Source organism: Telopea speciosissima, chromosome 8 (assembly GCF_018873765.1).
Source record: "Telopea speciosissima isolate NSW1024214 ecotype Mountain lineage chromosome 8, Tspe_v1, whole genome shotgun sequence".
NCBI lineage: Eukaryota > Viridiplantae > Streptophyta > Magnoliopsida > Proteales > Proteaceae > Telopea > Telopea speciosissima.
The window spans coordinates 52320454-52392542 of NC_057923.1; the positions used below are offsets into that span (position 1 = coordinate 52320454).

Below are 72089 nucleotides of genomic sequence, written 5' to 3' on the forward strand. Positions count from 1 at the left end.
AGAGGTCAGTCATGGTAGTATTAGTTATCAGGGGTCTGCCACTGAGTGGTCTTGGAGGCTTCGATCGGCATAGGTCCCACGTGATAATTGAGGTTTCATTGTGGCGATAAGTTAAGTGACCCACAGTGTCTCCCGAGTTGTCACAGTAGCATATGCCATTGACTTAGTTGTTTGTTAGGTGGAAAAATGGACTTAACATGTGCATGCATCATTGGACTATGTGAATTGCGTGTTTGTGCATCCCCATCCCCTCACTGGCTCAGTGGAGCTAACCCCCTCGTGCGCACACTTTTTAGATTATAGTGCAGGTGACGGATATCTCGCGGGACTTGGAGTTCAGCCCTTGGGATACGATGAGATTGGTGAGGAGGAGTCGGAGGCCGTGTTTGAGGAACATGACGACGGGTGTCCTTGCGATGATTGTGCCTACGGGCCGTGAGGATATTCGGGACTTGATCCCTTTTTTATTTACTTTTGGGGCTAAGGCCTATGTTGAAATATTTACTGTTATACCATTTTGATAGTTATTAGATGGTCATTGGAAATGTAACTAATTACTGTATTTATCATCTAGCCTTTGAACATCTTGTAACTATTCGATTTATATGCTTCCGCAATACTACTGATCCTTAGAATGTAATATTCCTTTTTCCGCGTTCTAATATTATATTGTGTTAATATTGGTTATGACTGTGCGTTGGGACACTGTGTCAGTGATCCGGGCGGTTTAGTAGGATGACACGCGTCGTCCTAGTCACCCTTTATATGATATTATATTCCTTGGCTGGAATAGGGGCATGACAGCGTGGTATCAGAGTGAGATGCTCTGCACCAGCCACAGTCTAGCGGATTTGTGATTTACTCTCCACAATAGGTTGCTAAGTTAAAAGCTTCCAACAATGCATAATTGGAATGTGTGCGAATGCTAGGGAGAAAACTAGTTTAGAGAGAAAGCCGAAGACAATAGCAAATAATAGGCACAACAGTGGGAGGAAAGACATGTGTATATATGTACATATATATTCCTTAGTTTCAGTTGTTAATACATCTTCCATAAGCTAAAGGAGGGATTACAAAAATTTTAGCTGAACTGTAGACTTCAATTTCTTACAACCAAGAAAAAGAAAAATACTAAATGGTAAGACAAATAACTAGGAGTCCATAGAGAGCATGGTGGGAATGGACAGGAGGTCTACTGCTCCATCTCATCATCACTGCTGGGCTCATCCTCTGTGCCCTCATCATGGAGGTAGGAGTGCAAGTCCTCCATCTGCTGCTCGAAGCTCTCCATGCGGCTGTCTGATGCATCGAGCCTAGTGTTCACTCCTTCAAACCCCTGAGCCATGCTGGTGCTCATCTGGGCCAAAGCTGCAAGAATCCTGTTGATGTCAGACCCACTAGGAGCAGTGCCGGATGAAGAGGCCGCATGTACAGTCGGCTGAGGAGGAGGCTCCTGTACCTGAGGCTCAGGCCCGTAACCCTCTGCTGGGACCATCGGCTCCCCATCACTATATGCATCCATCACAATTCGCATCCTCGCCACTGCATTATGATCTAGAGGTGGATCTTCAGTTAAGTCTTGATCCTCCTCACTTAAGTCAACTCCAAAATGCTGGAATATAGTAGTGAGCAGCCTCCCATAGGGTAAATCTAAGTTCTTCCTGGGATTTCACCCCGCATGATCCATGGTCCGCATGATAATGTAGGGTAGGCAGATGGGAATGCCTTTGTAGAGGTGATATGCCACATAGCCTACAAAGATGGAAGGCATGGTGCGGTGACCTGCTATAGGCACGATGTTGTGCTGCACAATTCGGCTCAGTTTCCTTGGAGACTTAGCAAAAGAAGTCTCAGGCACCTTCTTCTTGAATGCCCCATGTGTAAGCTCCCTGTATAATTCCCTGTATGCTTCTCTCCTGAGAAAAGAGTAGGGATTCTTCCATGGTGCGCAGTAGGTCTTCTCTCCCCAAATAGCTACATTGAGGATGCCTGCCAACTGTGCCCCTGTGAACGAAATAGTGACTCCCTTGACATATGAGATGATCCGGTAATCTCGTGTGCCTAGGTTCTCGGTGTGCAAGTTGGAGTAGAGTGACGAATGAGCTTGGGATAAAATGGCTCTGGAAGGTTGAGGAGGTTGGACCACCCCAGTGCTTCAAATCTCGGCCCTACTTTGTAGGCCTTGAGGTCTTCCAGTACTACATCCCTTCCCTCCAAAATACTCTTAAAGCAAAAGTAGTTTTGGTACATCTCTTGTTTCTCTAGGTCTTGGAACCATAGTGCATCCAAAACAGCTGGGGCAGCTTGTTCTGCCCGTGCACGCCTTGTTCTAGGAGCCATTGATTTTCCTAACCTGCAACCAAGGAAGGCCAAGAATATAGAAACATATTAAGTCAATGCTTGGATGTGAAGGCCTAAGCAGATATTCAATGAAAGGAGATAAGGAATTAGAACCTAGACCTTGATTCCTACAACAAATTGATTAAATTACAGCAGGGAATTTTACTAGAAAAATTTTGTGGTGAATGGTCTAAGGAGTTAGGAAAAAGGGGAATGTGTGGCCACCATGTAGATGCAATCATAGGGAATAAATGTACATGGCCACATTATGCTTGGAGAGCATTATATTATGCAAGCAATTAGTTCAAACAAAATTGGACTGATTTGATAAGAAAATTTGCTAAGAAATCCAAAGAGGAAATTTTTAGATTTGGGTTTGGAAGTTGAATGGCATAGTAAACAACATAAATACATGGCCATATTATACCTAGAACATGAGGTTTATACCAAATACCTAGTTCAAGCAATGTATGGAGCTAATTGGTAGTGAATCATGCTTAGAACTTCAAAGAAAAGAAATTTCAGATATGGTGCTTGGAGTTTAAATTATAGGGGATAACTATTCATGGCCATGTTATGTAGGGATTAAGCCCTCTTATGAAATGATAAATACAAACAAACAAGGGGTGCATTCGATCATGAGGCATACTTGAATCTCTAAAAGAAAATTTCAGATGTGATTCTTGAAGTTCCAAATGCAAGAAGTAAATTAGTTATGGCTTGAGACAACCCAAATTTATATACACAAAGACTACCTAGCAAAACCGAACTTGATTTGGGCAAAAAAAATAAAATAAAATAAAATTTTCGGTTAGGGTTTTGAGATTTCTCCAAAATCCAACCCAAACCCATGATGAAGGTGCAAAATTGGGGGAAATACCTCACCTAGGTTGCATATGATGGGAAACGAATGGAGAATGGACAATAACCCATCTATTTAGCAAGGAGAAAACAAAAAAAACCCCAAGCCTTGTAAACCCGAAATCGATTTTGGGGTTTCTCCATAAGAGAAGTCGAAGGGAGAAAGAGATAGATCGATAGAGAGAGAAGAAACCATACCTGAACTCGATCGGATCTGTTGAGGAGTGATTTGGAGTGCCAAAAAATCCACCAAGAAGGGAAATGGAGCAAGAATGATCGCGGTTTTGGGTTTCTCCAGAGCGTAGGGTGTGTTTTAGAAATAGGAAATGGGTTTAAAAGAATTTCGAGTTGGAGATTCTAATTTTTGGGCCATACGGTTTTACACTCGGTTGCAAAATTATGAAACCGACTGTGAATCCGTGGTTTTTCTGAGACCAAATTTTGGTTCTGTGAAGCTCGGATTTACCTGTGGTTGCAGCCTAGTGAAACCACACCTAAAACCGACCCGGCCAGAAAGGGTTTTCTGACCCTGTTTTGCTTAACCGACTTGTTTCTAATGCTTATTACCCTCATTATTGCTTCCCTTACCCCTCGTGTAGCCTGTGTTTACCTTTGTAACTCAATTTTTGGTTGGTTTGCTTAATATTGCTATTGTGCCTATAACTGTGGGTGTTGACTGTAACCAGGTGTGAACCATGGTTAATACACGGTCAAATGCCAACCGTTCCCCTGCTAGGGAAGAGGCCGGTGAGGCTTCGAATACAGTTTTACCGGTAGCACCGCCAATTAATAATAATGCGGATGTCGCCGCTTTGTTGAGCAATAGGTTGCAATCCATGGAACGAGAGCATAGGGAGGCGCAACAAGAGCAGCGCCAATTTATGCAAAATATGACTGCTATGTTCCAAGACTTTGTTAGGGAAAGGCAGCCAGTGCCTCCTCCTGTGCAAGTCAATCCTCCCCCACCTGCCCTTGTGGGTTCTGCTGTACCTAGTGTTCCTCTGGCTCAAGCTACTGCCGGAATTCCTTTGACACAAGAGGTGCCAGCACCTACTCTACCTCCCACTCCAGTGGCTCCGGCTTGGGTAGATGCTGCTAGGCTATCGGAAAGATTTCAGAAACATCGCCCTCCAACCTTCTATAAGATGGCCCATGATTCCTTTTTCCTGGCAACATTTATAAGGGATCTTGAGAGGATCTTTGAAGTGATACAGTGCAATGACACGGACAAGATCCGGTGTGCTACCTACCAGGTCCGGGGTGATTCTGATGCGTGGTGGCTCTCCTCCAAAGACCATTTTTGGGCAACCCACCCAGAGGCAACTTGGGCTCAATTCAAAGAAGTCTTCTTTAAAAATTTCTTCCCTCAGAACTTCCGTGATAAGAAGGAGTCTGAGTTTATAAGCTTCTTTCAAGGATCCAAATCGGTCCTTGAGTACCAGCAAGCTTTTGAGGAGCTGTTTTACTTCACCCCGGTACACATGAAGGCCGAGGATGTGAAGGCTAGGAAGTTTGAGAAGGGACTTAGACCTAGCATTAGTACTTCTGTGGTACTACACAAGTACCCTACTTATGCTGAGGCGGTCCAGGCCGCTAAGGTGATTGAGGACCAGCAGAGAGAGAACTACAGGGTCATTCAGGCTGGTAAAAGGCCCATGACCTCTCATGAACATAAGGGATCCACAAAATTCCAAAAGAGAGGATCCTACATTACTGCTTTTCCGGTCCAGTCCCCGAGGACAGATGCGGTGCAAGCACCCAGGCCTACATCAACTCCTCACTATATTTCCCAGACTCTTATATGTTACAATTGCAAGGAGTCCGGGCATATGGTTCAAGACTGTCCTCATCCTCGGATGATAGGTCCTCCAGGTGCAGCTACACAAAAGGCACCCCAAGCTAAGGCAGTTGTGCGTTCTCTTCTTACTACTTCGGGCCACAGATCTCAAGGTCGGGTGTATTCTGTGACAAATGAAGAGGCCCAGGCCGATCCTAGTGTTATTACAGGTAATGCACTCTATTCTTAAGATGTGCATATTTATAGCTTTTGTTTCTATGATTGGTTGTTTGTTGCTTGTCAGGTGTGGTTCTTGTTTGCTCTCAGCCTGCTTATGCTTTGTTTGACTCGGGGGCATCACATTCTTTTGTGTCCCCTAGTTTTGCTAAGAAGATGTCCAGTGAACCAAAGCTAATGGCCCAGAAATTGATAGTCAGTACACCAATGGGTAACAAGGTGGAACTTAACTCAGTTTACAGTCCTTGCCCTATACATGTGTGTGGTCGTGGGCTCGAAGCAAGTTTAGTACTGCTGGACATGAAGGACTTTGATGTGATTTTGGGAATGGATTGGCTATCAACTCACAAGGCCAGTCTAATCTGTTCAGAGAGGAAGGTTCTATTCAAACCAGCTGTAAGGTGAAGAGTCTGTGTTTATGGGTACTAGGCGGGAGAGACCCAAGAAAGTTATCATCTCTGCCCTCCAAGTACAAAAGCTTTTATCCGAGGGATGTCAATGTTATCTGGCATCTGTGATAGACACTGAAGCTAAAGTCAGGCCTTTGGAAGAGTTGTGTGTAGTGAAAGACTTTCCAGATGTCTTTCCTGAGGATCTAACGCGGTTGCCACCAGATCGCGAGACAGAGTTCATGATAGATCTGATTCCTAGTGCAGCCCCAGTATCCAAGGCACCTTACAGGATGGCCCCAACTGAGTTGAAGGAGCTACAAGAGCAGTTGAATGATCTGTTGAAGAAGGGTTTCATTAGACCCAGTGTATCTCCTTGGGGAGCACCTGTGTTGTTTGTGAAAAAGAAGGACGGTAGTATGCGTCTGTGCATTGACTACCGTGAGTTAAATAAATTGACAATCAAGAACCGGTATCCTTTACCTAGGATCGATGACCTATTCGATCAACTACAGGGTGCTAAGGTGTTCTCAAAAATTGATCTCCGGTCAGGGTACCATCAGTTGAAGATCAGAGATAGTGATATCAGCAAGACAACATTCAGATCTCGCTATGGTCATTATGAGTTCTTGGTCATGTCCTTTGGGCTGACCAATGCCCCGGCCGCCTTTATGGAGTTGATGAACCGGGTGTTCCACGATGTTCGAGACAAGTATGTCATTGTCTTCATTGATGACATCTTAGTCTATTCCAAGAGCGAGGAGGAGCATGCAGACCATCTTCGCCTAGTATTGCAACGCTTGAGGGAGAAGCAGTTGTATGCCAAATTCAGTAAGTGTGAGTTTTGGCTACAACAGGTGGCATTTCTGGGACACCTTGTTTCTGGTAAGGGTATAGAGGTTGACCCTAGTAAGGTGAAGTCAGTAGTTGACTGGGCGACACCCAAGAATGTGGCAGACATTCGCAGTTTCCTGGGACTAGCTGGCTATTACAGGAGATTTATTGAGAACTTCTTAAGGCTCTCCGCTCCTATGACACGACTGACCCGAAAGGGAGTGAAGTTCGAGTGGTCTGATAGCTGTGAAAAGAGCTTCCAAGAGCTCAAGCAGAGGCTGGTTTCCGCTCCAGTACTTACCATTCCTAATGGTACTGGAGGGATGGTAGTCTATAGTGATGCATCCAAAATGGGTTTAGGTTGTGTTCTAATGCAAGATGGGAAGGTAGTGGCCTATGCTTCTAGACAATTGAAGGACTATGAGAAGAATTACCCGACCCATGATTTGGAGCTTGCAGCTATGGTTTTTGCTCTAAAAATCTGGAGACATTATTTATATGGTGAGAAGAGCGAAATATACAGTGATCACAAGAGCCTCAAATACTTCTTTACACAGAAGGAGCTCAATATAAGGCAGCGACGGTGGTTGGAGTTGTTGAAAGATTATGATTGTACTATCCATTACCACCCCGGTAAGGCAAATGTAGTAGCTGATGCGCTGAGCCGGAAATCTCAGTCCTTGTCACTGGCATCACTAGCAGTCAGTGAGAAACTCATTGAGGAAGCTAGAAGAATGGACCTGGAATTACTAGTTGATGGTGTTACCTTATCTCTATCAGCTTTATCAGTACAGTCAACACTGGTAGGGCGAATCCAATCAGCCCAGGCATCTGATGAGGAGTTTCAAAAGATTATTGAGGCTATCAAGGGAGACACGCAGTGGGAACTGGACTTTACTTTAACAGAGAGTGGTGTTCTCATGTTCAGACAGCGGCTATGTGTTCCAAGTGACCCTCAGTTGAGGAAGGAAGTGTTAGCTGAAGCCCATGACTCTCCTTATTCTATTCATCCAGGCAGTACGAAGATGTATAGAGATCTGAAGGAATATTACTGGTGGAGTAGAATGAAGAGGGAAGTGGCTGAGTATGTGGCAAAATGTCTTACTTGTCAGCAGGTGAAGGCGGACAGATAGCGACCTCATGGCCTCTTACAGTCATTGCCTGTTCCAGAGTGGAAGTGGGAGCATGTTACCATGGATTTCGTCACCGAGTTGCCCCGCACGCCTAGAGGTGTCGATACCATATGGGTTGTCATTGACAGATTGACAAAGACGGCTCACTTCATCCCCATGAAGATTACCTATTCGATGGACAAGCTGGCTCGCTTGTACATTGATAATGTAGTTCGTTTGCACGGAGTTCCTGTCAGCATCATCTCCGATCGGGATTCCAGATTCACATCTAAGTTCTGGGGTGGTTTTCAGAAGGCAATGGGTACACTGTTGAGTTTCAGTACGGCCTTCCACCCTCAGACTGACGGACAGTCGGAGAGGACTATTCAGACATTGGAAGATATGCTCCGAGCTTGTGCCATTGATATGTAGGGCAGCTGGGACGAGCATCTCTCACTTATTGAGTTTGCTTACAATAACAGTTACCAGGCTACTATAGGCATGGCACCGTTTGAGGCTCAGTATGGGAAGAAGTGTCGGACACCTTTATATTGGGATGAAGTAGGTGAACGGCGTATTCTTGGACCCGAGTTGATTCAGGCAACATGCGAGAACGTGGACTTGATTCGTGAGCGGATCAAGGCGGCTCAGTCCAGGCAGAAGGGTTATGCAGACCTGAGGCGGAAAGACCTTGAGTTCACTATCGGCGATAAAGTGTTCCTTAGGGTATCACCCTCCAAAGGGGTGATGCGTTTCAGCAAGAAGGGTAAGCTGAGTCCGAGATTTATAGGACCTTTTGAGATCCTTGCACGGATTGGACCAGTGGCATATCGGTTAGCACTCCCTCCATCTTTAGAAGGTGTGCATGACGTCTTCCACGTGTCCATGTTGAGGAAGTATGTCCATGATCCAAGCCATGTATTGACACATGAACCGCCAGAAGTTACGGCCGACATGTCCTATAAAGAGCTGCCTGAAAAGATTTTGGACAACAAGGTTGTTCATCTTCGCAACCGGCCCATCCATTATGTGAAGATAAAATGGTGCAACCATCCGGAAGAGGAAGCTTATTGGGAGGCAGAGGTAGAGATGCGGGCGAAATACCCTTTTCTTGCCTATCTACAACGTACGTCAAATTTCGAGGACAAAATTTCTTATAAGGTGGGGGGGATGTTATACCCGTACCTCGGGATATAATTAAATATTATTTCTTCTCGTGACGTGTAGATACCGCTGCCATGTATGCTGGTGACCTGTTCTCCATGATGGTCAAACCTAGCTATAAAATCGTTGACCATAGTACGGGTTTGCCTGTGGAGGAAAGATTCCTCAACTGTCGGTGGGGAAAGTTCATTGACGGCGACTTCGTTGACTATCCTCTAAGTACCAGCCCGGGAAGCGAGAAGTTTAGGAGATAGCATCCTGGACCATCACCTCAATTGGATAATTCGTTCAGTGATGATCTTGGCATTGCCGTGGCGAAGCTATTCGGGGTCATGGGTGATAAACCATGACAGGGAAAAAGTAAGTTCTAGCCCTCAAGATTTACTATTTATTCTTTTCTTCGTGACCTCGAAGTACGGGTCAAGGCCTGAACCGCTCAAGCTATTTCATGAGAGAAGGGAATAATTTAAGTTCGGGTCCCACTTACCTTTGGGAAGTACATGTGGGACTTATACCCATCTCATATGAACCCATCTTAAAGTGGGCTTTTCCCTAATTTAAGTTGTGGGTAGGCCCATTTAACTTAAGAAGCCATTTAACTAGTATGGCCCATTTCACTAAGGGCCCATTTAACCTATTGACACAATGATGGGTTATTCCATTCACTTACCCACATAGAACTAATGGGTTGACCCATTAAGCCTCATAACCCATTTGACTAGAGGTACCCAAATACCCATTTATTATAAATAAGTCCAAGAGGGAGAGAGAGAACATTTACTTCTCCTTCATCAGTCTCATCTACCCTAAACCGTGGAGGAGAGAAAGAGGAGAGAAAGAGGAGGAGGAAGGTGGAGAAGCTTGGTGGAAGGTGGAGCCCCATCTCTTGGAGCCATAAATCGTGGAGCTCTCTCATCTTGGGGGTAGGTAAGCTATTGAAGCTTCTTCCTTCTTCTATTTCAGATTTTAAAAGGGGTTGGGTAATGAGAGAGATTGACCTAGAGCTCTCTTGGAACCTAAGAAGTCGATGGAGCCTTCAAGCCTAAGCTATGGTGGAGTTATTTCACTCCATTATGAGCTCTAATGTAAGGGTTCTCATTTCCAATTGAGAGATTTAAGGTTGGACCCTATTATGCTTTAGGTTAGGTTCTTCTCGGTTCCTTCTCTTGAACCTATTGTGATTGAATGGACCTAGAGAGGTCTTAGGACCCTAATGAGCTTAGGATGGAGTTTCCTAGATGTTCTTATACTTTAAAACCACTTGAAAATGGAGCCCTTAGAGGGGGATCCTTCGGATTTTGGACCTGCAGGTGTGAAGATTTACATGTGGTTTCAGACCTGCAAGAAATCACCCTAAAATTACCTCCCTGAGAAGGCCCCTGGGAAGCTCGGATTTATGGGCGGTTTCATTTTTCTGAGAAACCACATCTGCAACCGACCTTGACTGAAACTGTCCTGAACCCCTGGTTTCCTAGGATTTACATGTGGTTGCAGAATTTGGGCATGAAACCACATCTGCAACCGACCTTGACTGAAACTGTCCTGAGCCCCTGGTTTCCTAGGATTTACATGTGGTTGCAGAATTTGGGCATGAAACCACTCCTGCAACCACTCTGATTCTGAAACCTTATACTTAAGTGATTATGGGAGACCTTTTGGGGATCCTTTCCCTTCGCTCGTTTAACCTTATTTTACTCTTTGTTTAGGTTAATATATCCATCTTGTGGCTTATTGCTTGATCGAGGCGACAACTTATAATCTTGGTGCTTGGCATATACATTGTGAGTGGGTTGGTTGCTTGGGCTTGATATTATTATTGCATTATATATTATGTAATCATTATAATTATTAAGCATGTTTGTGCATATTGCATACTTTTATATATGATTGTTATAATGTGATTGGAGATGTTGTACTTTGATGGGTCTCGGTGCCGATGGGTACCGGTGCTGGAACCCCGAATACTATATACATTTATGAAGAAATTATATTCAATGCCATGTTGAACTGTATGCGCCGTGCCGTGCTGGTAACCGGGCACTAAACCAGATGAAAAGTTGATGCGCCCGGATTACCTCTCGGGATGATAGGACTTGCATGTAGTATATTTGTGGCTAGGATTTCACACCCTTATGCTACGACCCTTACCAACAGGGGTTTAGGTGTTGGGTAATCAGTACACTGGATTCTGTGGAGGTGGGAGAGGTCAGTCATGGTACTATTGGTTATCAGGGGTCTGCCACTGAGTGGTCTTGGAGGCTTCGATCGGCGTAGGTCCCACGTGACAATTGAGGTTTCATTGTGGCGATAAGTTAAGTGACCCACAGTGTCTCCCGAGTTGTCACAGTAGCATATGCCATTGACTTAGTTGTTTGTTAGGTAGAAAAATGGACTTAACATGTGCATACATCATTGGACTATGTGAATTGCGTGTTTGTGCATCCCCATCCCCTCACTGGCTCAGTGGAGCTAATCCCCTCGTGCGCACACTTTTTAGATTATGATGCAGGTGACGGATATCTCGTGGGACTTGGAGTTCAGCCCTCTGGATACGATGAGATTGGTGAGGAGGAGCCGGAGACCGTGTTTGAGGAACATGGCACCGGGTGTCCTTGCGATGATTGTGCGTACGGGCCGTGAGGATATTCGGGACTTGATCCCTTTTTGATTTACTTTTGGGGCTAAGGCCTATGTTGAAATATTTACTATTATACCATTTTGATAGTTATTAGATGGTCATTAGAAATGTAACTAATTACTGTATTTATCATCTAGCCTTTGAACATCTTGTAACTATTCGATTTATACGCTTCCGCAATACTACTGATCCTTGGAATGTAATATTCTTTTTTTCGCATTCTAATATTATATTATGTTAATATTGATTATGACTGTGCGTTGGGACACTGTGTCAGTGATCCGGGCGGTTTAGTAGGATGACACGCGTCGTCCTAGTCACCCTTTATATGATATTATATTCCTTGGCTGGAATAGGGGCGTGACAAGAGGACTCTTACACAACTCTTGATTCCAAGCAAGAGGACTCAAACACAACTCTTGATTCCGAGCAAGAGGACTCAAACAACTCTTGATTCCGAGCAAGTGGACTCAACCAATCTTGATTCCGAGCAAGAGGTCTCAACCAATCTTGATTCCGAACAAGAAGACTCAACCAACCATAAAATTAAATTACTAAGTAAAGTGTTATCTCAACCTTAGCAGGAGTGTGTGTTACCTTCCAACTTTGAAGCTTGAAGCTTGATGTAGTGGAGGAGCTTGAGCGTGTGAGCTTGTGATCAATGGATGCTTGTAATCAATGTATGCTCATTTGAGACTAATGCACTTAGAGCTTGTAATATTGTCTCTTGTAGATGTGATTGGCTTGATTGGTTTTTTTTTTTTAGCTTGAATGAGGTGCCTATTTATAGACTAAGAAGCTCAAACAAATGGGGTGCTATTTTAAGTTCGAATTCAAAAGACAGTACCAATTCGGTATACCGTTTCTGGATTCGGTATGCCAAATTGCCAAATCAATTTGGAATATATCCGTTGGTCCAACGGTCAAAAAATGGTTAGATTTTTTAGTTCGGAATACCGAATCCGGTGTGCGCTGTTTGCTCTCGGGAATTTTATATATGTTGGAAGATTATGAAATGGTATACCGTTTCCAAATTCGGTATGCAGAATCAACACTTTTTGCTGAAAACTTGCAAGTCCTTGGTTGGACTGACTTGGGTCGATTCCATTGGTCTTGGCCACATGGAATAGAGTCAATTTAACCTCCTAAGATCATTCTATATGTATGCATGCATGTGTGTGTGTGTGCATTACATCAATTTGTAACCTTAATACAATTTTACAACTTAATACACTTATAAGTCTTCAATACACTTCAAAACTAGCTCCATTGCATTGCTTGAGTATTGGTCTCCATGATGTGTTATTCATACTTCATGACTTTTTTTATGTCTTGAAAGCTTGGACTATGGTTCAATTGCTTTGAACATCAATCTCTTGAATTGAGTGTTCCCCCTCACTTGGTGTCATATTCTTGAATAGGGATTATATGCATCTCAAACAAGAGTTAGTATAATTTGGTTTATTTTTTATCATCAAAACTTTGATATCATCACAATGGATGATTGGAGTTTGTGTGTGAGGACTTTCCCTCAACAATCTCCCCCTTTTTGATGATGACAAATATTAACCAATAATAATGCAATTTATAAAAAACAATAGTTTCAAGACATGTATGCATGCACAATTTCATTTTCATATCAATAAAAATATAACATCAATTGCATTATAAGTTTAAAAAAAAAACTATTCATCTTCTCTCCCATAACTTTTTTCCCCATAACCTTTTCTCCCCCTTTGGCATTATCAAAAAGCGGGGTGATACAGGTAAAAACTTTAGATTTTTAGGCAGAATTAATAAATATATTTATTCAAAAGGGTTACAAATGCCCAATTCTCTTCTTAACATGCTAAATCTTTCTTCACTTAGGGGTTTAGTGAAAATGTCGAAAAGTTGCTTCTCGATCTCGATAAAATCAAGTCGAATTTCACCTTTTTTAGCTGTATCACGTAAAAAGTGATGACGAATGTCAATATGCTTTATTCGAGAGTGTAAAATAGGATTCTTGCTGAGATTGATAGCACTTGTGTTATCACATTGGATTGATGAAGTGTCAAACTTTATTCCATAATCTTGGAGAGTTTGTCTCATCCATAACACTTGTGCACAACACCTACCGGCTGCAATGTATTCGACCTCGGTAGTTGACAAAGTAACAAAATTCTGTTTTTTACTAAACCAAGAGACCAAACATGATCTAAGGAAGTGACAAATTTCACTTGTACTCTTCCGATCAACATGACATCCGGCAAAGTCGGTGCCGGAAAAGCTAATTAGGTCAAAGTCTTTATTCATTAGGTACCAAAGGCCAATGCTTAAAGTCCCTTTCAAGTACTTGAAGATTCTCTTTACAGCCCTTAAATGTGATTGCATAAGTTTGACTTGAAACCTAGCACAAGCACAGACACTAAACATTATATCCGGTCTACTAGCCGATAAGTATAGTAAACTTCCTATCATACCTCTGTATTTTGTAGGGTCAACAGGTGTGTCATCTTCATCTTTAGACATTTTAACAGATGTACTCATAGGAGTACTAGAAGATTTTTGTCCAACAATGTCAAACTTTTTCAAAAGTTCTTAAGATATTTAGTTTGACTAATGAAGATCCCATATGGGGTTTGCCTAATTTGAAGTCCTAGAAAGAAGTTCAATTCTCCCATTAGACTCATTTCAAATTCATTTATCATAGTTTGACTAAATTCATGACAAAGAACTTCATTTGTAGAACAAAAAATTATGTCATCTACATAAATTTGAACAATAATTAAGTCATTTCTTTTATTTTTAACAAATAAAGTTGTGTCAATCTTCCCCATCGAAAATCCATTTTCAAGAAAAAATTTACTCAATATTTCATACCAAGCTCTTGGAGCTTGTTTCAAGCCATACAATGCCTTTTTGAGTTTATAGACATGGTTTGGATACTTGATATCCTTAAACCCGAGGGTTGAATAACATGCACTTCTTCATTTATAAAACCATTCAAAAAGACACTTTTAATATCCATTTGATGCAATTTAAAGTTCTTATAACAAACAAATGCAAGTAACATACGAATGGATTCAAGTCTAACTACCGGAGCATAAGTTTCATCAAAATCAATACCTTCTTATTAGTTATAGCCTTGTTTCTTGTTATATTTCCATCTTCATCAAGTTTGTTTCTAAACACCCATTTTGTTCCAATTATCTTTGTGTTCATAGGTTTTGGCACTAGTTCTCAAACTTGATTTCTTTCAAATTGATTTAGCTCTTCATGCATAGCAATTATCCAATGACTATCCAATAAAGCTTCTTTTACATTTTTAGGCTCAATGGTAGAGATAAAGGCTACATTTGAACAAACATTTTAAATTTTACTTCTAGTTTGTATACCTTTTTTCAAATCTCCAATAACTAGGTCAAAAAGGTGATCTTTGATGGATCTAATTTCCTTTAGAAATTGATGTTCATGATCATTAGATTCTTCTAAGGAAATATTTTCAACTCTATTTCTTATTTCAAGTACTTCATCTTCATCTTCATCTTCTAAGTCTGTATATTTTTCTTTTACCATTGATTCATCAAATTTAATATTCATAAACTCTTCCATAACTAGAGTTCTCTTATTGAATACTCTATAAGCTCGACTATTTGTGGAATAGCCTAGGAATATGCCATAATCGACTTTTTCTTCAAAATTTCCCAAGTCATCTTTTGTGTTTAAGATAAAACAAGCACAACCAAAAACTTTAAAATAGTCTACTTCGAAAAGTTTATCATGAAATAATTCATATGAAGTTTTCAAAAGAATAGGTCTTATTAAGACACAATTCAAAACATAACATGCCGTGTGAACGGCTTCGGCCCAAAAATACTTTGGCAAAGAATACTCATTGAGCATTGTCCTTGCAGTTTCTTGGATTGTTCTATTTTTTCTTTCAACCATTCCATTGGATTGTAGTGTTTTAGGAGCCAAAAAGTTATGAGTTATACATTATTTTCTACAATAGTCTCCAAATTCATTTATATTATCAAATTCACCACTATTGTCCCTTTTGATTGTGGTAATCAAGTATCCCTTTTGATTTTGTATTCTCTTACAAAGGGATACAAATTCTTCAAAGGCATCATTTTTATGTTTGAGAAATAATGTCCAAGTAAATCTTGAATAGTCATCTACAATAACAAAAGTATATTTCTTTCTTCCTAAACTTGTAGTTGGGATAGGTCCAAACAAGTCAAGATGGAACAATTCTAAAGGCTTAGATGTAACAACTAAGTTGATGGCCTTGTAAGAAACTTTTGTTAACTTACTTCTTTGACATACACTACAAATGTGATGTTTGTCAAAGTTAATCTTAGAAAGATTTTTCACCAAATTCTTTATAGAGAGGGATTTAATTAACTTAGACTTTATATGTCCGAATTTTCTATGCCATAAGATAGCATTATCAAATTTAGATATAAAGCATGCATCATAAGAATCTAACTTAAATGTGCAAGTATAAACGTTATTTTTCCTCCTTCAAGAATCACATGGTTGTTATGGTCTTTAACCACACATTTTGAGGCATTAAAATTAACAAGATATCCATGTTGCTCTTATGCACCTACAAAACAACAATGCGTAATAAAATTTTGGTCCCCATTTCATGTTGGGTCCGTCAAGGTTAGTATCATACATTCCTCTTGGTCTCCAAACAATTTGGGTTCCATATACCTTTTGGTTACCATATCAACTGTTGTATGATTGGGGGTTCCAAGGTCTTTGGTTTTGGGGTATCTTATGTAGTCTTTGTATCTTAGGAGGGTTCCTAGGTCTTTGCACCATTGGAGGATTTCTCCTATATTGACCATTTTTAGAATAAGATCTTCTAGATTTATGATATGCTTGATTTGTATTCTTTGAACCCATGTAATGATTTCTCCATCGAGTATCATAGCAATCCCAAATTGAATGTCCCTTTTTGTTGTAATTATTGTATACAATATTTTGGGAGATTTTCGATCTTTGAATCTTTTCTTTGGGATTGAGTTTCTTCACTTGAGGACTTTTCTTTCTAGAATTACATTCCTCAAGAGAGTGTCCTTTCTTTCTACAAAAGTTGTAATATTTATTTTTCTTTGCTCCCTTGGTTGCTATCTTACTTGGAGTTGGCTTTTTGGTTTGTTTTGAATTATTGTTCAAACCATAGCCTAACCCTTCTTTATTGAAAAGTACTTTTGATGAAGTTCCAAGTAAGATTTCAAGATTCTTTTTGCCATTTATAAATGATTCTAAGGCCTTAGAAAAAATTTTCTTTTCTTCTTCCAAGTTATCGACTTGAGAGGACAAGATCATGAGTTGGTCTTTAAGGGAATCAATCTCTTGGAAGAGATGTTTCTTGGTGGTTGCCAATTCTATGCTATTTTGATAAAGTTCCTCAAAGGCTTCTTCTAATTCTAAATTATCTTTAGCATTAGGAGATGGAGGTGTAGGAGTTACCTCAACTTAGTCTTTCTCATCTTCAAGAGCCATGATAGCTAAATTGGTTTGCTCTATTTTTTGAGATTCCTCATCTTCTTCTTCTTCATCACTTGAATTGAATATATGTTCGGCTTTGTATGCATTTTTATATTTCTTCAATATTAGACAATCTCCTTTGAAGTGTCCAGGTTTTCTACACTCAAAATAAACAATATCTTTTGAAGAAGAATCAACGTGTTTTTTAATGAAATTCTTACCCTTTTGGTCCTTAGAGAATCTTCTCTTGTTGAATGAGGTTTTGCCTTTGTTCTTTAGAAACCTTGAGAACTTCTTTGAGAGATATGCAATCTCATCATCAGAGAGTTCTTCTTCATCGTCACTTACTTCATAGCACGATTTTTTGGTTCATCTTCTTTGGCATCTTACTTGAGTTCTATTTCATGAGTTTGAAGAGATCCCAATAACTCATTGATACATCTAAGATTCATCGGACCAATCAGCGGCTGCCCCGTGTCACCGAGCGACCTGCTCTAGAACCAAGGAGAACCAACCGAGGGTCCCACCTGGGCGCGGCCAGCACCCAGGCGCAGCCTTCACCCAGGCGCGGCCTCACCCAGGCGAGGCCTGCACCCAGGCGTGGCCTGCACTCAGGGGTGGCCTCACCTAGGCGCGGCCACACCCAGGCACGGCCTCTCACCCAGGCGCGGCATCGTGGACGCAGACGCGGACATCGGGGCCACTCGTACCCAATCGTGTCACTACAGACTCATGTCACCACCAGGACTCTAGGCCATCGCTTAGAAGTCACGTCACCCAGACGAATTCAAGCACCAATGACGTTATCACCACACGCGGGTATCTATCCACCAAGGATCTTGATACCACCAGGACACTCCCTCCCGCGGGGAGATGGCCAATTAGGATAGAGCCCCGTTACCCAGGGCCTCTATCCACTCAATGACACAATCGCCATCAAACTGGGACTCTCCACACCGCCATACACTACTATAAAAGGTAAGGTACACAACCCCATTGGGGGACATCAAAACTCATATTGAATAATCACTATTCATCTATTTACTCAAGAGATCTAACTTTGGCATCGGAGAGCCCTAGGCCGGAACCACACCGGTTCTCTCTATTGACCCCTTGGTCCACTTGCAGGTGACGGCTCGCAGGACCGCTCGACGATTTCTTGACGCAACACTCATCAAGACTTAATTTCTCTATATCCTTTGACTCCTTAATAGTCGTTGATTTGGGTCTCCATTCCTTGGAAAGAGATCTCAAGATCTTTCTCACATTTCTCTATTTGTGTAGACTTTACCTAAGCATTTCAACTTATTGACAATGTTAGTAAATCTAATAAACATAGCATAAATATCTTCATCATTTTTCATTTTGAAAAATTCATATTCATTTACTAACATATCAATTTTGGATTATTTGAATTCGGTAGTTCCTTCATAAGTAACAATAAGTTTGTCAAACATTTTCTTAGCAGAATCACACACATGTAAGGTCTATTATATTCTTTTTCTCTTAGAACACATTGTATATAGCTAATGGCTACATAGTTAAGTTGGACTTTTACTTTTTTTGCAGTAGTCCATTCTTCTTTGGGTTTATTTATGACATTTGGTCCATTTTTAATAACATCCCAAACATCAATATCATGATCACAGGTTTTTCCAATAAGCAAATCCTTCTCCTTCAAAGAAGGGTGGTCTAGAGATGTTGTATCCTTCAATCTTTTGATTGCTAGAGGATCTCATGGATTTTTTACTCTTAATAAGATTAAGATATTAATCAAGGTCTTGAGCACCCGCTCTGATACCAATTGTGAAATCACCTAGAGGGGGGTGAATAGGTGAAAGTAGTAGATAATAAAATCTTTTACGGAATTAAAGGTTATTAATACAAAGTAAAGCAATTGCACAAATAACACAAAGATTTTATAGTGGTTCGGCCAAATTTTGCCTACATCCACTTCTCTTAAACTTAGAGAGAATTTCACTAAATAAAACAATCTTGAGAGAGAGCAAGAGGATTCTTACATAACTCTTGATTCCGAGCAAGAGGACTCAAACACAACTCTTGATTCCGAGCAAGAGGACTCAAACAACTCTTGATTCCGAGCAAGAGGACTCAACCAAACATAAAATTAAACTACTAAGTAAAGTGTTACCTCAACCTTAGTAGGAGTGTGTGCTACCTTCCAACTCTGAAGCTTGAAGCTTGATGTAGTAGAGGAGCTTGAGTGTGTGGGCTTGTGATCAATGGATGCTTGTAATCAATGTATGCTCACTTGAGACTAATGCACTTAGAGCTTGTAATATTGTCTCTTGTAGATGTGATTGGCTTGGTTGGTTTTTTTTTTTTTTTTTTTTGAGCTTAAATGAGGTGTCTATTTATAGACTAAGAAGCTGAAACAAATGGAGTGTTGTTTTAAGTTCGGATTCAAAAGACAGTACCAATTCGGTATACCGTTTCTGGATTCGATATGCCGAATTGCCAAATCAATTAGGAAAATATCCGTTGGTCCAACGGTCAAATTCCCAACAGTTAGAAAATGGCTAGATTTTTTAGATTTGGTATACCAAATCCAATCCGACGTGCGTTGTTTGCTCTTGGGAATTTTATGTCTGTTGGAAGATTATGAAACGATATACCATTTCGAAATTCGGTATACCGAATCAGCCCTTTTTGCTAAAAACTTGCAAGTCCTTAGTTGGACTGACTTGGGTCGATTCCATTAGTCTTGGCCACATAGAATGGGGTCAATTTAACCTCCTAAGGTCATTCAACATGTATGCATGCATGTGTGTGTGCATTACATCAATTTGTGACCTTAATACACTTATAAGTCTTTAATACACTTTAAGGCTTGAGCTCCATTGCATTGCTTGAGTATTTGTCTTCATGATGTGTTGTTCATACTTCATGACTCTTTTGATGTCTTGAAAGCTTGGACTATGGTTCAATTGCTTTGAACATCAATCTCTTGAATTGAGTGCTCCCCCTCACTTGGTGCCATGCTCTTGAATAGGGATTCTGTTACATCCGCATCCGAATTTACTATTAATTATAATTTCTCTCTCGTATGACGTGTAGATTCCCCTGCCGTGTACGCTGGTGAGCTATTTTCACTTGTGGTCAAACCTGCTAGCCACAAGATTATTGATCAGTCCACGGGCCTGCCTGTAATGCCCCCACCCGAATCCGTCAAGGGGTTTAGATCGTTAACGGTCCACATGATCAATAGTCTTAGCGAAAAGGAACCGGAGTGTGAACCAAATAAAAATCGTCATAGTCTCAAATTACAGTGGCAGCGTACCTAATCATAACCATTCTTAAAAAAAATAAAACTTAGCGGAAGTCTTTAAATAATTGAATAATATCTACCTTATTACAATCATCTTTAAAATTTTGAACTTACACCTTATTACAAATCTTCCTAAAAAATCTCTAATTAATTCATTATTCCTAAAATTTCAAACCTAATAAAATCATTGATATCCTCTAACAGCAATACAGTAAGGTCCATCATTATCATCACGTGGCTCCACTTCTTCAGTCACCCATCCACCAAGTGCGACTTCAGGTTCTAAGGACTCATTATCTGAAATTTGTAAGGGGTAAGCTTTCGGAAAAAAGCTTAGCAAGTATACAACATAATAACCATTCGAGTATTCTAGATTAGAGATACAAATTGAGGAATAATAGTAGTCAAGATTAGATGGAAATCATGGTAATAATGGAATAGAATATCATAAACAAAGATGAGGTAATGCTATGCATATGCAATAAAATAATCTTCTCTCAAATATTTTCAAATAAATTCTTGGTGAATATGAAATATGGTCCCATAACGTAATACGGCCTGTAACGTGATACAGCTCCTAACCATTTCCAGGTTTCAACAAATGCCAAAATCCTATAATTAATCATACATCCTATAAGATCATGACATAGTACATGCCCCGTAACGTGATACGGCCTGTAACGTAATATAGCCTTAAACACTATATCATCACCCCACAAATGCCAAAATCTTATAATCAATCATAAATCCTTCAGGTTCATGACATAGTACCCCGTAACGTAATACGGTCTGTAACGTAATACAGCCTTAAACAATATGTCATTACCATTAGGTGTAAATCAAAAATTTTTTTTTTCTATACAAACTATAGGAGACCATAATACCCAACTCACAAAATAATATGCAATGTAATTTCATAAAAATTCTCCTTTTAAACACAGGCATGAAAATAAATCCCAATACTAATATTGCTATAGGAATTTAAATCATGGCATATGATATTCACCATATAAAATCACTATGGTAAATAACCAAAAAATAGGCTCATCAAATCAACTGATTCCGATTAGAATAGATCATAGGTTAGCTTAAGATGTATCATCTAAAATCATAAGATCAGTATTTTGATAGGATAGATCATCATAGACGAAATGAAATAGACATAGTGTCATTGGAGGTCAAATCAAATAGACCATAGATCATTGGGGAAATAAATCGAATAGAGCGTAGATCATTGGAGAATAAATCAAATAGATGATCGAAGAGGAATTAGGATACAAGCATGGAATCATAAAGTGCACTTACAGGTTTGTTGAATTAATCAATGTGTACTTCTCCTGAAATTTAAAAATTTGGAAATTTCTTACTCAACTTCAACTTGACTTTTAATCTACTTAGAGTCAGAATTGGAAGAGGTCTATTTCTGTAAAATTTGTAGATTTTAGTGTCTATTGACTGATAGAGTTAGAATCACTCAATTTCAATTTGTATTGAGTGAGTTATGGTCTTTCGAATAGGGAAAGGTCAAATCTGTACGGGATAGAATCAACTCACCATTTGCTTGACAAATCGAATTTCCTAACGAAGCTTTAAAAGAGCTCTAATGGAGGATGATGAGCACGCTGCAATTACAGGTCAAGCAATAGAGGCGAGGCAATAACTCTGATCCTTTTCTCGTCCTCTTCTTCCTCCTCTCTTTTGCTTCCTTTCTTCTTTCCTTTTTCTCTTTTCTTTCTTCCCTTTTTTCTTTTTCTTCCTTTCTTCTTCTTCCTCTTCCACGATTTCTCTCTCTCACTCTCACGTTTTTGCTAGGGGAAAAGGGAGCTCCATTCTCACGATTTAAAACTCTTTGAATAATTCAAATCCTTTTATGATTCTTTCCAAAATTCTATTCAAAGTCTAATTTGCTTTCCTCCAATAAAATTATTTCAAAAGGAATCTTTAACTTAGAGTTTTTAATTAAAAAATCAGATTTGATAGTTTTAATCTAACTTAACTTTCTTACTTTGATAGGATTCTATTCCATGGAGATTTTCTCTTATCCTTAGAGAAAAGATTCTCTTAGTGCTAAGTCTCCAACCAATGGGAGATTGCCACATCACCTTAATCCTCTCATCCAAAACTCAAATAAAATTTACAGTCTATATAAATCGTCCAAGCATAAATCCTTTGAAATAATGTTATTTTATTAAGTTGAAAATAATTAAATTATAATTTATTAAGCCGACAAATGTTAGGCCCGTTCACACTAGAACTAGGCCGATTTAGGTTTAGCCCAAATTAGGATAAAGTCTGTTTGGTTGCACTAATTAGAAATTAACTTATTATTCAAATAGCGTTTTTACAAAATTAATTATTGATTTACTTATTAAATTATTTATTGTGAAAATTCCAAAAATACCCTTTTTAGTCTCTCTCTCTCTCTCTCTCTCTCTCTCTCTCTCTCTCTAGAAAACCCTAAAAAAGATATTTTTACCCTTTTTGGTAAAACTTCCAGAATGACTCTTGGGAACTAACCTTGACTAAGTATGGACTTATTTCAGCCTAAAAGTTAGTAAAATGTTATTTTAGGCAAAAGTACTAACCCCTGATTGGTTGTCTCAAGACCAAAGCGCTCTCAGGGCTTTCCCAGAAATCAGATCATCCTTCCGTCACTTCTATAGGATCTACATAACATATAAAGATTTAAATTAACTCCCTTATTATTCCAGGATATTACACTGCCTGTGGAGGAGAGGTTCCTTAACCAGCACGAGTCCACGGAGCAAGGAGTACCGGAAGGCGTTTCCTGTGTCCCCACAGCTAGACACCTCCTTTGGCGATGAACTTAGCATCGCGATTGGGAGACTATTCGAGATCACGAAGGACACGTCATGACGGTCGAGGGGTAAGATACTGACCTTGTGAATGTTATTGTACCCTCCCCTAGTTGACCTTGAAGTGTAGGCCAAAGCCCGACCAATTTCCTTAAGTTTCAACCTTTACAGCAGCAACGGACACACGAGTGGACTCACCAAGACTGAACCCACCCGTTAGTCCACCCATGCTGTCTTGGGCCTTTGTGTGTTTTCCTTGTGTGAGACCCACACCCCATGCCTCGGGCACTCTAACTAGTCTTTTAGACGAGGTTGGCCTCATCCTTGATCTCCTTGGCTTGTGGGTGTACCATTGGGTGGACCCATTTGCTCAATCAAACCTCTTGATTGAGTTTTGGCTCTTAAAGCCCAAGCCAAACAGACCCTAAGTGGAATTTGATATAAGACCAAGGCTTGGCCTTCAAGTCTCATTTACTTCATTCACCTACCCAAAACGTTGGAGACTTGGAACATTGAAGGCTTTAGTGGAGGAGAGTTTGGAGGGGCTATGGAGGTGGAAAATCATCAATAAATCCAACCTTGAGGTAAATGACCTCACCTGCCTCCCTCTCTTTTCCATTTTTAAGTTTGGAGGATCCCTTGGAATCGATCCCAAGCTTAGGGATTCTCTTGGAAACCCATTAAACCCTATTGAATGCTCCTTTGAGCCCTGTTCCCCCTTCCCTTAATGCCTCCATGGATCTCATAACCTAAATGTTGTTCAAAGCATTGGAAACCTAGTTTAGGTCGGGAAGAACCTTGGAGATGGATCCAAATCTCTTGAATCCCCTTACCTTCTTAAATGACTATGTATTTTGGATCTCTAACGAAGGTTTGAACTCACCTCCCCAACCCTAGGACCTATATGGATCCATGAATGAAGGGTTGGAGGTGATAATCTTCGCAGCTTTCAAGGGAGTGGCGACGGACGAACGATCGGACTCACTGTCGTATATCCGTCTGTTAGTCCGTTTAACCTAACCCTGCTGATAATCTGGGCAGAGCTACGAGTAGACCCACCTAGGTGAATCCGCCCGTAACTTAGGTTGCTCTCGGGTGTGTCTCAAGGTTTGGACGGATGCACGAGTGGATCCATGTTCAGCATCCACCCGTGAGTCCGTTCTATACATTTTCTGGATATGGCATGGACGGATCCACGACCAGACTCACCTGGCTGACTCCGTTCCTTCATCCGCCCCTGCTGTCTTGACCCAAACTTCAATTAAACTATTGGGACCCCTTGTGGGACCCACCTATATACTTCTAACACTACTTTCACGCATCCTCAGACTTTAGAATCTATACAGGAGTACGTGCATTAGAGCAAACCTCACCAAATGGCAAGTAAAAGAACGGTGAGTGGGTTGGGTGATGTTTAGGCTTGACATATACATATATATAGATACAATCATATGGATTACATAATGGTTTATGTGCTTGCATTCATTCTTGCCATGCTGCATTTTGTATAATGTTGGATATGAATTGATGAAATGTGGATATGATGCTTTACATTGTTATATTGGGTTACAGTGCCGGGTATGCCGGTGTCGGGACCCCAAAGTTCTTATTATTATACTCATTGATTGCCATCCTGGTCTGTATGCGCCATGCAGTACTGGTACCCTAGTACTAGATGGAATGGGACGTTGATGCACCCGAAATACCTCTCAGGACGATAGGAATTGCATGTAGTATATCTGTGGTTAGGATTCATGCCCCTTTATGATACGACCCTTGCCAATAGGGGTTTATGTGTTGGATAGTCGGAGCACCTGATGTTTGTGGAGGTGGGAGAGGCCAGGTCAGAGGCCAGGTCAGGGGTAGTAACGGCTCTCTGGGGTATGCCACTGGGTGGTCTATGGCTTCTACCAGCGCAGGTCCCTTGTGATAATTGAGGTTTCACTGGGGCGATAGGATAAGTGACCATCAGTGTCTCCCGAGTTATCACAGTAGCATATACCATGACTTAGACTATTTGTTAGGTGAAAAATATATTTAACATTGCATGCATCATGGACTATGTGTGATTGTGTGTATGTGCACTCCTCTTTCCCCTCACTGACTCAGTGGAGCTAACCCCCTGTGTACATAACTTTTAGATATTGATGCAGGTGATGGTTACTTAGCCGACCTAGATGTACAGTCGGCGGAGTATGATTGTATTGGGGCAGAGGAGCCTAAGTACGTGTCAAAGGAACACGGCAATGATTATCCATGTGATGATTGTGCCTATGGGCACTGATATTACTTGGGGATTACCCCCACCTTTTAATTATTTTGGGGCTTTGTGCCCATTATGAACATTTTCTATAATAACTTATTATATTTTTGAGTAGTTATGTCATGGTCAGCTGGTGTCAGCACTAATTATTATATTATCACTTAGACAGTTGAACATACTGTAACTGCTTATGTAAATATTACTTCCGCTTATTATAACTCTGACAATGATTGGAATATTTATTTCTTTTTTGCTCAAATGTATTTATTTGGGTGGGCCCTTGGGTGGTGACTATGCTCCGGGACACTGTGTCGTTGATCCTGGTAGGAATTGGGGTGACGTGTGTCATCCTAATCACCCTCTTGATTGTGCTTACGGTATAAGCTTAGGATAGGGGCGTGATAGATTCTATGCATCTCAAATAAGAGTTAGTATAATTTGGTTTATTTGTTATCATCAAAACTTTGATATCATCACAATGGATGATTGGAGTTTGTGTGTGAGGACTTTCCCTCAACAAGGAGAGTTCTATAAATATGAAAATTATTGTGATGTATAATCGATGGAATGAATTCGAGTGGTGACTGGCCGACCGTTATATCGGTATCACACCCGCTATATTGTTACCTTGTGTGAGTGTAAGATAGAGGGGGCGAGAGGACAGTCGGGCCTCTGTGTATGACACTATGGACTCGACCTCTAGGCTACACTCAAGTGTGAATGTATATATATATATATATATATATATATATATATATATATATATAAATGGATTGCAATAGTTGTTTGCTGGCTAGGATATAATCACTTAGTACTACGACCCTTATCAATAGGGGTTTAGGTGTCGGGTAAGTCCATAGGTCCCGACCGTATTTTGGGGTAGCCCACCGTGAAGTTCAAGTGTCGACTGTGGTTCGGACTGGACACTAGGACGGGATGTGTATCGAGGGTTAGCAGATAACCTAGTGGAGAGGTCTGGTCTTGCTGATTTCCATTATAACATGGGGTTGTCATGGTCGAAATGTCAGCGGTATATGGCATTGTTGCCGACCATGCTACCTGTGTTATAATAGTACTCGACCTGATTTAGAATCTCGCTGATTAGGGGGAAAATCAATAAAAACATTCATGCATCATATGCGATGAGCATACTTTAGCATGCATTCTCGATGTATTTATTATTGTATGATTGTGTATGGTTTAATCGCTCACTGGGCTATGGAAGCTCATCTCTTAGGAATCTTTTTTTTTGGATATGGATACAGGAGCGGCGGATCCAGCTGAGGTTGATCTGGCTTGCTATCATGGGGAGGACTACGAGACTTGGGGTGCTCAACCAGAAGAAGAGCATGGACCCGACTGTGCCTGTGAGGCATGTGCTTACGAAGCACTGTAGCTTGGGCTTGAGCCCAGAGACTATGAAGATCTTGTTATTTTGATTTGAGAGGACTTGAGCATGAATGTAACCGATAACATCTGCTGCTTTGTTGCATCCCTTTTATTTCATACTTGATATACTCAGTATTTGACACTTCATGATGACTTGGATAATTGGAGATAATTTTCCTTTATATATATACGATATCATTTAGAACTCCTATTTATATGCGATTATCATCTTTATTGTCTTCCGCTGTAACTTTGATTCTTTCTTATTCATTGAATGAGAAACCGGGTAGTGTGCATGACACAACAAAGAGTTGATCCTGTGGTTTGGTGTGGAATACAGGGGTATTCCCATCACATTGCCCTTGAGTTAGGGATAGGGGTGTGACAGCATGGTATCAGAGTGCTTTTGCCCTGCCATGTATACTACTAGATCTGATCCATTCTGATTCATTCCGTGTTAGGGTCCAAAAGAATAAAAAAACCTTTAACAGACACCAATAAGGAACTAAGGTAGGGACATGTTGATGATTGAGGAATTAAAAGTTGCATTAGGTAGAAATCCAACTTACATAATAGGCCATCCAAGGCCGACATAACTCAAACAACATTAAAACAAAGAGAGGATACAAATGTTTCTCCACTCTCTACCACATAACTCTAAGAAACTAACCTAATAACATAAAATAGCATGAGACAAAATAGGAAACTGAAATGAAAAATCCTAAATCTACCCTTACTGCCCTTTTCCCTTGTCTTGAACCCTTCTTGCAGCTTCACAAGTTGCCCGGGGCTGTGTACCCCGCAACGATAGGTGGGACTCAATATCCTGCAACCTGCCATCAATACTCTCCAACTCTCCTGTGAGCATCGAGCATATGGAGGAGAAACCCTCACTAATCTATGCCTGCAACGCCCTGTTACTCTCCTCTAACGCTCTCTCCATACCAGCAATGCACTGAGTCAAGTCACCCTAACCGACGGGATACTCCTAGGAACCCTCATGGACAGGTGCAGGTAAACCCTCATGAACCTGGGAACTTGATGCCTCGGCACCACGGGTAGCAGTTGCAGCAGCACCCCTCTGTCTATGACCCCGTGATGGTGCATGCGTCGATGCTCGTGTGGCTCTAGCTCCCCTAGAAGCTGCTGGAGCTACTGCAACACCACCAACATCTCCTCTCTGATCATCATCCCCATCGGAGCCACCTGAGCTCTCATCATCATCATCACCCTCCATGGCCCTTCTCGCCACGTCTGCCCTGTCCGGTGATAACTCTATGCTTCCCTCTCTCCCTGTCATCTTCATCTTTGTCAGTGTGGTTTTATTGACTGGAGTCACCGCCTTGCCTAGCCAATTTGCATTCAAAGGAACATTGAACCGGCGTAGAATTTTGGTAATCAATTTAGCGTAGGGCAAGCTCCCATCAAGGGGGTACTCGCCACAGTGCCCCATAGTCCGAAACGTACAAACGGAGCATATGACATTACATGGGAAGTAATATGATTGAATTTGAATCTAAAATTTGACATGTGGCTCATCGTCATTCCCTAGAGATTTAGTAATCAATACTAGATACCGTATTGGTCTTGGCTGATATTGATCGGGATCGACCCGTATCCGATGGATTTCCCCTTAGGTTATAATCTATGCAAAGTGGGTGCTTTATTCAACAATACTAGATGCCCTTGCATAATTTCTTCAAGCATTTCTCATACCTTCCTTAGATATCTAATGATCAGAATCACCACATCACCCCTTACATATGGGAGAACTAAGTGTGCCTTCAAAAGGAGTCCATGTAGATAGATGCCTAGGATACTTTTTGCCTTCTTTTCTTGACTTCCAAACATAGCCGTAGGATTTTTGTGTGAAGGTAGTCCTTACTTTTTTCCATAAATTTTCCCCACTTGTGGTCCTTTGGACCCATTAAGTACATGTCAAGCACTACTCTAGGCCAAGGATTACCATAAATGATTTTCTTTTTTTAAGAAATAATTGGGTATTACTTCTTTAATAAATAACTTAGACCAGGAATTCATTGTGCAGTCAACCTTGTTGTTAAGTTTTATTAAAAGTTGATCTAAGATCAAGGTTGGGCAGAAAAAGTTGCTCTATTTGAGGCAAAGAGACGAGTAGCACTTTGAGAATTTTTAGGTTTCAGAATTGCTCACATGGAGTAAGTAAGAAGGAGCCATGAATGATGGAATATCTTGAGCTCCAACCACGTGACCATACTTTTTGTTTCATATTCCTTCCTCTCTTAGGACCATCTTTCTTTTCGTCTTTTTTATTGAAAGGGGGAGCATGGCCTTAGGGGAAATGAGAGCACATGCAGAAGCATCTTGGGGATGAGATTTCAGTCTTTCATAGGGGGCTGTGTCTAGGTGTGGACGGTACACTCCCCTACAAAGAACTTTTCTCCTTATATGTAAATAGACACTCATATTAGTGGTGTATTAGGGTTTGAAAGAATGGAATTAGGATTTGGATTGATTCTGGTTCATTTCGACACTCATATCAGAATTGGTTTGGATTAAGAAATCGGCCAAAATCAGACAAGTATGCCTTAACTTTAGAAATCATGTATGGATCGACTGATCTAGATCCGGCCAAAATCGAGATTGGTATCTATTGATCTTGGTTCTTAAAACACTAAGAGGCAGAGGATATCATTTAATAATAATAAAAAGGGAGAAAGAACATTGGTTGGTCATGCCCCTCAACGCCCTCATACATGGACGTGTGAAAAGACCATCCTGCCCCTACTAGTCGATGCCCATGTGTGCATTGCCATTGGCCCAACCACTAATGCATTGGCCATGCGACTAAAAAACATTCTTTTTACCTAATAATAATAAGAAAAAAAGAACAATGCCTGGTCATGTGGATCCTACGCCCAGATATAAGAGCATGAAAATTTACTTCTCGTCTCTGTGAAAATAAAAATTGGAGAAAAGTTCTCTGTGGGGGAGTGTACTTGTTGGGTCAAGAAATTGCCGGTGGGTCCTTCGGGTGCCGCAACCTACAAAAGGACCTTAGTGACAAGCGAGAACCGGTGTGGTTCCGGCCTAGGACTCTCCGATGCCTAAGTTAGATCTCTCTGAGCAACGGATGAATAGTTAGAATTCAAGATGATCTAATGGGATAGAATACCTGGGTATTTATAGTTGGGTATGGCAGTGGAGAGTCTAGGTAGTTGGTGATAGTCTCCTTGATAGTAGAGTCCATCACGTAGTAGATCACCTCCTCTTGGGAGGTAGAGTCCGGATAGGGAAGGTGTTCCCTAGCAGATGGACATGTGCTTCCCTCGCGTATTGGATAAGATCCTTGAGGGTCGTGTGTGGATGAGGTTCATCTCCTTTGGGATAAGATCCCTTTGTCAGTAGGATGATGTAAATCTGGGTGGCGATGCCGTTGCCGACTTGGGTGATGACCTTGGTCCTTGAGTGACCTACTGGGTCTCTTCCTCTTGAGTCTAGAGGAGGAGTCTTGATGTGGCCATGTCCGAGTTGTCCTCTCTTCGTGCCATGCCACGTGGCTGGTCGGGGTTAACCCCGAGTATTTATGGTTTATCACTACTGTACTGCCCACAGCCCCACTCCCACACATAGTTGGGAGGGGAGCAATTTGACCGCCCCACCCCTTTGAAAGGTGGAAATCCAGCCCCCAAACTGCTTCAGCGCTTGCTCTCATTGGCCCTTGTATGCGTAGAAACCATGCTCTCCCACAAAGAACGGTCTCCCTTAAAAATTATATGGGAAAATATCATCCCCCTCCCCTCTAAGTTTGCCTAATATCAATCCAGTACCCAAGTTTTGAAAAATATCTTTCCCCTCCCCTACTTTATAAAGTTACTATCAACCGTACCCTAAGTATGTAACGCTGTTAAAAAAAACATGTGTAAAGACAAAATTACCCTTTTTAATATCTATTGAAAGCATATGTCTTTCTCTCTTGCTTGTGAAAAGACTATATTACCCTTTTATGTAGAGTTAAAAGGCAAAAGCCTTTCTTCTCCCTTGCAACAGCCAAATCGAGAGATAGAAGAAATGGACCGGTCGGACGAACCAAACGAACACCGCCGTTGCTGCTCAAAACAATTCCGGTGAGATCGCAGAGTTCAGCCGACGTTCCAAACCCCTTCTTCTCCTTTTCTATGGCACCGTCTCCAACTATTCAAAGCCATTCTTCTCCTCTTCAAGCTTTGTAGAGCCTCTTCCATGAACCAAGCTGCTCGATCTGGGCCTTTCTTCTACCTGTCCTTGGTTGAATATTACCCTATGATTCCATCATTCCCACGTTGGACTGTAATCATGCCCTAGACACCCACCGCCAACCATTGTAGCTTCACAACCTTCACCATGAGTATATCGTTTCATGTCATTGGACTAGCATCTGCTATTATTTAAGAAGAAGAAATAAAACATTAAAAACTCACACTTAATGATCTTTGTCAATGAACTTGACTAAGCTCAATCAAGCCTTTTCACGATTAAGTGGGATTTTGATCCTGTTTCTCCATTCAACTCTATTTTTTTGCCAATAACTGAATATGGAAAGGTTTTGCTCGCACATAATTGCTTATAGATGATAGAGGGTTGTCCTTGCATAAAAATCTCACTATGAGACCTTTTAAACTTTATAACAGTGGGGTATCAAGAACTTTGTAATGATGCAGCTATAATGGAAAATTCCCAGAACTGAATCTAATCAAACCATTGAAGTTTCAGTAGAGGCCAATTTGTTTATTTAGGTTGGGTACAGTCCGGCTGCTTGGTGGAAGAAGAGGAAAAGGGAGCGACGAGGAGAAGGGAGCGATGGATTTACACTGAACTTGCAAGTGATCAAAATCAAAGTACCCATTTCGTTCCTTCATCTTCTTAAGATTTTTTTAATTATTTTCTTCCATGAAATCTGAAAGCAAACAAATACTAAGGAACAGGAACTAATCTGTTACCAGAATTGACAGATAAAGAAGAAGAGGAAGAAAAGATAGTTTGGTTCTAGTTTTCTTGGTGGGAAGTCTTTGTGATGGTACTGGGAAAGAAAAAAAATTGCAAAGTACGTTAGTACCCCATGGGCCATGGCCTGAACGGTGGAGTTGGAGTTGCTCTGAGTTTTTCTCTGAGTATTTCCGAAGAAGAGGAGAAGTTCAGATTTAGGGATTTTTCTAAACGAGAGGAGATTTGAGGGTTGATGGGTTTGGGGTTTGGTTTGAGTGAGTTTGAGCCGGTCGGGTTGGGTGGTTTAAGGGTTTAAGGCTTGGTTCAAAGGTCTCAACAGATTTTGAAAACCATTTTGAATTTGTTTGAATTCTTTCAATCCCAGACGTTGGATCCCTGTCAGGCCAGATGGCGTGATGTGCATGCACGGAAGTAGGATCGAAGTACAGGTAATGGAAGTAGAGGATGTGAATCCTACAAAAAGGGGATTTTGGGATTGGAGGGGTAAAAATGGAATTAAAATAAATTAAGGGTAATTTGGGGTTTTAGATAAAGTGGACCTGTCCACGTCATCAATTAATGGTAGTTTTTAACGGTTAGGGTACGGTTGATAGTAACTTTATAAAGTAGGGGAGGGGAAAGATATTTTTCAAAACTTGGGTACTGGATTGATATAAGGCAAACTTAGAGGGGAGGAAGATGATATTTTCCCAAATTATATCAATGTTGATTCTTTTGCGCTCTTTCATTAGGCCCGCGCTGATGTAGGGATCACGTGACCATAATAATGAATATGGAAAGCAGTTTTCTATACGAGAGTGTGGCCTACGCCAGCACTCCCATGATGAGTCTATCTCTCTCCTCCTTAAAACAAGGGGGCAGAGGTGTCTTTTCACATAGGGAGGAGAGAGATAGACTCATGGAAGTGTTGGCATAGGCCACACTCTCGGACAGAGATCTTTTTCACAACAAATATATAAATATTTTAAAAAAAGACTTGAAAATGGCAGGAGGAATACTTAATTACTTATGGCTAGAGACTAGAGTCCACCATTAAAACTTTTTTTTTTTTTGTTTTGATCATCGTCCACCATTAAAACTGAATGTCCTAAAAAGAGAAATCACTTATGACCTGCTTCCAGCCTTCAATTAATTCCCTATTGGTGCCTTTTCACGTTTGACCTTGCTAGTACAAAAGAAATTATTAGTCGTTCTTGAGAGAAGTTCAAATCCTCTACGGCGCCCTGTCCGTAGCGGCTTGAGCGGCACACAAATAGGGAGCGCTGCAATGATCGCCTTACCCCTGCCTGACCACCTTGCCCAAGCAGGGATAAGGCGGTCATTGCACCTTGCCCTGTTTGTGCACCGCTCAGGCCGCTACGGACAAGGCACCGTAGACGACCTGGATCCGAGAAGTTGACCTAATCTAATCCTATCTAATTTTCTGTCTCTTTTTTGTTTTTTATGAGAAGAAAAATTGTATTACTAAAAAGCAAAGGATTACAAAGTAGTTTATGTCACGAAAAAGTTTTTTTTTTCTATGAAAACAAAAAATAAAAATTTTATCGAGTTTCCCTCCATTCAAAGTGAATGAGATCTCATTCACCAAAGGGCCGAAGAGGGTGAGAATGGATACCAAGAGGATATTTTGGAATATACAAAAACCCTAGGAGGGGTTTGTGACTAGGATGGTGGGTGAACCATCCTCTATGGGTGGATGAAAATTTTGTCTTTCTTTTATTAAAAAGTTGTAATCTTCTTTTAACTACCCAATATCTTATTCTCAAATTATTTAATGCAATATTTAATTGAAGGTAAAAAAAATAGAAGTTCTGAAATGACAAGATTTACTTTCATTTAAAGAAGAAAAAAAAAAAAAAAAAAAAAACCCGAAATAATAAGGTAAAATAAGTAAAGCTACAACCTTCTTGGTTCTTGATTACAAAAAGATTTTCTTTCTAAAATGTGTCGTTCAAAATTTAAGTTATATGGTGGAGAGACTCAACCGATATCTGAAGGGATTTTAATTCTCTCCAACGCCCTCATCTAGTGAGGTGCAGTGAGGGCTTGGGAGCTCAACATGCGGAAGGCACGATACGAACCGTTCCGAGCTATTGACCCTTTTTTTTTTTTCCTTTTTTCTCGAACTTGGCATCATTGGATGCCGCGCCTTCAACATGAAGGAAAAGAAGAGGAAGAAGAAGAAAACGAAGGAAAAAGAAGAGGAAGAAGACGAACAGGGCTTACCTGAGTTGGAGAAGACGATGTTCAGCAGAATCTTAAACCAGAATCTTGAACGTTCGATCGTAGTTTCAAACCCTCACTGCAGACGATGTTCAGGAAAAAGAAACTGTCTTTTAAAGCGTTTTTTAGTGTTGAAGAACACGCTGCAACCAAAATCTTGAAGGTTCGATCGTGGTTTCAATCCCTCACTACCTTGAAGAAGATGCTACAACCAGAGAAGCTTGAAGGTTCGATCGTGGTTTCAATCCCTCGCTGCCTTCGATCGCAGAGTACCTTCCAAGAAGAAGACGATAATTTTAGGGTAATTTTGATGGGTTTTATGTTTTGTAAGAAAAATACCACAAATACCCCTCGTAACTAAAGACGGGCGTTGTTTCTCCGACTTTTCAAAGAAGTGTTTTTATCAAGTGAGAAACATCAATTTGGTGTTTCTCAAATGGGGCTCTAAAGTGTGCCCAATCATCGGATCGTTTCAAAAAAACAAAAAATCAAACCGGACATACCATTCAGTTTTAAGTGTGTTTCCGTTCCAAAAAAATGAAAAAACACCAAAAACACTAAAAAAGAACGTTGACATACAGAGCCTTTCTGAACCTCACTGACAGATGAGGTTGCTGGAGAGGATTTATTTCTTATCTGAAGTCATCTAAGATCCTAGGTGAAACCATTCCCAACATGTTTAACCCGGTTAAAATCACCCCTCGGTAACCCTTCATTTACTTCATTTTATGTGCATTTGCTAAGAAATCTTGTTTGGTTGATTCTTATTCTACTTGTTTCTATAATAGCCAACCAAGTGACCAACCACCTTACTCTACTGACTATCTCCACATGGGTCAGCCTTTAGATGATCACCATCCAAATGTATTTTTTTTCTTTTTATAATTTTGCGAGACTAGAAGAGATTCCATTGGATAGGACCTTAAGAAGGTATCTATTTATTCCTTTTCATTTCACCATCCCTAAGTTTTGCTTATATCCTCAACTCAGCCTAAACAAAGTTTCTTAGTGTGGAATTCATTTATGATTAAGCAAATTAATTTGTTATTAAGCATTAAACAAGCAAAGATGAGTCTTTAAGGGGTGGCCGACAGTTCAAAAGCATCTCTACTCATCACTGGTGGACAAAATGCTTAATCAGAAGATTATGATTAATCAAATTGGGGAGAGAACAAACTTATAGAATAGACAAACATACATTATGTCCGGGTACATTCATTCTCTTCTTTAAGTACAAATACTGCCTCTATAAATTTAGCTTAAAACCTTTAATTAAGGGAACAACTTGTTATCATAAAAGTGGTAAACTAACAAGTTGTAACCTTCTTTTAATTATGGATCCAGATCTTCTACGGCGTGGGCTGCCCGTCCTGCTGTGCTGCGTAGACACAAAACAGCGTGCATTGACCGCCTTACCCAAGCCCGAGTGGGGGTAAGGCGGTCATTGCACGTGGCCCTGTGTCTACGTAGCATAGGCAGGACAGGGCAGCGTGCGATAGAAGATCTGTGTGGTTTAATTGTACCTCTTGTTTTATTCCTAAAATGTATCTAATGTAGGGGTAAAAAAGAGTTTTCAAAATTTTGAAAGTTATTTAATGCTGTTTTTATATAAAATGGCAGGATGTATTCTCATTGAAAAAAATATGTGTTATACTAAAAGGGCAAAAAAGTAAAATTATGATCTTATTGTAACTAACCTTGATTACAACAAAGTTTTTTATTTAATTAATTTTGATCATAACTAATCTTAATAAGAACTCCTTCAAACTCTGGATGTTAAATCCAAACAAGTCCTCTCGTTCTTAAGATCCACCCCTCATGATCATGGTGACCTAAAAGTGGAATGGGTATAAAAGTGCTATCAAAATGGTTTTACTTATTAAACTATTAAGGAGAAGATAATTCCATCAGGTCGCGTCAAACACGCCGTCTCTACGCCTTAACATAGGGCTGTGCGAAATGACCATCACACCCTCTGGAACCTCAAATATGATCTATGGTGTGGCGGTCATTTCATGTGCCCCTATGTTAAGGTGCAGGGGCAACGTGTCTGGTACGACCAGGTGGCATTCTTTCTCCCAACCATTAATTAGAGAAATGAGTTTACTATTAACCATGCTCAAGACTAAGAAAGGTCAGAGGTCATAGTAGACCATCCTCTATTTTCACAGGCTAAACACTCATTAGATAGACATGCCATGATTTAGCGACTGGTATTAAACTATTAATCAACCACGCATTATTATAACAATAGAGCAAAAGATCCCTTCGTTGTTTGTTTAATATAAGCTCTCTCATAGGTTTTTTTTTTTTTTTTTAATTCATTTTCTCTATCCTTCGTGGCATTTTGAGCTCTTTACTAATGATATCATCCTACGCCCTATCATTGATGTGGCATGAGAGATTCTTCCTACAACGACAGTGGGGAAAACCATCTCCATAATAACATGGGAGAGGGATTTATACATTGTTCACTTATATTAGCATCTTACATGTTAAGCCCATAGCAGCCAACAAAACACTATTTAATGAGATATAAAGGGACCCATAATCGTACTAGTGCAGGCGTTACACGATCAGACAATAATCTCTTGCCCTACGAAAAATACTTGGTTACAATTCGTTTGTCACAATATGTGGTGACAAAAAGATTCTGCATATTATAATTTCCTATATTTAGAATTTAGAGGGAGACATGCAGAATCATCCATATCACTAATTGCTGTCTATTTTTTTATAGAGTATAATTTATAATATTTCCTTGACCAAAGAAAAAATAATAATTTATAATATTCCTTTTAAAAAAACTTATCAAAATCAGAATATAAATTTGTTTATTAGTAAAGGCTAGTGGAGTCGAGATAATGATTGCAACTACTACCAATTCCTTACACGAAATGCTAAATTAACTTTTACCCAAAAAAAGAAAAAGAAAAAGCTAAATTAAATAATTATGTATAGAATCTTTGCAGTTAAAATGAAGAAAGAGAGCATCCTCTTCATTCAATTCAATCAATTAGTTTTTTTTTTTTTTTTGTTTTTTTTTTTTTTTGTGAAAAATCAATTAGTTGAGTTTAGAAAAGGCGTTTTATTGGATTTGGTTAGAATGTCTTAATCTTAAAAGAAAAAATTATCTCCTAGTCCCTTCTAGATTTTTCATTGGATTTGAAAGGTTATAAGGTCAGATGTACCACGGATCAAGTTTTCCTTCACCCACGGTCAAGTGATTCCAAAGGAATCGGATGGTTTTCATAAGATATCATACAACAATGAGAATATTCTACGCCTTTCATAAATAAGGTCAAATATTTATGACCATTGATCACTGTACGATTCCTTGACCGCATGGTCAAGAAAAGCTTTCTCCATGACTTTATGAGTAGAGCATGAATTAGGCTATTTGTTGAAGGGTTAGGGAAGCAAGAACTACGGGTGTCAATTTAGAATCGAAACCGAACGAACAAAACCGGATAAAATAAGTCAAACCGAATCAAATTTGGTTCCAACTCGTTTATGAAATGTAGGACTGAGTTCGGTTTGGTTTGGTTCTAGTCTCAACATAGAAATTGAAATCGAACCGAATTTAGATATTATTATATTACAATACTAATATAATATATTATAGTATATATTACTAATAGTAATATTAGGTCTTATAATACTATAATATTATAGTATAATATATTATAATATATGGACCGAATATAGGAACTAGAACCGAATTGTGTAAGAATCAAATTGGAACTGAAACCGAATTCAACCAAATAGGTTCGATTTGAATATTGAATTTCAGAATCGATTCAGATCTCGTTTTGGTTCTTGATCACACCAACACTCTATGAAATCGAACTGAAACCAAACCAAATAACTGATTCCAAACCGATTTAGACCATTAACAAATACTGATGGACCCAAAAAATGGGTTTAATTTTGGGCCATTTATTGTAGGGTCAAGGGCCGGCAGGAGCTGATGGACCCTAAAATGGGTCCAGTTTTGAGAGGACATGGGAGCTTCATCCAAACAGTTCATAGTTTATAGGGTATATTACAGATCTCCTCTTGGTTTTTAATTGAAATTCAAATCACCCCCTGGTTTTTGAAAAAACTTAGATCACCCCCTAATTTAGACTCCAAAATGACAAATTAGTTCCTAACGTTAGTTTTATGCTATTAGGTGATGATGTCTTAAATAAATTTAAATCCCTAAACTATTCTTGACCAATGTTGAAGATGAAGGAAGGGTAATATTGTAAATTTAATTTTAATATTTTAATACAAGGGTAAAATAGTCCTTTTATACCAACAACTAACAGTAGACTAACCCCGTTACTGCAGAGGGGACATTTGAGTTTTTAAAAAAATCAGGAGATGATTTGAGTTTTGATTGAAAATAAGGAAGTGATCTATAATTTACCCTAGTTTATATAACACAGAGAGGAAGAGGGAGGGAGGGAGAGAGAGAGAGAGAGAGAGAGGAGGGGAGCATGAAGGGCCGGGTGACTTCTGCGGCTCTCCTCGTCTAACGGGAACTCACTCATCAAGCATTCCAGCAAGCCAGAGATAAAAGATTAGAGAGAGAGAGAGAGAGAGAGAGAGAGAAGGGTAGATGGTATAAAACAGAGAGAGAGTTACCGTTCCAACGATCGTCACCCCAGCAACATCTGGTTGGCGACCAACGAGGGATGAAGATCTCAAAGTTCTTCTTCAATTCATGAAATTTAATAAATAAATTTATTGGGTTTTATTTATTTTTTATTTAAGTCTTTTTTTATTTTCAAAAAAGATTTGGAAAATAAGAAATAAAAAAAAAAAAAAAAAAAGAAAGGATAAGAAAATTCGAAGAAGGAGAAAAGAATGAGGGAATGACCCATTATACTCTGCATCAACAACGTTCTTCCCTTCTACCTTTTCGCTCTTGGTATCCCTCCCTCCCTCAGTTCTTCCCTCAAGGTATTGGGTATTTGCAGGTCAAAGGTATTCAACCACTTTTTCTTTATTTATCTTGTGTTTGATTTTTTATTTTGTAATTAGATCAAAGCGAGATATAGAAAAAAGATGCAACACAATCTGTTCACAACGATTCGTAGTTTGAAGATTGTGGATGGTTGCAAGGGTACACAAGTTTATGCCCTAAATCCATCTGCAAATGCCGCCGGAATTGGTGGATGTGGTGGTGGAGATAAGCTTCATGACCATCTTAAAGCAAGCTCTATTCGTAGTAAATCTATGCATAACAGCTCCATAAACGAAATCCTTCTTCCTTATGGGCTTCCTGTGACTGACTTCCTTGAGCCCCCCATTGAACCATATCTCAAATCTGTGAATTTCGTTGACACCCTTTCCGATGTCTATCGTCGCCTTGAGGGTTCTCCTCCTCTTGACAAATCGACAGTCTACCTTGAACAAAGCTCCATTTTTCGTTGTCTGTCGGACCCAAAACTGCTCCGTCGGAGTCTGCGTTCTGCACGTCAACATGCGGTTGACGTTCATTCCAAAGTGGTGCTCTCTGCGTGGCTAAGGTTTGAAAGGAGAGAGGATGAACTCCATGGGTCATCTTCCATGGATTGTAGCGGACGCAATATTGAATGTCCTAAGGCCACTCTGGTTTCTGGGTACTATCCAGATTCGGTCTCTGACCCTTGTTTGTGTCGTTGGAGCTCTCCGGAAGATGCCGATGTCGGAATTTCGATGGAGCAGGAAGAATGTTCGACTTCCGATGAAGATGGGGACATCTCATTCTGCATTGTTGATGAAGAGGTTAGATGTGTTCGATACAACATTGCCTCTCTTTCGAGACCATTCATGACAATGCTTTATGGTAGTTTTACAGAGTCACGGAGAGAGAAGATTAATTTCACACACAATGAGATATCAATAAAGGGAATGCAAGCTGTCGAGGTTTACAGCAGGACAAGGAAATTAGATTGGTTTCCTCCGGATATTGTATTGGAGCTGCTTAGTTTTGCAAACAAGTTCTGTTGTGAGGAAATGAAGTCTGCTTGTGATGCCAAATTGGCATCACTGGTTTCTAATCTTGATGATGCCTTAATATTGATTGATTATGGGTTAGAAGAGATGGCGTATCTTCTGGTTGCTTCTTGCCTGCAGGTCATACTGAGGGAGCTACCAAAGGCTTTGTACAATCCTAATGTGATGAGATTGTTTTGTGGTTGGGAGGCTAGGGAGAGATTGGCCATGGTGGGGCATGCTTCATTTCTGTTGTATTACTTCTTGAGCCAGGTGGCTATGGAGAATGACATGAAATCAAACACAACCGTGATGTTGTCGGAGAGGATGGGAGAATGTGCAGTGTTGGGGTGGCAGAAGCAGCTTGCATTGCACCAACTGGGATGTGTGATGCTTGAGAGAAAAGAGTATAAGGATGCCCAGAAATGGTTTGAGGCAGCCACAGAGGCCGGTCATGTATATTCATTGGCGGGTATTGCAAGGACCAAATACAAACGGGGACACACATATTCAGCATTCAAGTTGATGAACTCCCTCATCTCAGAGTATAAACCAGTTGGATGGATGTACCAAGAGCGATCTTTGTATTGTATTGGGAAAGAGAGAATGATGGATTTGCAAACTGCAACAGAGTTGGACCCTACACTTTCGTTTCCGTACAAGTATAGGGCAGTTGCAATGGTAGAAGAGAAGAAGATTGGAGCAGCCATCTCTGAGATCAACAAGATCATCGGGTTCAAGGTCTCCCCTGACTGCATTGAGTTACGTGCTTGGTTCAATATTGCCATTGAGGATTATGAGGGAGCTTTAAGAGACATTAGGGCACTCTTGACTTTGGACCCAAATTACATGATGTATCATGGACAGGTTCATGGGGACTCCGTGATCGGGCTCCTTTGCCAGCATGTTCAACAGTGGAGCCAGGCTGATTGCTGGATGCAACTTTATGACAGATGGTCCTCTGTTGATGATATTGGCTCTCTGGCTGTTGTACACCAGATGCTGGCCAATGACCCTGGGAAAAGCCTTCTACGATTTCGGCAGTCCCTCCTTCTTCTAAGGTGAGCACAATCATTTGTACGTTCTTTCATAATTATGTTACTTCTCTTAATTCTTTGTTCAATTGTCTTCTACCCCTAGCATCTATAAACTCTTAATTTATTTTTAGTATTGTTGTCCCTTTCGATGAATCTCTGCGAAATAGATCATAGCTTCTTATAATTGTATATCATTTATATTTATGGAAATAGTGGGGGTAATAACATCATGAGAAGAACCTTGTACGTGGTTTCCTGTCTGTAAAACATATATGCATTCTCATTCTACTCATGGAAGTGGTGGTTGTGCAGCATGGTTTGCTTGTATCTCTCTATCAATGCTGTACATACATTAGATGTTTAGCCCATTTATTCTTATTTCCTTGTTTTTCGGTTGAGCATATCTTTAGATGTTGCAAACTATTCGATACAGATGAAGTCTATGATACATGAATGGCACATTGACATTGGACACCTCTCCTTTATCCATTGCTATGGTGTTGGTGCCTCCATAATTTTCCACATTAGGTTGAATGACACAAATTAGCAATCATTTCAGAAGGCAAATGATTTGATCTCTATTCTCCTAAGCTTTACTGAGAACCAATATTGTTTGGATACTTGTAACAGTCTTCTGCGGTTCGGCCACTGCAGAACAGTAGGGAAGAAAATAAGTTAAACCAATATGTTAAAACTTTCATCCTCATCAAATCCAGCCAAAAATGGAGCTTCAAGGTCTGCCTCACTTGCCTTCTGAGCGACATTTAGTATCTGTATGGAAGCTTGGTTTTCCTCTTTGAATCTAACTACTTTTCAACGAAGAGAGAAAAAAATCAATAACCGGAAATGAAAGAAAAAGGATGATATATTTAATGAAAGCTTGATGCACTTTGTAGGGATGAGTGGTGCATAAGATGCTAATCTTGAAAACCTCCAATGTGTTTTGCAAAATCTATGTCCTTTATGTAGCCTCTCAACACTACTGTAGTAGTACAATTTAATGAAATATGTCATTTCTTTTCACTTTTGAATGTTGAACTATGAATTACAGTTTCTTTTTTAGAGAGAGAGCGAGTGAGTGGTCTTCTAATTGATAGGAGTTTCTGTTCATTTTCTAATTTTATATTTCTTTTTGGAGGAGAGGACACATACCAAATTGTTATTATTTAGACAGTTCATCACACAGTTATCTTTTTTAGTCACATGATACAAAAACAAACAGACAACAACAACAACAACAACAACCATAACCTTATCCCAACTAAATGGGGTCGGCTACATGGATCCGAAGAGGCCGTGACAATAAATGATACAAAAACAAATTATAATGCTAAATTTGAAAAGTTGTTGGAACTATTATTCATGTTATTAATAGAGGAGTTTTTTTAAAACTCTACCCTCTATTTTTGTCACTATTCAAACTTATCATATTGTAGCGGCATCCCTGATATTTGTGAATGATATTAGGTTAAATTGCCAAAAGGCTGCAATGTGCAGTTTGCGTTTGGCTAGAAATCATTCTAGTTCTGAGCATGAAAGGCTTGTCTATGAAGGATGGATTTTATACGACACAGGTCATCGTGAAGAAGCATTAGCTAAGGCGGAGGAGTCCATTTCCATTCAAAGATCGTTTGAAGCATTTTTTCTTAAAGCATATGCTTTAGCCGACACTAGCCTAGATACTGAATCGTCATCCTACGTCGTTCAACTTCTAGAGGAAGCTCTTAGATGCCCTTCTGATGGTCTTCGGAAAGGACAAGTAATTATTACCCAACTTTTAAGTCTTAACTGATTTACACAGGATGTTATTGTCTTGGTCATGTTGCGTGAAGTTGTTTTTTGCAAATCTGATACATGCAGGCATTAAATAATCTAGGGAGTGTCTACGTAGACTGTGATAAGCTGGATCTTGCTGCAGACTGCTACTTGAATGCTCTTAACATAAGGCATACACGAGCACATCAAGGCTTGGCACGTGTTTATCATCTCAAGAACCAAAGAAAGGCTGCCTATGATGAGATGACAAAACTGATAGAGAAGGCTCGAAACAATGCATCAGCATATGAGAAACGTTCAGAATACTGTGACCGTGACATGGCAAGGAATGATCTCAGTACAGCAACACAATTAGACCCCCTGCGGACTTACCCCTACAGATATAGGGCAGCAGGTGTGCTCCATGACCTTTCACTAATAATCTGTTTCGTGATATTAGTTCTGCAAGTAGGTTATTAATTCTTTATCTTATAGGCATGTGCTCAAGTCCTACACTTCGTATGGTCATCTTAATTTTTGGCCTATACTCTCTTTGGTATCTCTAGCTGTAAAGTCTTGAAACCTGATGAATGAATCAAGTCATACTTGTTATTTGGAGATATCTCTTTTGCCTATTTGTTCAGTGGCGTATTTTTCAGTCATTAATTATAGTCTAACCTTAACCTTTCTGGTGGGCATAAAGCTCAGTGTTTATATCACCCATCCATGGATATCAATCATTCCCAAGTGCATTTGACAATGTGACCTATCTATTAACATGTTTTTTTATGCAATAGCTTTGCAGGCTTGTCAGATACAAGCCAGTTTATTCATCAAAAGAGAAGTGGGAAAAAAAAACCCAATTTGGAGGCTTGGGCTCTAAATGCCTTCTGCTGTTCAAACAGCCACATATTTTGGTCCTATCATTTATGGGGGTCAAATTGGGGGAGAGCGGGAGTGTTAGTTGTGGTCCCTTTTTTTTTTTGGGTCTTTGTAATAAAAGTGCTTTTTCTTTTAAATTCAAAGGGAGGCCTAAAAGTCTGGTATTGTGATTTCCTGTGGTCGTTTTATCAGTTTAAAGAGTTTTAGTTGTAAGTAATTAGAGGTCTAGTTTCCATTTTCAGGTTATTAGTTGTAGGATTTGAGTCAGGTCTATAAATTTGTCTACCAATGTGAACACAGAATTAATGCAACAGACTGAAGTGTGAAATACCGGCATTGCTAGTTGGGAACCCTATAGATATACTCCACTCTTCTGCCTCCCTTTCTCTGCACTAACCGATTTGTTGGTTCTTCATATGTTCTGCTCTCTTCTTCTTACTATGTGTCTTTTACCTCATTTATCACAACTCTGTCTGTCTCCTTGTACTATTTCCATAAGTTCTTCCCATTCCTTTTTAATCATTTTGAATCACCACCGAACTTGACACCATTAGCTACTTCCGACAACTCTAGATATCTTATACTTTGTCAGATAAGCCATTGACTTCTGAAACTCACCCTGATTTTTTGACCTGAACTGTCCTTGTTCTGCAATCACCTCTTCACTCCATTGGCTGAAGATATTAAATTGTCCTACTTTGAAAACCCAATCGAGATCTTATCCTTATCCGATCATTAGAACCCTCTGTATTTTCCCAAATTTATTTTTTCAATTTTGTCTAGCAAGTCTTTTTTTTTTTATTTTTTTTTATATTGGTAATATAGTTGAGAAATAATGTATTTTTAACATTCTTTCTCAACTATAATAGTCCATCCAGTTCTAGGTTGGAATTCATGAATCTATTCTTAGTTCAGATACATCTTTTTCTGCATTTATTTTGTCCTCTTTGGTAAACCATTTGCTAGAGTAGATCTGAAGTAGATCAATTCTCTATCCCAGTCTAGATCCAAAAGAGTTAAATATTGATCAAGATATTTGTTTCTTCCTGGTACTTTTATCCCTTAGATCCCACACTATCTGTTCTTTATGCTAAAATCTCCATCCAATGCTGTATAAATGTTAAGTTGAGCTAGGTCTTGCTTCACATGCTTCTAGTGTTTTTTGATTTCTGAGTCCATTATTTTTATTATAATCACTTTATTTTCCTAGTTTTTACCATGCCAAATTCCATAACCTCGCAAGTTATGCATGTGATAATACTCTGGTTAAACTCATAGCTTCATTTGCATTCCTACTCAAGAGTCCTGTAGGACCAAACTGTTATGTTATATGGTGGCATACTTGAATAAAACCAGTCTAATTATTCTAACCATCATATGAATCACATGCTATGGTGCAGTCAAATAGCAGTCTATGATCTCCATTGCCTGTATGATTAGGATGGTCCAACTGTCCAAGCAATGCTTCCATTTCAAGGAATCTTATATACATGATGCAAGTGCAGGGAAATGATTGAGGTGAACAATAGGAGCATTAATTACTTGAAAGCATTAGCTAGGTTGATTATGCAGTAGACTTCAAAGTTCCGGTAGACAATACATGAACTGAGTTGTTCCTTGGCTTGAGGTTATATGAGAAAATGCTAGATGTGTTGGCTCTCTAAATGAGGAAGTTATTGATCTAGTTTTCAACTATGTGGGAGATATAACGTAGTGGAAGCACAGATAGAAATAACAATCCAACTTATAATGGGAAAGAGTTAGGGCACCATTCATGTGATATGATGTTGAATTAGAAAGATTTAAATAAATGACTATAACTGACTGCCTAAATAGTGTCGTGGTTGAATCCAAATTAAGTTCTTATTGTATGGGGGAAAGAAAGAAAAAGCTAGATTTAATTCATAAGAAAGAAAATTGCTTTATTGTCATCCACCTTAATGGAATGTGGACTAAATATCTAGAATCTTGGGAAATTAGTTCCTAATAATTAATAAGCTACCCAATACTTTTAAATAATTATAGTTCAACCTAATGTATCTAAAATGACTACTAACTCTTTAGAACTGCCTACTCTTGAATCTAAACTCTGTTCTGGTCATTAAATAGTTGTCTTCTACCAATAAGGACAGCTAGGTTCCTTAGTTTAGTTGGGAACATCTCTTTCATGTGGAGAAATGGGGTCAGCCCATTGTTGGTTGTAGTTTTCTTTTGGCTTCATTGTGGACTCCGGTGTTGTTTATGTACTATACGCTTCAGAGCTCTGTTGTATTTATAGATTCTGTTATTAAAATGTTGGGGGGGGGGGGGGAGGAGTGGAGAACTTAGAACCGGCCAATACAAGGCTACAGGCAATATAGGAGAATAGCGTAGAACAAACTGCACTATCTTGGAGTTGACTGAATAGCATAGAACAAACTGCACTCTCTTGGAGTTGACTGCATCACTCTCTTTCAGTTTAATGAAAGTTGACCTCAAGTTGAAAGCTTATCATGCAATTCCTTTGAAGACAACTGTACTAGGAATCAACTTCATAGACTAACATTTATTCTTGATTATTTATCCTTCTTGATTTATGTGCCGAGTTTATAGAAAGATAAGCACTGCCTGCAAAAGCATTTGCCCATTGTGTTCACAAGAACAAGGACCAACAAACATTAATTCGAGATGGTTGAAGAATCTAGTCATTTCTAACCAATTAGAATCCAACTCTCCATTGATGATGATTGGTGATGCAGTAGCAACCAAAATTTTTTATTGTTAATTAGTTGATTTTCAATAAAACTCCGTCAGAAATGATATCAACTCTAAATAGTGGATGGAAATTTCTTAAAAAGGTGGAAACTAGAATTTGCATTACAAGAAAGCAGACATTCTCTATCTCTCTATCTATCTATCTATCTATAAAAAGTATGTACTCTATTTTCTTTGCGGGAGTGGACAGTAGATTTTGCATGATGATAAAGTAGATATTCACTATTTCCTTTCTTGGAGTTGGCTGTATCATATCTAGTTAGTAATTGGGGGAACAATAGGAGGTGGTCTCCTGCTATATGTGTTGAAAAAGGCTAGCATCTAAGGAAGTTCAGTGACAAAACTGGATTCACTAGTTCATCCTATTAGCTTGTGCTTTAGTCATGTATTAGTGATCAAGTTAGAACCAAGTTGACCAAACAATTTCATATAGAAAAGGACACCAAAAAAGAGAATGGGGAGGGGAGCACAGAAGGAGACTTGTGCAACGTCGACAACCCTTTGTCATGTAACTTCTCTATCCCGTAGATTGCACTCTTATAATGAAAATGATTTGACATTCTGCAACAACAGTACAATAAAAAGGTAAGGCTAACATGGAACTGAAGAGCTAGTGTGTATGAAAGAAAGTTCCATTTGAATGTATTGAGACTTTGATTATTAAGTAGTGTAGTGAAGATGGTGGATGAAAATGAAAGAAAGGATTAAAAGGAAAATAACCCCCCAAAAGAGAGAGAGCTCACTCTCAGAATGGGAGAGATTGATTTGTCAGTTAAAACCCAATCATAGAATGGTAATATGACCTTTATTAGTAATTATAGAGAGTTTTTGCAATTTATGTTATAGGAGAGCTGACATTTGTACCATTTACTCATTTAATCTATTTGTTCTGTTTTGTAAGGAATTTTTGGCATAACTGCAGTACAAAATCAAAAGTGACGTTCTGTCTCCTTTTTTAATGGTCCTACAACCTGCAAATTTAAATAATTACTGACATTCCATATTGGGTCCCTCCAGTGCTGATGGATGACCACAAAGAAGCTGAAGCCATTGCGGAGCTTACAAAGGCCATAGCTTTCAAGCCAGATCTGCAGCTTCTTCATCTTCGAGCTGCATTTCATGATTCGATGGGTGACGCTACATCCTCTTTGCAAGACTGTGAGGCAGCTCTCTGCCTTGATCCCAGCCACACAGACACGCTCGAACTCTATAATAAAGCGCAGGAACGAACTACTGATCAACAGGATAAAAAGTGATTAAGCAAGATGGATTTTTGTCATCAAAACCTTAGTGTGGGCATCCACTGGTTGCCAAATTTTTTGTCACTACTGTTGAAGCCAACAGTTATCACCTCATACCTCTCTGGTTTTGGGATTCTGGACTATTACCTCTAAAAGCAACCAAGTGCAGATTTATCATGACCGTGAGGAGGAAAGTGGAAGAAGAGAATGAGAAGAAAGAGGAGCTGAGAGTATTATGTATATATTCATACCCCGATTATGAAATTAGATTTGGTTATAGCACAGGGTACAACTGCTGCCCATTAGACTGCTCCATTGTTAGAGGGTGCTGTCAAAAAAGGAGGAAAAGAAAGAAATTGTGTACATTATGAAATGAAAGCTTGTGATGAATTGTGTGTCCAGTTGTAATGTTCACTTTTCTTGTAACATTTCTTTCACCTTATATAGTTCTCTTTCACAAGTTTTCCTCATAAAAGATGGCATAATGTTTTCCTTGACTTCCCTGACAGTCTCTCCATCTCTTGGATGTCAATGACATCCCATTAAATTCTTGGACATGAATTTGTGCAGAAAGAATTCGCATTTCCTACACATTTCAACAATTGATGATGATGAATCTGGTCTGAGTATCCACCTGAGGCAGGTACATTGCCCATGGAGTATTGGTCTGCAACCAAAAGAGATCCATGTTTGGTTTGAAGAATGACAGCTGAATTTTACTTTGATGGACATATCATCAGTGAGAAAAAGTGGAGAGTGCCTGACAAGAAACAATGGTGAATCCCTATTCTTGTATTAGCAATAACCCCTAAAACCACTTTCAGGATCTTGTAATGATCCATCTTTTAATTGGATGGTCAAATACCTTATTAAGGGTTCAAGGGTGCTCCATGGCTGAAGTTTTCTGAGCGGTGAGAGGTTAGAAATGCCATGGCTGAGAGAGGCAAAGGCTTCTGTGAAGAAGGCTTAAAGAAAAGCTTGGCGAGTTTAGAGCTTTTTTTCAAAGGCAGGGATTGAAGTTTGGCATCGCTCCTCGATCATCTTACTTGTTGCAAGTTCTGGTAGAAGGGATTTGCCGCTGTGAGATCTGAGAGTGGATCTGTTGCTGATGCTGCAAGTCTCTATTTGAAGGGTTTTGTTGCTTCGAGTTTTAGGGTGGGGATTTTGTCCCTGTGAGTTTTGCATTGGATCTTGCTGATGTGAGTCTGGTGAGGGATTATGCCACTACGATCTTGCCTTTCTTCTCCACCAGCTAGCATCGAATATGGCTGTGAATGGGAGATCCCCTTAAGGGATAAGTCATAACCCATCCTTACTATCAGTCCATTCTTCTGCTTTGATTTAACTCTTTGTTATGCTGCTTGCTTTGTTGTTTGGTACTCTTTTGCTCTGTATTCTATTACTCTGCATTCTGTTGGTGTTTGTTTTTTATTTTTTTTTATGGAATTCTGTTGGTGTTTGTTGTCGCTAACTCGCTATGCCATGAAGATTTGTATGAAACAGAGATTGATATTTGGAGAAACGCTTTTACTGGCTATTTTGCTAGGAAACATTTATCATTCTTGATGGTTAAAACCATTGTCGCAAAAAGTAGGAAGATCAAAGGATCACTTGATGTTTTCCTCTTGTAAAAAAGGTTTTTCTCTTTTCGCTTTTGGAGGAAGAGGAGAAGGGCAGAATTCTTGAAGAGGATCCTTGGTTTCTAGCAAGGAGACTCCTGATTTTGAGGCATTCATTATTGTAGTTTTCAAAAGTTGAACTCAAGGTATTCTGGTTTGGAATTCATTCCCAAACCTCCCATTTCATTACTAGAATGACGAAGGATTAAGCTGAATTGGCAGCGTAATCGTGAACCTTTTATTTTCTAACCGGAAAACTGCTAATCATTCTAGATTAGCCTATGCAGAGGGGTTAACAGATCCTGTTGTTAATGGAATACAAATTAACCAAACTATGTTCTCTTTTTTGGCTACTTCAGATCGAATCTAGAGTATAGTCAAGCTGCAATAAATTCTTTAATCTTGGTTTTTGTAACTGCAGCTCATTTACATCAAGTTGAGATTTATTTTCTTCCGGAGAGAATCTTTGTCTTCTTGAAATTGAAGCTGAAGCAACCTGTTCTCCTGAGGAACCTGTCCTTCTAGTTGTTCTTCAGGTTTGTGATTATCCTTGGCTTGAACTACTGGAAAACTCCGAGTCTACAGAGGGGACAAATTGTGATAACAACAGGTCCATAGTTGTTGGAGATTTTAACTCAGTTAAATTTCAATCTAAAGAGCTTGGGAGTGAATCTATCGATTTGAATGCTATTTCTCTTTTCAATGATTATTTGAAATTTTCTGAGCCCCTTATGATTTATTTTGAAAATGAATGCAATTTACTTGGAGCAAAAGAGAGAATGGTAATGCTAGAATTTATCAAAGTTGGACAAAATTTTGGAAAATGCGGCATGCTTATCTTCTTTTCCTTCTTCGGATGTTCTTTGTATATAAGATTATATCTGATCATTTGCTTCGAGTGATGTTTATCGGTTCATTTATTCCCAAGACTCTTCAATTTTTTTTATTATTTTTTTTGATATGTGGATAGATCACAATAATTTCCTGAATATTGTTAGATATGCTTGGTTGAAACCAATTAAAACCTTGGACCTTTCCTTGGCAATCCTTGCTTAAAAGCTAAGAAATGTTAAATTGCCCTTGAAGAGATGGAATAAAATTCTATTGCGAATAGTCATTATTAAGTTGCTCATTGTAGGAAAAGCCTATGTGACATCAATCTTGTTGGAACCTCTCAACAAGAAAAGGAAGAAAATGAGTCTTGGGAGAGAAGGAGAGAAAATGATAGATTGAACCTTTCTGTTTTTCTATTCTGTTCTATTTATTTCAATAACCACATTACATGCTCTTTTATAGCCTTGTACATAAGCAAACAAATAAAGAAGAAGACATTCATTCAACACCACGTGGTTGATCACGGACTTATTTAATAATCTATTCTAAGTTGGCTTCTCTTCTAATATTCAACCAAAGCTGCTCCACCTACCAAGTCTACACCTACCATTGGTAGTCAAGAAACAACAAGCAACCATGTGACCACAGTTTCAAAAGCCCGATTTATTTTATTTTTAACAGCCTCCCTTAAACCGGGCTTTTGAAATTAACAACCCCGAGCATCATCTTCAATTTTTTAAACATGTCCGCCTTCAACGGTTTTGTCAATATATCTGCCACTTGATCTTCAGATCTGCAAAATTCAAGCTTGATCTCCCCATCTTTTGATCAAATCTCGAATGTAATGATTTTTAATTGCGATATGCTTGCTCCTACCATGAAAAACTGGATTCTTGGTTAATGCAATTGTTGACTTATTATCGCACATTATTTTGGTAGGACCTCCATGCTCATACTTTAGTTCATCAAGCATGCGTCGTAGCCACACTGCTTGACATGCCGTTGAAGTCGCCACCATGTATTCCGCTTCTGCTGTTAACAACGCAACGACCTGTTGCTTCTTTGAAGACCAAGAGAAAACTCCATTTCCCATATAGAAAACATACCCGGAAGTGCTTTTCTGAGTTTCTATGTCACCTGCCCAATCACTGTCTGTATAACCTACTAGACTAAAATCGTCAGAATAAGTATACAAAATTCCATGATCCCGAGTACCACTCATGTACCACAAGATCCGCTTTGCCGCCTGTAAATGTGACTGTTGAGGTGTCTCCAAGAATCGACTGATAAGCCCCACTCCGTAAACAATATCCAGCCTAGTGGAGGCCAAATATCATAGACTTCCAATAATGCCTTTAAAATATGTGGGGTTTACTAGTTCTCCAGTTCCTTCTTTTTTCATCTCCAGTTGTTCTGCACCAGAGTTCGGATTGGAGTGACGGACTCCATCTTGAATTTCTTTAGGATATCATTTGCATACTTATTCTGCGAAAAGATGCCATCGTCGGTTTGCTGCACTTCGATGCCCAAGAAATAGGCCATCAATCCCATATCGGTCATTTTGAACTGGCGAGTCATTGCCTCCCTGAATTCAGCAAACATCACCTCGCAATTTCCAGTGAATATCAAGTCATCAACATAAAAGCATACAATCATTAGATCACCATTAGATGTTGACTTGATATACAGTGTATGCTCATAAGGACATTTTTGGAATCCATCTTCTAGCATGTACGTGTCAATACGTGTGTACCAGGCATGTGGTGCCTGTTTCAGACCGTACAACGTCTTCTACAACCTGTAAACTTGCTTCTCGTGTCCTTTCTTGATATAAGCAGGTGGTTGGTCAACATATACCTCTTCTTCAATTCTTCAAGAACGCCATTTAGAAATGCCGACTTGACATCCATTTGATGGATTTTCCACTTGTTTTGAGCTGCAAGTGCCATGATCATCTAAATTGTATCCATCCTTGACATAGGCACAAATACTTCAAAGTAGTCAATTCGTGACTTTTGCTTGTAGCCATTGACCACCAACCTTGCCTTGAATCGATCCACCTGACCGTCAGGTCTATACTTTGTCTTGCACACCCACTTGACACCAATTGGCTTCTTACCGGCTAGTAAAGAAGTTAGCTCCCTTGTGTCATTCTTCTCTATAGAATGAATTTCTTCATCCATTGCATGAATCCAATGCTCATCACTCTCCGCATCTTCATAGGAAACTGAATCACAATCTGTGAACAAACAAAAATTCACCAAGTTCTCATCAATAATATCATCGTCATCATTGTCGGTTGTGACGACGCAATCTTGCAAACGTGCAGGCATCACATGTGTCCGCTTTGGTCGTCCTTTAGGTGTTGATGGGCGTCCTGCAGGTGTCGATGAAGATGTCGGTGAAGCTGATGAACTGCTAGGTGAAGACCTATCAGCATGGATATCGGGATTCCCTGTCTTTTTCGCATCTATGTCATTTTCAATAATGACACCTGCCTACTTATCGGCTGGCTAATTCCGTGCCCAAGTTTCATCCTCGATGAATTGGACATCTGCGCTCACAATAACATCTTTTGTGACTGGATTATACAACTTATAACGTTTAGTCACATCACTGTAGCTGATGAAGATACATCTCTGACTTTTATCATCCAGCTTCTTTCTCCGTTCATTTGGTATATGGGGATATGCGATACACCCAAATACTCATAAGAATGTGAAACATCCGGTTTGCTACAGCTCTATGCTTTCTACAGAGTTCTCCCAAAAACGCTTTTTGTTGGGCACCTATTCAACAAATATATAGCACAGGCAACAGCTTCTCCCAAAAAATGTTTTGGCAGACTTTTGGCTTTCAACATGTTTCTAGCCATTTTAAAAATAGTTCTATTTTTTCTCTTCGCTATACCGTTCTGGTGAGGTGTAGCTGGCAGTCAACTGGCATTTGATACCTTGCATTTTGCAATAATTTTGAATTTGTTAGAGGTAAATTCTCCTCCTCTATCCGATCTCAACATCTTTAGATTAAAGCCGCTTTGTTTTTCAACAAAGGCTTTAAACTCTTTAAATTTTCCAAACGCCTCTGATTTTTCTTTGAGAAAATCAACCCAACTTTTTCTGAAAAAATCATCTACGAAAAGTAGCACATACTTCTTGTGCCCAAGAGATTCTACCTCAACTGGTCCACATATGTCTGTGTGAACCAGCTCCAACGGTTGTATGGCTCTCCACAATTTTTCGACTGGAAAAGATTCTCCGTGATGTTTCCCGAGAAGACACCCTTCACACGGGCGATCTGGAGCATTGATCAATGGTAACCCCGTTACCATTATCTTTTGCACCAGGAGCCTCAGTCCACGAAAATTTAGATGTCTGAACTGGAGATGCCATAGCCAATCACTCTCTTTAGCCATCGCTTGTAAATTCATCTTGCTTCTCGTCTGCAGATTTAACAGGAACATTCAATTCTTCTTCATTTGCACTTTCGTCATCATATGCCCGCCTTTGGTTTGAATGGTGCACTCACCATTCTGGATGTGAATGTTGTGACCATTTTCTGAAAGTTGCCCCATGCTTAGCAAGTTCCAAAAAAATCCGGGCACGAAGAAGACATCTGCAATAGTGACATCAGTACCATCTTTAGATTGGATGTTGATGTCGCCTTTGCCCATCACAAGAACTTTGGATTTATTTCCAAAGTTAACTTCGCCACGTATTGATTCGTACATTTGTGAGAAAAGATCCTTTCTCCCACACATGTGATTGTTGCACCCGGTATCAAGATACCATATATTTGTGCATCTGCCATCTGGTTCAACTTTGTTGCACGTCAGAACCATGTTTTTTTCGGCATCGACAGTATTTGCATGCTCTGCCTACTTATTCAACATCTTGGTTCGACATTCAGGTTTGTATGTCCGAACTGTTGACACCGGTAACACTTGACGTTGGATTTGTCACGTGCTCCGCGACCTCCAGAATTATTAATATCATTGGTTTTATTTTTACCACTAATATTAAAAGATCTTCCTCTGCCTCGACCATATATGTGGCCTCGGCCACTTTGATAGCCTTTACGATTTGTTTGAACAAATCTACTTTGCAACGCCTACTCCGTGTTAGAGTTGCTAGCCTTCTGGTTCATCCTTTGCTCGTGGGAGCACAATAAACCCATCAACCGTTCTACCGACATAGTTGATGTGTCTTGGTCTTCTTCAATCGTCGCGACCACATAGTCAAACTTCGTGGTCAAAGATCGCATGATCTTTTCCACGATCCTTTGATCTTCAAAATTTTCACCGTTTACCTTTAATTGGTTTACGATGGATTGCACCCGATCAAAAAACGCTGAGATTGATTTGGAGTCATTCATGCGTAGAGACTCAAAATCACTTCTCAATGTTTGTAGCCGTACCCGCTTGACCCGATCGTCACCTTTGTAGGATTTTTACAAAATATCCCACGTCGAGTGCTCTGTCCCTGCCCCCAATATTTTTTTAAATACCGAATCATTTACGGCTTGAAAAATGGCATATAATGCCTTTTGGTTTTTGTTGCGGGTCCATCAGCAACTCTTTCTCCTCCTTCTTTAACGCATCAAACACTTGTGAATCGGCTACTTCGGTGTAGCCGATCTCCACCAGATTCCATAGAACTTGGAACTGAAAAAATACTTTCAACTCGACCAACCAACTATTGTAAATTTTCCCCGTGAGCTTTGGAAGTTGTAAATGAATCGAATTGTTTGTCGACGTGATTCAATTACAAATCCAGAATCACTAGCTTTGATACTAGATATTGGAACCTCTCAACGGTTCGAAGAGAAAAAAATATATTTATTAAGGGAAGAAAATGAAAGAGATTGAACCTTTCTATATTTCTATTCTGTTCTATCTATTTCAATAACCACATTACATGCTCTTTTATAACCTTATACATAAGCAAACAAATAAAGAAGAAGACATTCATTCAACACCACGTGGTTGATCATGGACTTATTCAATAATCTATTCTAAGTTGGCTTCTCTTCTAATACTCAACTAAAGTTGCTCCACCACCTACCATTGGTAGTCGAGAAACAACAAACAACCATGTGACCACAGTTTCAAAGTCCCAATTTATTTTATTTTTAACAAATCTACTCTTCAAAATGATCCAAGCACTAGTGTCCTTGCAAATTGAGGAAAAGATACTTCCTCTAGATTATCTTCTCTACTTTAAAGGGAAGAGAGTTTTTACAAGCAAAAATCAAAAGTTTATTGGTTACAATTAGGCAACTTTGATACAATCTTTTTTCATAATTCATTGAGAGTCGAGTTTCAATGCTATTCATACAATCCAATGAGATGATTGTACTCTCTTATCTAAAGTGAATGCAATCAAACTAGAAGCTAAAATATTTTTTAAGAATATATTGCAGCAACCTGATTCCACACCCCAATCATCCTTTATTTCAATAGATCCCTTTGATAAATTTGTGTCTAATGATGTGCATAGGAGGAGGATGCACTTTTTTTTTTTTTTTTCTTGAAATCATTTTTTCTGTTTTGGAACATTAATTCCCAAACATAACAACAACAAAAAAAATCAAAATTCTTTCATGAGTATCCGTTTTTCCTTGTATGATTAACAAAAAAGAAAGCAGACTATCCTATCCTATTGCTAAATGTCTGTCTTTCAACCATATCGTCCTATTGCAGGGGCTGCATCTTTAATCTTCTTCTTGAGGTTTCTCAACTTCCTCATTTTGCACATCTTGGTCTTGAGGTTTTCCATCTTTCTCATCTTGCACATCTTGGTCTTGAGTTTTCTCATCTTGCTTTTGAGGTTTCTCAAAAATAATCTTGGCTTTCCCTTCCTCCCAATACTTTTTAAGCCGTATAGCAATTTTTTCATCGGCGACAACAGGTTAACCCACATCCACGACATAAGGGTGAACACTTTTGTTTTCCTTGACCTTCACTTCTTTGTAGACATCTATAATGAGAAACTTGTCTTGAAAATAAACTTTCACACCATTAGATTCTTTCAGTTCTCTATAGTGAAAATAAATGTTTAACCCTTTTTGATCGATTACGATTTTCCAGATAAACTGTTTGCATTGAAACTCATCGGTTATGTCGGTAATCGAAAACCCAACTTTCAGCAATAGGGTTTTGGTGGTAACTTTGGACGTAAGGTTGTGTCTCGACTTTCGTTGTTTCGGCTTTCCCTTCGGCTCTCCCTCTGGCTTGTATTTAGAGCTGTGATAGCGGGCTTCCAGACCCATTTCAGTAGACATTTGTCTATTGGAGCGATTGGCTCGATGATGCACTTTTTATCAATGATGAGATTGAGGATAAAATAACATTATCATGGGAAAACACTCTTGTTAGTAGCTTGGAATACATGATATGGAGTGGATGTATCACCTATGGAAGAGAACTGATACCTATTTCGTTTCCAACATATCAGAGACCTTCTCAATGTTATCGAAGAGGACTAGTGGGTTATATATGGAATTCCTCTCATTCTGGAAAATTGGCATGAAGATAGAGCTTGTGAATTCAAATATATTAAGGTATGACTACAATTTGATAAAGTACCATGCGAGTTACTATCCCTTGAAATTGCATTGTGTTTGGCACTCAAGGTGGGACCCCCAAGCAAAGTAATGACAGTCCAAGTTTCCATGGGGATACAAGGATCAAGTTTCTCAGATGTCGAGTACGTCTCGATGTTACAACCACACTTGCTGTCTTAGTTCCTATTAGAAGGTGAATTGCTATGTATGGTGAAATTAAGATTAAATATGAACGATTGCCGATGTTTTTCTATCAATGTGGTTGCCTAGGCCATGAAGACAAGTTTATCTTCAATAGTGCTCAAGTTTTACAATCGTTAACAACCACCAATAAGGGCAGATTTGGTTCATTTTTATGGGCTTTTATTCATGATCCACGCAATTTGGAGAGTGTGGCTACACTATTGTACAAGAACTCGCAAGCTCGGACCTCTAATGCCGCTGCCTCCACCACCAACCTCAGTCGACGATGCTGTGAATACTGGTTGCCAACAAGTTAGGTCAGCCGTCAGTGCCTTTACAGTGAATCTGCATGGCTGTTCCCTTCAACCAGCCTTTGCACTAAATTATCGTAACTCTATTCATGCAGTTACACAATTAAATACTAAACGTGCGGCCAACGGTTACACCACCACTTTCTCTGCAACTCTTCATGGTAGTGAGCATTTACGGACTCATCCATTAATGGCTTTTGAGGTTTATCAAACGACTATAATGGTTAATGCTCATCAACCTCCACAATTGACCATCAATTACATGCTTTTAATTTCAGCATCTCTACAATTAGTTAGCAAGTACGTATTATCAATTTTAGCATTTCCTAGCATGAATGAGTTATCTCAATTTCATCCCCTTCATGCACTTAAGGATCATCAAGGGGCTCATCAATCCCTACAAGTAGGAAGTATTTACATGTCTTCGGTTATAGGTGGCAAGCAGTTTCCTAGTGGCAGTGATCTTATTCAATCGGTTATGAGTCATAATAGCCATAAATTTCTCAACAATCAAGAAAACTATAATGGTACAGTTGGGAAATGGTAGCATTACAAGGACTCTCTACAAGTAACGCCCCAACGGATATGGCCATGACAACTCATTTGGCATCTAGTTTGGGATCATGTATTTTTGTTCTTATTTCATGAGAGGTAAACAACGTGGTTGACTCTCTTGTCAAGAGGGCCTAGTTCTTGACATGCAGAATTGTTTGGCCCACTTCCATTCCATGTCTTCTTGAACCTTGTAATTCAGAATCCATGTGTACTACATATTCTTATCAGTTAAACTTTGTTTACAAAAAAAAAAAAAGAGTGGAAGAGGGGTTAATTGGTCTATTTAATTAATGTAGGGACCTCTCTCATGTCATTTTTGCATATGATCGATGTTATGATTTTTTTTGTTCAACTACCATGTCATTAATTGGTTCAGTATTTAGTTTTGTATATTTGCTTTGTCAGGGTTACATATCAATAAGGGGAAGTCATCATGGTTTTTCCATCTGGTCTTAGCACTTCATTTAAGAATAACGTATCGTCTCGTTATGGCATTTTGTAGAGGTGTTTGCCACTAAAATATTCAGGTCTTCCCTTGGTGACTTTCAAATTAACAGCTCATCATTGTACTCCTATCCTATATAGGTTGCAAAAGAGATTGCAATTATGAAAATCTAGACTTCTCTCTTTTGCTAGTAGAATTATCCTTATCAAATCAATATAATTCTAACTTCCTATTTTTGCTCATCAAGTGTCTTCTTTCTTTCAAGCTCTATCATTAATAAGATTGAATCATTTATGTCTGCATTTCTTTGGAAAGGTACTATGTGTTAAAATGTTATCGATTTATGTACCAGCTGTCATTAGCTAGCGTTAGTTTTGATTTCTTGCTCCTTAAGATTGTGAGTCTGAGGCTAGAGAGGATTTCCTCTTGGTGAGTTATTAGTTTATTTTCCTACTTTGTTTCTACTTCTGAGTTTTACTTGAATAAGGTTGTCCTCACGGTTTTTCTCTCTCCTATCTTTTCTAAAATCCCAAAATCCTATCTCTTCTAAGAATTCTATCTCTCCTAAAATCCTATCTCATCTCTCTATCTCTCTCTTCCCTATTTTTTCTCTCTCCCATGTCTAACTCCCTCCACATGCCACCCACGGCTTTCTCATCTCCCCTAAAATCTCTCTCCCATTGGCCCTCTAATCTCTCCACAATTTTACTATCCTAAAATCCTTCCTCTTTCCTAAAATCACCAAACTCTCCTCTAACTCCCTCCACGTTATCTCTTCCATCTCTTCCCAATTTTAATGTTTATAAACCATCTAACATCAATGACTAAATCTTTAGGCTTATGTTACTATAACAACTCGGGAGGCATACCCGGCTTCTTCCTATCATCACCTTATATGCAACCTCAATTGTAACTTGGAGTCCGCACAAGTTATGGCATCGCATACCATCCATTGGCAGACCCCTGATAATCATAGTCAACCATATACTGGGCAAATTACAACTCCTCAAACAATAGGAAACTATGATTATCCAAAACATAAAACCATGTTGGTAAGGGTCGTAGCATATGGGAGTGACGAATCCTAATCACATGCTTTCTATATGACATAGTATGAGTTGAGTGGTGTCATCCGCATCCCATACTATGAGCCACCACACACCTCATTTTCAAGCCGGCTACGACATCTAATCTAGCATTATATTGATATGCTTTCCAACACATCATGATATCTCAGCATTAACCGTTAACAGTTCCATATATCATAGGTAAGAATAGAAAAAATATTTAACATATTAATTATAACAGTATAATACAAGATAGCATCACACATGCATGTATGGTATTCAATATGCAATTAAACAAACATACCAAAAGAATTCAATGCTTATCCCCACTCGCCTTGCTAAGTATGCGATCTCATAATCGAATTGATTCTCAAGACAATCGCGGATAGATCTCGTAGATCGACCGGTTCTATCCCCTATGATTGATAAGTCATACATACGTGTTAAATTATTCTTGAGTGAAGGTGGGGCCCTAGGGTGCTCATAGTGTTAGTCTGGTTTAGGTTTAAAAATCAGAATTGGCTTGACAACAACTCTGGTCGATGGGAGTGGTCAATCCTGATCGGCCGGAGACATCGACTAGAGAGTTGTAGTAGCTAAGCTAATAATTTTCCTGAGAAACCATTCTCTGGTCGATGGGTGATCGACCGAAGACATGGACCAGAGATTTTGCAGCAGCAAATTCAAAGGGGAAAACAGGGTTTTTGGGGGGTATTTGGCATGGACTCACCCAATTAATCACAGATATGATGTCTATGACCTAAAACCAACTATATACAACCTAATTTAGGTTTTATAGATGAGATTTGATGATTCTAAATTGGGGATTGGGTGCACGCATGATGGGTTAGGTTCAAATTCACCAAATCAGTCATGCATGACTTGAATTGGTTTCTAAATGCTTTAGTTTAACATATAGGATAAGGGGTAGTTAGAAATTAGGTTAAAACATATTTAGGTTTGGGTTAATGGCTTGGATTAAACATACATGAAGAATTGGGTTTTCTAATCTTGATTCTAGGCCTAAGAAATAATTTAGAAGAAAGGAATTTGGTCAAGTTAGGGTCTTTACCTTGAAATTGGGAACAATTAACTGGATTTCACAACTTGGGTTACACTACACAACTGAAACATAGAGGAACAACCATGGCTTCAGCAAGAATTTATAAATGAAGACCTAATTAGCTCGATGAGAGAGAGAGAGAGGGTAATCTCTTACCAAATTCTAGAACCAGACATGAGTTCTTGATTCCCTCTTCTTCTTCTTCTTCTTTTCTTCCAATGTTTTGAACGGTAAGAAATGAGTTTTAAAATTAAGTTTTGGTTATATAGTAAGTGGCTTTTGGGTCTGTTTGGTTTGGGGTCAAATGTCCAATCTGTATTATTTTTCTGATTCTTGTGTACACTAGTTGATACACGGGTCCCGCTTACTCACATTGTCAGGGAAATGTCTCTACTAGGTAATTGGGACGCAGCAACGAGATCCCCAACTCGCGATACCAGGCCCCGCACTCACGAGACAGAGATTCTGTCAGTACCACACTCAGGTCGAAAGGAATGGTCGATCCTACATTGACCTAAGTGATCGACCTGAATGTGGTCCTTTTATTGAATCAATGTCGAAACATTTCGAAGGTTGGTGTCTTCGCGTACTATCTCCCCCAACATAATTCCCAAGCTTAATACATTAAGTTTACAGCTAGGGTTCGTTAGCTAGGGGTTCTTACCATGAATTGTACATCTGGTGGTGGACCTTGCAATTGCATGGAGGATGTATCTGTCTCCTCGCTAACCTATAAAACTTCACCACTGGGATTCCTTCTTCTCGATCAATTACTCAATCAATACGCCACAAAGTACTAGTGGTTATGGCCTCAGGTTCCGGACCTACAAATAGGGTTTTGGTTAAGGTTCTAGTTAGAATTGGATATAGATGTAACACCGGTAACCAACATTTATAGCCCATTAAGCCTATTTGGCTTGATTATAACCCATTTAAGTACAGTTCATAGCCCGATTAGTCAATTAACTCGTTTAAAGATGATAATAGAAACGTGTCCATGCTTTGGCCTATAAGGCCCGTAACTTAAACGGACAGAAATAGTGAGAGACCTTAAATTATTGGTAGGGACTGATTAGGCCCGACCAATTAACTCCCCTAGTATGAACAATCCAAGGAGTGTTTTATATACCCAATGGTCAAGTTAACACATCAGCCCTCCTAATGGCAAAAATAAACCATCCACCAAGATGACCTGCCTAAAGAAACCTTTGTAATATATCGTTGGGATTTTAACAGATGGGCTTCATTAGAATAAAAGTTTCATATTAATCCTAGAATAACATCTAAGCACACATGGTCTTCAACAAAAACGGATACACATCCAACAATCAGCAAAAAAATTGAATAAATGAGAGAGAGAATATTTTTTTTTTTTATAGATGAGAAGATCGAGAGGCAGGTCCATTCGCAGCTTGAGCCGGGGTAAGTCTGATTGTTGGAGGAATTTGAGCTGCCCGGCAAGATTGTGCTGCCGAGACACAGCAAGGTGGAGAATGACCACCTTTCCCTGCCCGAGCAGGGGTAAAACAGTCATTCCTCATCTCGATGTATCTTGGCAGCATAGTCCTGCCAGGCAGCTCAGCAATAGAGGATCCAAATTGATTTGGCAATCTTGTAGGTCAATCAATCTTATCTAACATATAAGTAGGATTGTAAATGGATTGGATATAGGCCAGAACTACCGATATTCGTATCCATTTATATATCTGGATAGTTATTTGGAATTCAGATCCACTCGCCATTAAATTGACTTGTGTTTTGACCCATGTATCTACTTCTAGGTTTTTTTTAACCCCTTGTTTCTATCTGTTGTCATGAATTTACTTTTTATTCTAAAATCTTTCTTCATATTTGTCCCTCCTATTATGTATATCATATATGGGAGAATATTCTCTGTGCCACAGCGTAGCCTGAGCCCAGACACATGGGCAGTCTGTGCAGAGGGGCAAGATGGTCATTGCACCCACCCCCATGTGTCTGGGCGCAAGCTACGCTGCGGCACAAAGAACAGCGCCCCATCATATATATATAACGTTAATAATATTATAAGAAAAAAAAGCTCACCCACCCCCTCATTAGTGGGAAACTACATTAATTCTAGCGTCGGAGCGATCTCGCTCCTTATATTATATTATATATGATGAACCAAATTACTATCGACCAGTGAGAGGATGACATGTGGAAAACATCAGATTTGAGACCGACCCGAGCTGATCATCCATCCAGCTCATCATACCTATCAAATGTTGGGCCGATCCAATCTGACCTAAGCCGACCATCAAATTATCCATCCAAGTCATCATACCAGTCAGATGTCGAGCCGACTAGATCTGACCTGAGCCGATCCTCAGATCATTCATCTAGCTCATTACAACTATCAGATTCTAGGCCAACCCGATGTCATGTCGACCCGATGCTAGACCGACCCGAGCCGACAATCAAGCTAAGGACAGAATCACTTCACCCACATCATGCATCTTTTTTTTTTTTCGGTAGAACCCACATCATGCATCTTGCATGACCCAAGGTCATGCCTTTTGTATGACTCTTTGTGATAGGTGTCCGCACCAAAAGACTTCCACCTATACAAATTGGAGACCAGAACAACGGTCTAGCACCGATTAAAGGCCTATACCGATCTATCATCCGAAATCTATAAATAGCAATTCCAAGTCCAGGTAAAATGGAGGAGACTTGACTTCTCATTTTCTCTACTTGAGTTTATCTGTTGCAAGAGGTCTGACTTAGGCATCGGAGCTATTCCGCCGGCTCAGGCCGACACTCCTTAGCCTCTTATGTTTTTTTGTGCAGGTCAGCTCGGCCACAGGAAAGTTCAGGTCAAATTTTACCGCAATAATATATATATATAGCGAAACATATCCAAACTGCCTGATATTTGTCATGTGGATTCTGATGACCAAATTTTGCGTATAAGTGATTCCAAGGGCCACCATTCAAATATACAATTAAATTTCAGCTAGAAAAAAATAGTTTAGCAAGTGACAAAATAGAAATTTAAAATTAAGATCATTGAAGAATCCCACAATAATGGTTAGAGTACTGTAATCATAGACATATAGGGAATTGGGATCCCATTTTCGTACGAAAACGCTTCACAAGAGTAAAGATAGAATCTACTCTATGGGGACCCACATGGAGTGGATTCCATCTGTCTGCCTGTGAGACATTTTCATGCAAGAACGGGATCCCGCCTCCATCTATGGGGTACGAGGGTTTTTACATTGAATTAGACTCTAAAATTTTACACATGGTTAATCTAAGGCATATACTAACTATCCCATCCCACGGTTAAATTGCCTCAATAATATTCAAATGAAGAATCTTATATGTATATTATAGTAATAAAAATATATAATTTTATCAGATCTTAATTAGGTCAGATGTCGGGCCCCATATCTAGGTCAACATGTAACATGGGATTTCACGAGGAGAAGTTGTTCTAATTTGCTTCTTCCTCAGCTGCCTACTTAGCCGGTGAGATTTTTCTACCAAGATTTTTAAATATCTACACGAGATGCCCACCCACGTATCAACTGCTTCTGTAAAGCTGCAATAATTCATTCCAACTACTTCACAACGCCCTTCCTCTTAAAACCCACCAGTTGTTCTACTACTACTACTACTACTACTCTTAACTCTTAACTCTCACTCTGCTCTCTCCATTTGCTGTCCATGGCCAACCAGAAGACTAAAAAAAGCCATGGAAATCTAGACTTGAGTACACCATTGTTGTCGACAAGGCGTGCTGCGGCGGCCCTTGTCGACCCATCATCAGAGGATCTCAATACGAACCCCTGTGGAGTGGTTCGTGATAGTAGTAAAAGAGTCCCTTTCTCATGGGAAAGAGCTCCTGGCAAGCCAAGAATAAGTAGTAGTGACCAACATGCTTCTCCTCCTCCTCCTCCTCCTCCCAAACTTCCACCTGCTCGATGGCGTCCTCCTCCCAAACAAGCGGCTATGGACCCCGCCGACACTGATGGTGGCGACAATGACGACGACAACGACGATTATTTCTCAGATGCAATGGATATGTTTATTATTGGAGATGATAACATGGGGAGGTTTGATGATTTAGAGATTATTGACACTAATAAGGGTGACCAATCACCTGGCTTCATTATACGACGCCACGTCCTTCCTGCTTCCAATTATGCAGTTGCTTCTTTCATCATCATCTTCTTCTTCTTCTTCTTCTTCTTCTTCTTCTGCGAGGATTAATAGTAATAGGAAGGTTCGTTGTGGGAAGGGATTGAATGAAAACCAATGTGGTCATCATCGATCAATTGCACAGTCTTACTCTACACCAAAGGCTTGTGGTCTCACGTTGTTCTTTCCTTGGCGAACGAAGCCTCCTATGTTATGTGGAGTGAAGAGCCCAACTCGGAGGGGATCTCGGCAGTCCCATCAGACTAGTAGTACTTCTGCCGGATGCTTTTTTAACTGATACTGATTAGAAGAATTACTTAATGGTGGTTTGCCCTTGCTTCAAGGTTACACCCATAATCCATCTATGTTGGGAATTGGGATTTGGTGATAGGCAAGAAAATAAAGTTAGTTTTGGGTGGGATTATGGCTTAATTAGTAGAGACGGCCTAGCTAATTAATTATCATTTCTGTGTAAATATTGGCTATAAAACATGACATTTTATCAGTGAAAGGAGAGACTGTATGTATTAAACTGTAGGAGAAAAGTTCCCTAAGTTATCATTTATGTTCCTACTATAAGGCTGGCAGCTAAGGAAATGAAATCTTAAGGGGTATTTTAAAAAATACAAAAACCTAGGAGTAGGGATGTAAATGGATCGGATAGTGCTATATCCGCATCCGCATTCGATTAGCTTTCGGATAGATTCGGATACGGATTGGATATTTTATCCGTTTACAAGTAAATATAGCTTTTCGGATAGCTATACCCTATCCATATCCTTATCCGTTTAGCTTTCAGACGGATTCGAATAGTGCTAAATGGATACGGACACGGATTCGGAAATGGATTTCGGCTATTCATTTATACCCCTACCTAGGAGGGTATTTATGAACCTAAAGGGGAAGTGAATTATTCCATGTCCTTGGCTGCTAGCCTTGTAGCAGGAACAATCCTGCTATAAGTGTAGCAGCAAATGTTCCTGCTGTAAGTGTAGCAGCAAAATTTTTTCCATAATAGTCTACCCTTTATTATCATTTATGTGTAATAGGTTACCCAAAGAAAAAAATAAGGGAAAAGGAATGCTACCGGTCATGTATTGTGGCGTCTGCCTGCGCCCAGAAACAGTTGGGTATGAAATGACCACCCCACCACCCCCATGGAAAGGTAGGGATATGCTAGTCATTTCGTACCCAGCTGTATCTGAGTGTAGGTACATGCCACAACACACGATCGGTTGGCGTTCCTTGTCCACACAAAAAAATTTATTTGAATGATTGAATTTTTTTTATTTTTTTATTTTTGTAAAGGAATTAGTGAATCAGATGTATGATCTGGAGCAATTTTTTCTTTTTTTTTTGATAATAAAAGGAAAAAAAAATAAAGAAGACATAACATATTAGTTACAGAATCAGAAGTAGAAGTAGAAATCCCATCCTGCAGGCTACAAGCTTAAATAGCAAACCTATCAAAAAGAATATTACAAAGCATGTTGGGGATGGACGCTAGAGCAATTTTAGTTTTCCCCAAAGTTATAATTTTCCAATGGAGTTCGTGGACCTCATAAAGTTCACGGGTTGCCGACTAACAAGCAATAGTAGAAGACATGGGCACAACTTAGTAGGAGTGTCAAACCGTCCAGTGCATTTCAGTCTTGCAGTTTTTGTATATAACGGGCCCCACCAAACAAGGTTTTAAATCCCTTTCCATGTGGGGATGGTCCCCATCCCATCCACATAGTATAGGGGATACAAGAACCATCTTTGGCGCTTGGGACCTATACCCCATGGACGGTGTAAATGAGGTGGAAACTTATCCACATGGGGAGTATATTCAAACTCCACTGAAACTGGCCTGATCTGAGAAGAAAAGTTTTCTGCAACCGGATTGGAAAGTTCACCACACCATCCTAGGGTCACAAACCCCTATAGAACATACCCCAAAATACCCTCCGGATACCTTGCACGCGCATGCGAACCCCCTGTGGTGAATAAGGATTCTCATTTACCATGGTTGAAGGAAAACTCGATCCGATAACTAATCAGTCTATAAAATTTAAACTGAAACCGATAGTTAGTGCTTTGGTCGGCTATCGATTTTAGTTCCTCATTGGTTCTCTTAGTGGTCTTTTATTGGTTGATTTTAATTTTTCATATGTTAAAGAAAAAATATTATAAACAGGGGTGTCAAACGTTGGCTCACACCAATAGGCCCAACTTAAATCGATTGGTTGAATCCTGAGACCAGCCCGATCGATTACTAAACGTTTTGGGCTTAAGCACCGATTGATTGATAATCTGGTGTTTCCAATGCAACGTAGTGGCCTGACAGGTTGTTTAACCAAGACCGAACAAATATTGTGACCAACTAATAACTGACCATTTAAAGCTTGATTATAGCCCATTTAAGGACCGTTTATGCTTGATTAGTCAGTTAGCAAGCCCGATTAATCAATTAGACTGTTTAAAGTCCGGTTATGGACCAATATCCGACTGATCGAATAGAAACATGCCTATGCCTTGGCCTTCGAGGCCTGATTACATAAACGGACTTAATGGAGTGGGACCTTAAATTGGTGGGGACTGATTAGGACATATTGAAATTGACCGGACCGGACCAATGACACCCCTAATTATAAAAACATCAATTTCAGTCAGTCTTATCGATCCAAATGGTTCAGACCAAAACCAAACCAAGAGTTTTTCTAAAAATCAAAGCCATGACTGAACCAGAGTTCAATTCGAATTTTCTATTCGGTCTAGTTTGCCTTTTTAGTTCGACTTCCATATAGAGAGCCCTGGGCGGATCCATGCTATAGAGGATTGGGCTCCCAGCCATCTCACTATTGAAATTTTGGCCCAGTAGGAATATGTAATAGGTTCAAAACATGGGGGAAAAAATCCTCTGCAGTGCCTTGCAATTCAGGTCAGAGAGCTCGACATGTGGAAGATGCGACATTCAATGGTGCCGAGCTCGAGAACAAAGAAAAAAAAAACTGGATCAATCGAGCTCGTACCGTTGGATGAAGCATCTTCCACATGTCGAACTCTCAAGCCTTGCAAGGCACCGCAAGATGAAGGAATTGCAGAGGATTTTAATCCCCAAAACATGTCTACATTTTAGAGTTCGTAAAATTTTTAAAGGGAAAGAGTTCTCCGTGGGGGAGTGGGGCCAATGAGAGCGTGCATGAAAGCACTATAAGGGCTGGGATTTTCACCTATCATTGGGGATGGAGCGGTCAATCATTTGAAAAAAAGCACAAACCTGTATCATATGTAACTATAAGAGGCTACAGATTGTGAATTAATTCTTTTATGAGAAAATGTTCGCGGGGGGGGGGGGGGGGGAGAAGCCACGCCTAGACATAGTGGGTGGCGAAATGACCACCCCATCCCAGTGCCCCCATGAAAGGTGGAAATCCCGCTCCCCAAGATGCCAGCAGACGCTCTCATTGATTGCCACACACGCATGGCCCCTAGCCCTCTGCGTTCCCACATAGAGAACGCTCCCCCTTTTTATATATAAATTTGGATAGACTTTTCAAAGTTTGGATTAAATAATGTTAATGAGTTGGATATACTTTTCTAAATTTGGGTTGAATATTTTATAACATACATGCCATGTGACAATTCATTAATGCTCTTAAGTCACCCACTCTTGTCAATTATTTTTTATTTTATTTTTTTGTGGGAAAAGAAACTTATTTGATTAATAAAGATTTTTTTAGGGGTGATAAGGAAGAACACAATCATTTTTTACTCACTATCAATGGATTTGCCATTGACAACTATTTGGGCTATTTTGAAACTTCACCCTTCCTAGATACGGTTGAACCATCAATTAAAAAAAATTATCAATACAGGAGGATTAAATGATCAAATTTAACTTTGTAAAATTGAGATAAGATTAATTTACTGAAAATTGTAAAATGACCAAACTAACCATCCTGATGGTAGAAAATCATGGTCCTATGAACATAAGCCGGGAAGAAATGCTTTTGGGAATATGGTTTCTATATTCACTATGATAATCCTTACCAAAATATATATATATATATATATATATATATATATATATATATATATATATATATATATATATATATATATATATATATATATATATATATATATATTCATTATGGTAATTTACCCCAAAAAAAAACTCACTAAAAAACTACCACTCAAAAACCAACGGTAAAGACTTTAGTGGTTTTTTTTTTTAATCACTAGAAATCTACCACTCAAGGTGCCGCAAGTCTGCAACTATTGCTATGTGTAGGGATGTAAACGATCGAATTCGGCTCGGATAGTGCTATATCCGTATCCGCATCCAATTAGTTTTCGGACGGATTCGGATACTGCTAAATAGATACAGAAACAGATTTCAGCTATTCATTTACACCCTTAGCTTTGTGGCTGTTTTTGGTTGTTGCCCGTGAACATTTTTTTTTTTTTTTTTTTTTTTTGGGAATTGGGAGCAGGAGGGAAGGTACCAGCCAGGAGACTCAAACTCGAGATGAGCATGGACATGAAGCGCACCACAGCTCACCAACTGCCCGTGAACATGTTCTTGTTGAGTCTATTTAAAACTCTCTTCGACATTATCCAGTGAGGATAAGAGAACAATCATGTGGTTTTTCCAAAGCTCACATGATTCTACCCTCTTCACTCAATATATGAATAATGTCATTGCATATGTAGATGACATGATTATTTTGGTGATGATTATAAGGAGATTCAAACTGTTAACACTTTTCTTCACTGACAATTCAAGATGAAAGGTCTAAGCCGTCTTTGATATTTTTTGGGTAATGAAGTCACTTCAACAAATGCAAGTTATGTTTTTTCTCAAGTAAAGTATACTTCTGATGTACTCTCCAAGGTTGAACTTTCTGATAACAAAACAATTGACTCTCCACTAGAATTTTATGTTAACATTTCACTTATGCTATTCATGTGGTTAATTAATTCATGCTGCTCCTTGGCATGTTCATTATATTGTTGTTCTTAATTCACATTCTTAGTTATTTAAAGAGCACATTATTTAAAAAAATTACCTTTTTCCCGCCTCTTCATCTCTTGAACTTCATGAATTCTGGCATTGATTGGACTGCAGGTTTCTTTCTATTCTTGGGAGATTCTCTCATCACATGGCATAGCAAAAAGCAACATGTTGTGTCTGGTTTCAATAGTGAAGTTGAATATCATGCTCTTGCCGATACTACGTCCGAAATCATTTGTCTATGATGTTTCCTCATGATATAGGTGTCTTCTTGAGTACTCTTAGTCCACTCTTTTGTGATAAAAGTGTCATTTAAATTAGTCACAATGAAATCTTCCACGAAAGACGAAGCATTTTGAAATTAATTGTCACTTTGTTTACCATTTTTGTCCAGAAACACTTCTCTTACCACACCTCCTTCGAATGTCAACTGGATCTTTTTACTAGGGTTCATACTTTTTGGCATCTTAGGCTTCTTCTATCCAAACGTCAAATGGTCTTTCATCTACCATCTTGAGTTTGAAGGGGGTGTTAACTGTAATAGTTGTTGTAATTAAGTATAGCAATATTCTGTTTAGTTGTAGCAATATTATATCTCGTAATATTTGCTTTCCTGTATTCTTTCTTTCCTTGTATTCTGGAATATAAGAGGTGTGGGAAACCAGAGGGCACGTGCCCATCTGCATCTCCTTATGAGAGAGAATAAACCAGATTTTTTATGTTTAGTGGAGCCTAAAATTGGGGTGGATAGATGCCCATTGAGTTTCTTTGCGTCGCTTGGAATGCATGCAGGGATCATTGCCAATTCCCGTGAAGTGGGTCCTTCTAATATCTGGGTCCTATGGAGGATGGGGTTGAAACGACCAAATGTTATAGTCAATTCTGATCAACATATATCGATGCAGGTGGAGCTACTTGGGGTTAAAAGCATCATTATGGTGGACAATGCCAGCTGTTTTCGGGCAATTCGGCGGCAGCTCTGGTGTGATCTAGTATCTGTGGCAGGGATCGCTTGTCCGTGGTTAGTAATTGGGGATTTCAATTCTTATTTGTACTCTAAGGATAAAAGGGGTCCAGGTTGATTCAACATGGGCTCAGTTGAGGAATTTGCGGCTATGGTGGATGTAGCTTCCCTCTCTCCAATTCCATCATCAGGTTGCAGGTTCACTTGGTCTAATAATCGAAGAGTGGGAAACGTGCGTGCAGTTTTGGATAGAAGCTTTTGCAACGATACATGGTGGCAGCGGTATGATGGTTGTGTGCAGAAAGTGCTGGTTCGAGGAACCACCGATCATGCTCCCATTTTTGTTTTTTACGAGACAGTGCCCTACCCTTCTAATGTGCCTTTCCAAATGCAGTGTTTCTGAACTGAACATGAGGATTTTAGGCGCTTTGTTCAAAGTTCTTGGGCAGCCCCGGTCTGTGGTTCCCCTCTCCTTGTGGTGACTAGTAAATTGAAGCGCTTAAAAGGTCCAATTCGGGAGTGGGCAAGGGGGGTTTTCCCACACATTGATCAGGAGGTATCTCGATCGAAGGCATGTCTTGAGGCTATTCATAATTTAATTGAAGCGGAAGGGCTTTCGGATGAGTATTTTGACAGCGAAATGCAGGCAAGAAAGGATTATGACAAAGTGGTACTGCTTCAAGAGAAGTTGTGGAGTGAGAAGGCTAGGGATAAGTGGGTAAAGTATGGTGACCGATGCTCAAGTTACTTTAATCTTTACACTAAAATTAGAAGAACGAGAAACCTCATTCGAGAAATCAAAAAGGAAGATGGATCGGTGGTGACAGATCCTAGCGCAACTGGCAATTGCTTGGTTTCTCTCTTTGAGAATTTTTTAAAAAGAGGAGTGTCCACCAAGAATGCTGATTTGATTTCGGTAATCCACCCCTGGTTACGGATGTTGATAATGAAATGCTAGCAAAGATTCCATCTCAAGAGGAGATAAGAGCTGCTGTCTTTGATTTGGATCCTACTAGTGCGCCAGGCCCTGATGGGTTCCTAGGCACATTTTTCAGAGCTTGTTGGGATATAGTAGGCATGGATGTTTGTCGAGGAATTCAGAATTTCTTCCGAGAAGGGGTAGTTACAAAGGGGATTAACTGTGCTTTCTTAAGTCTGGTTCCAAAGATTGAGAATGCTAACAAGGTGGGTCAGTTCCGACCAATTTGTTTGGGAAACTTTGTGTTCAAGTTGATCCCTAAAATTATGGCAACCCGTTTGTCATCTATTCTGCATAAATTGATATCAGCAGAACAAGGAGCTTTTCAGAAGGGCAAGGTGATCTTTGAGAATATTGAGGTTGCCTCATAGTTAACTAGCATGATGGCTACATAATGCAGAGGTGGAGGTCTTGGTATGAAATTGGACATTCCAAAAGCATTTGATACCCTTGAGTGGGGATATCTGTTTGATGTTCTCAGAGCTTTTAGATTCTCTAATTTGTGGATTTCTTGGGTGCATCAGATTCTTCTCACAACAAGGATCTCAGTTTTGATAAACAGCGGTCCAGTTGGTTTCTTTGGGGTTGAAAGGGCGTTAAGGCAGGGTGACCCACTTTCACCTCTCTTATTTATTCTGTCAGAAGAAGTCCTATGCAGAGACCTTAGTGCATTGCGCAATTTGGGTTCGATCTCGACACTCCTTGGTCCTCGTCAGGTGCACACCCCCTCCCACCTTCTATATGTTGATGACCTTTTTATTTTCATGAAGGCAGATATTAGGAGTGTGAAGCAGATCAAACATTTCTTAGAGGCTTATGGAGCTTACTCAGGTCAAGTAATAAACCTCACAAAGAGAAAGGCTTTCTTAGGGCGGATTTCGATAACTCAAAGGCAGCACCTGCCTTCAATTTTGCA

At 39.6% G+C, this 72089-nt stretch overlaps 1 protein-coding gene across 2 annotated transcripts; it reads left to right on the forward strand.

Moving 5' to 3' along the window:
* Positions 1–24768: 24768 nt before the first annotated feature.
* Positions 24769–47913, forward strand: LOC122671149 (ethylene-overproduction protein 1-like). 2 transcript variants are annotated; one of them, XM_043868254.1, is made up of 5 exons: positions 24769–24773; positions 38816–40812; positions 42256–42547; positions 42649–42958; positions 47197–47913. In XM_043868254.1, exons 2-5 carry the CDS (start codon positions 38840–38842, stop codon positions 47433–47435), a joined length of 2814 nt encoding a protein of 937 aa, XP_043724189.1. In that variant the 5' UTR covers positions 24769–24773; positions 38816–38839; the 3' UTR covers positions 47436–47913. The 2 variants fall into 2 exon arrangements, with proteins under 2 accessions (XP_043724189.1, XP_043724190.1); XM_043868255.1 differs by lacking the exon at positions 24769–24773 and having other exon boundaries at positions 38607–40812; positions 47197–47453; positions 47490–47913.
* The last annotated feature ends 24176 nt before the right edge of the window (positions 47914–72089 follow it).

Coding starts and splice junctions, on each gene's coding strand:
- LOC122671149 (XM_043868254.1), top strand. CDS start 38,840: ATGCAACACAATCTGTTCACAACGATTCGTAGTTTGAAGATTGTGGAT. Junction 42,548..42,648: donor ATGGTCTTCGGAAAGGACAA/GTAATTATTACC, acceptor TGATACATGCAG/GCATTAAATAATCTAGGGAG. Junction 42,959..47,196: donor CTACAGATATAGGGCAGCAG/GTGTGCTCCATG, acceptor GGGTCCCTCCAG/TGCTGATGGATGACCACAAA.